Genomic DNA, 71,171 nt, shown 5'->3' with positions numbered 1-71,171 from the left:
AAGAGAATCACCTGAGCCCAAGAGTTTGAGATTGCCGAGCTATGACACCATGGCACTGTACCCAGGGTGACTGAGTGAGACTGTATCCAAAAAAAAAAGAACTGCTTGTCAACATTTACTTTTTATATGCCATCCTTACTTTCTATGATGTTTTATAATGTATATGTTATTTTAGTACAGTGGTATATAATTTAACATATATACATATGAATTTATAATAGGGGAAGTTTCTGTGTTAAATAACTTGTATTAGTTTCTCTACTAAAAAGAGAAAATCAGCTGGGCACAGAGCACGCACCTGAAGTTCCACCTCCTTGGGAGGCTGAGGCAGGAGGATCACTTAAGCTCAGGAGTTTGAGTTTGCAATGAGCTATGATGACACCACTGCACCACTGTGCTTTACTTGGAGCAAGAAAGCAAAGGAGTCTGTCTAAAAAAAAAAAAAAAAAAACCCAAACCTTTTATTGATCAAAGGTGTGTGTTGAAAAAGGCTCCACACTCCTTTTGTGAAAATACTAGCGAATGCCTCTAAATGTGCTTAAATTCACTAGAAATATAAAGCTATCTTTTAGAAAGTTAGAATCATAGTACAAATTCTGAGATTAGGTTGAGACTAAATATCATACAATCAATCCCTAATATAAATGGAACAGAACTAATACTATCAAAGCTCCAGAATTACAAACCCCTGATTTATTTACCAGTTTTGCCTACTTTGATCTCTAGTATAACATGTAAATCTTCAAGGAATTTTCCAGTTTAAAAAAAAAAAAATTCCAGGCGGGGTGAGGTGGCTCAGGCCTATAATTTTAACACTTTTAGAGGCAAAGTGTGAGGATCCCTTAAGGCCTGGTGTTTGAGACCACCCTGAGCAAGAGTGAGGCCCTGTGTCTACTAAAAATAGAAAAATTAGCTAGACACACCTGTGGCACTAGCTCCTCAGAAGGCTGAGACGGGAGGATTACTTGAGCCCAGAAGTTTGAGATTGTAGTGAGCTATGATGACATCACTGCACTACACCAACAGAGACCTTTTCCCTGTATAGGCTTGTGGGCTTACTTTCCCCTATCAAAATTATTTGAAAGAAGGCCAGGCACAGTGGCTCACGCCTGTAATCCTAGCACTCTGGGAGGCTGAGGCAGGTGGACTGCTTGAGCTCACAAGTTCGAGACCAGCCTAAGCAAAAATCGAGACCTTGTCTCTACTAAAAATATAAAAAACTGAGGCAAGAGGATCACTTGAGCCCAAGAGTTGGAGTTTGCTGTGAGCTATGATGATGCCACGGCACTTTACCCAGGGCAACAGCTTGAGACTCTGTCTCAAAAAAAAAAAAAAAAAAAAAATTATTTGAAAGAAAAAAATTATACCTGTATTTTAACTGTCAAAATGTATAGAGGGGAGTCAAGCTTATGTGTTATCTCTAAGAAGCTTAAGGTTGACCTTTTGAGGGCCTCTAGATTCCTTTATTTCCTACCAGAGTATTCTCAGAGTCTAGATTCTTTAAATTGTGTATAATTTTTACACAAAAATTCAGTGGGAATTTCTACCTTTGTTCAAACACAGAAAACATGACATGAAGAATGCAACATCGCAAAAGCACTGTTGATAAACCTTTAAAAAAAAAAAAAAGATTACTAAGTCAGGCTCGATGTAGGGGCCTATAGTCCTAGCTACTTGGGAGGCTGAGTCAGGAGCACTGCTTAAACCCAAAAGCTAGAGACCAGCCAGGGCAACACAGTAAGACCTAAAGGATTACTGAAGTCAGATATGAGGGTTTTAATTTTGTATTTTTAAAAATCAGCATATGACTGAGAAAAAATTATTTCAGAAATTATGTGAAAATCCACTCTTGAATGGAGTACACAGTGATTTGCTGACACGGGCTCTGAGACAATTTGTATGCCTCTTTGTGAATCCAAGATGGTGGCTTGAAATCAATCACAAGGGGAGTGGCTTAAAGCAAAGAAATCAGCAAATACTACAAACCTAAGGTTTCTCCTCCACATGCCACTTCAGAAATCCTGGCTATCATTTTCTAGCATACAACTAAGTGGATGGGGCCACAGCAAAAGAAAAGCTATCAAAAGATATCATAGCTATCTTAAAACTCCATTCAACCTGCTCTTCCTTTTAACTTCAGCTATTTTGCCCAACAGCATTCATCCTGGCAAAGTGACAGGTGATGGATACCAATTATGGCTACCAATCATAAGTCTCTCCAGTGAGAACAGATCTTAAGTGGTATGTCACCTTTTGATGCCAACAAGAGTTCTGTGGATATTCAAAAGAATATGAAGCTGAGACTTTTCCAGGAAGGAGGTAGTCTACAAATAGAACTGTCTGCCTCATACACTTGTACTAAGGTTGTAAACTTTGACTTTAAAAAAGGACACACATACACACATACTTCCCCAAATTAGTTGATCATCATCATTCTCTGAAGGCCTAACACCTCTCAGAGGCTTCAGCTATAGGTTAATAGAAAGAGGACTCATGAAAACAGTTTCCTAGGAATTTGCTTTGACTAAGTTTTAATGGTACCCTTGGTTCCAAGGCACCTCTGTGCTAAGACAGTTAATTATTAAAGACATCATCTGTGAAAATAAACCAATGGCTTTTCTCCTTTAATTCAAAAAGATAAAATACCTTTGTGCTTTCAAAATTTAAAACACTGACATAAATCAACCATCAATATTTACTTATTTTAATGTACGAAATGTTAAGCTAATAAAACTATTCCAAAGTGCTGCTGAGAGGTCAATTTCAATCAGACATGCAAACTAAATTCAATATGGGGAAAAAAAGTCAAATATGTCTGTTCCCCATCAGTATTAAACGTTACCTTTTAACACTACTATTGCACATCTCAGGAACTGAACTTTTAGCTGATAACCACAAATGAACGAGTAACAGGTCTCCAACACTACACATATAAAGGTAGCTCACTGAATGTGTTCCTTCTACAACTAACGAACTAGCTAGCATAGATGTCTCATACTAGAGCTTTTCTACACTGTATATAAGCAAAGTTAAAGTAAATATTATGCATCTGGAAGATGCTATTTTATATCAGTCATTTTGAGCCCTCAAGTCCTTACTCCCTCATTCCATTTAGCTCATGTGATTCAATTACAAGATTAAAAGGCTAATTTGGGGTGGGGCAGGGTGGTGGTAGTGGTGGATGGTGGCAGCCTATAATTTCATCCTAGAATTTAAAGCCAAAATTTTCAAAACAATCCACTGTGATATTCATGGTTATCAATTCAGTTTGGTGAATCAACATATCTGGATAAATACAGACCTGGCAATGATTAACATATGGTGATATTTTGTAAATTTACTAATACGTGGGTCATTACAAAAGTTTTGAGATACATAAAAAATCAATGGCTGGGTGCAGTGGCTCATACCTATAACCCTAGCACTCAGGGAGGCCAACGCGGGTAGACTGCTTGAGCTCAGGAGTTTGAGACCAGCTTGAGCAAGAGCCAACACCTCATCTCTAAAAATAGTTGAGGGCGGCGCCTGTGGTCAATGGAGTGGGGCGCCGGCCCCATATGCCAGAGGTGGCGGGTTCAAACCCAGCCCCAGCCAAAAACTGCAAAAAAATTAAAAAATAAAATAGTTGAGCACTATGGCAGCCACCTATAATCCCAGCTACTTGGGAGGCTGAGGTGAGGATTGCTTGAGCCCAAGAGTTTGAGGTTCTGTGAGCTATGATGCCACAGCACTCTACGGAGAGAAAAAAAGTGAGACTCCGTCTCCAAAAAAAAAAAAGAAAGAAAATCCACACAGATGGAAACAAATGAAGCCCTCCCAGCAATACCCATAAGATGAACCAAATTGAAACTTGAGAGCAAAGAAGTGAGACTCTATCTCAAAAAAAAAAAAAAGTAAAATCCACACAGATGGAAACAAATGAAAGCCCTTCCAACAACACCCATAAGATGTGCAAGCTGAAATTTGCAAAGGTGAAACAGAAAGGATACTGTCAACTGTGTTTCTTGGAAATGAAATAATGTCTCAAAACTTTCATAGTGACCTATGTATAAGTAATCCAGTATCTATGTATGAACATTCCCAAATGATCTCTGTTCTTCTCTAATTTAAAAAAAAAAAAGGGATAAAATAAGCACATCTTTACCTCACTACTGATTGAGGGACTTCACTTTGCATTTCACCTTCCTAATTACATCACTGAAACTGTCACAACCTCTAACAACCTTAAATTTAAAAGAAAAGGTGATAAATACACAGCAGAAAATGAGGTAAAGAGGAAAGAGAAAAGATCCTTTATCTTCTAACTGGGAAAAGTCCCATGTGTTTTAAGTTATTCAACTGAATCTTTTACTTATAAAAATGGCCTCAAAATTTCAAAACCCAAGGTTGTCCTCCTAAAAGTCATCATTTATCATACTGTATCCTATACCACTCAGAGAGCCAACAATATTTCTATATTGGGAGCCATGTTCTCACTGGATGTTCTAAAAACTGCCTTATGGCTCAAGATTAAAACTCTTCGTTTATGTTTAAACAGACTAATTCCATGCCCTGTTGGCATGTTCAGACAAGATCATATGTATAGCTGGGACCCACTCTGAAAAAATGTAAACAATATGGCTTTTTGTGGGAGTTACTTACATATTACAGTTCACAGCAAAACAGATCTCCCCAATAGTACTACTCCAATCTTAGTTTAAGTACGAATCATTACTCTTCTCCTACTGCCTATGAACAGGTCACTTTTATGAAAAGTCATTCAACAGAACACACTTAGTCCTAAAGATGCCAATTCATTTAGCTTGTATTTCTTTTAATAGACTCTCAGCATAATTTTTTTCCTAGCCAAAAGTTCCTAATAGCGAAAAAGAAAAACTTTGTTCTTAATCATTCTTGCAAAGTATAGCTGCTAAACCCCACCAAAAATTTCTTTAGCACAAAGCTCAAAATATTAAAAAGGGGGGAAGAAGAAAAGAAAAGAAAAAGAGAGGGAGGTGGAGTCTGCACTCCAATTAAGGCATTTTTATACACAGTCCAACTTGAGTCCTATACAAAGGGAATCCTAAAAAGGCATTTCAATGGGGAATGGCAAAAATCACAATGGTCTATTATCAGCATTGTAGAACTTTCAATTGCTCACTTCAAATGCCATTATGTTGAATGTCTCTCTGTTCCTTTGTTCTTCAGCTTTCTCATTCCCAAGTGCATAGGTTATGTCTTCTGTAGGTCTGGGGAAAATGGGCCAGGGGTGGAAGGTCCATCCAGGCCAGACAGAGAGAACGGTCCATGACTGTTCAACACAGAAGGAAACTGAGAAAGAAAATGAAACACATTATAATCCCATTACTCAACCCTAACTTTCACTTTCTGCCCCTACTAGCAAAATACAACAGTCTTCCACAGTGGCTCACAAGACAAAGGCAGTAACTGTTTATCATAAAAGATATGATGTCATAATAAAAATCTTTTTAAAAAAGTCTTGTGGGCTCCGCGCCTGTGGCTCAAGCAGCTAAGGCGCCAGCCACATACACCTGAGCTGGCGGGTTCGAATCCAGGCGGGCCCGCCAACCAACAATGAAGACTACAACCAAAAAATAGCCAGGCGCTGTGGCAGGCGCCTGTAGTCCCAGCTACTTGGGAGGTGGAGGCAGGAGAATTGCTCGAGCCCAGGAGTTGGAGGTTGCTGTGAGCTGTCATGCCATTGCACTTTACCCAGGGCGACAGGTTGAGGCTGTCTCAAAACAAAAAAGTCTCGTGGGGCACAGTGGCTCATTCCTGTAATCCCAGCACTTTGGAAGGCTGAAGCAGGAGGATTGTTGAAGCCAGGAGTTCAAGTTCCAAGTTTGGAAATTGAATAATAAATCTAAAGAGTATTTACTAAATATTTTACAATGATTAAACTGAACAATGAGGACACTATTTTTTTTTTTTTTTTGAGACAGAGCCTCAAGCTGTCACCCTGGGTAGAGTGCCGTGGCATCACAGCTCACAACAACCTCCAACTCCTAGGCTCAAGCGATTCTCCTGCCTCTGCCTCCCAAGTAGCCGGGATTACAGGCGCCTGCCACAATGCATGGCTAATATTTTAGTTGCAGCTGTCATTGTTGTTTGGTGGGCCTGGGCTGGATTCGAACCCGCCAGCTCAGGTGTATATGGCTAGCGCCTTAGCTGCTTGAGCCACAGGCGCTGAGCCGGGACACTGTTTTTTGCCTATTTCTTCATTTAATGTGCTCCAAATACAAAAGACAAACTTTTGTAAAATTTACCTGGAAGAGTGTGTTAGCACCTTGCAGTCTGGCTGGACTAAGGGGAGCAACAGGGCTGAGAGTACTCCAAAAATGGATGCTGGAGAGCAAGGGGCTAGGAGTCAGTATGATGGGCGTCTGCAACACATAAAACAAAAATATTCATTAAATGACTTGTTAGGATTATGCTTTATCTTTGCAATCACATATAAATAACCCCAAAGCCTAAGAGAATACTACTCTATTCTCTACTGCATATATCTCCAAGTCTGAAATTTTATCATGATGAAAAACTTAGAAATTATTTTTATGAACTAAGAAAAGATAACTTTTTAAGTCCAACTTTTATACAGAATCTTTCTCAAATAAAGAAAACACCTGAATTCAGGTACAAAGGAATTAATGGGTAACCAAGTCAGCAACATGTTCTTTCCTTAATAATGAAAAGGTCTGGGAATAATCTATTAAAATGTTCTATGAGATGACCAAGTTAATAAATGCCCAGTATAACTGTACAAACTTGTCCTCAACATCACAATACTCATTTTTCAATAGTTGCATACTCCACCAATGTTTTTTTTTGTGTGTGTTCTGTTGTCCCACATAAACAAATACACAGTGGCCATAAAGTTCATTTAAAAGAACCGACCATTTTAAATTGTACACGAACTTTATGGATACCTGTATTAAAAAAAAAAATCAGTGGGGGTCACACCCGCTTGAGATGTGACTGTTTCTCAGGATCTATTGTTATCTAATTTGATATTATCACTATTTTTTTTAAATAAGATACCAACCAGTTTTATGAGAGAGAGAGAGACAGAGAAAGAGAATACCTTTTTTTAGGAAGAGGTGGAAAAAACAAAATATTTACAGGATTTCCCATAGGTCAACAGACATTGGGAAAATAGAAAAGTGTAGATAAATGTACCTTTATTTAGAAAATATTCACTATAAAATTTTACAAAATATTCTCTCCATGTTGGCTACCTCTTTGTAAAATTTACTTGCAGAACAATCAATTTTTTAAGACAATACTTCCAACCTTTCCTTTTGGCAATCCTAATTGAGATGAGAAATTAGGTTACTGGTTCTTTCATGGGCCACATACAACCTTTCTATGACAAGCCTAAATAACAGAAAGCAAACCTGAGAATATAAATTCTGAATTTGTTTATAAAGGTGAATAAAAACAAACAAAAGTGGCACTAAAAAGAAAGAGTGAACTACCTGTGAAAAATATGCTGGTGTAAGAGAAGCTGTGGGGAGGGACGGGCTCAATATTCCCAGGGGGCTTGGATCGCTGCCTGTGATTACAAGGGTCGGTGCCAGTTCTAACCCCTTGGGTTTCTTGGATCTTGATGAATTACTTGTTTTGTCCTTTTCTGGCAAAGCTGAATCCTGGTCTTTAGGCTCCAGTGGCAAGTTGTCTGGGAGTTCCATTGGCTGAGAAGCCACAGAATCTATGTCTGTGTCAATGTCTGGGTTAGAACTCAGCGGTGGTGAAGGTGTCCTAGCAGGCTCCTGCAAGGAAGTGGGTATGGATGAAACAGACGGTGTGGTGGAAAAATTGGCAGTTGCATTGGATGCAGAGGCTGGGGCTTCCAGGGAAGGTGGTTTAGGGGAAACCAGTGTCTCTAATGCTTGGATGGTTTCTTCTGAAGATGGGGAAATACTTGGACCAGTTGAAATAGTGGCAGTAAGAGGTTCAACTGATGGCTTTTTGCAAGGTGTTGTTACAAATTTGATGACAGATGGTGTTGGTTCCTGAGGGGATTTTTTCTCTGCCAGTTTCTCAGCTGGATTCTCAATCTTTATTGGTTTGAAAAGCTTCACAGTGGAAGAGTTCAACGAGTTGAGAGTAAACGAAGAATATAAACCAGAGTGTATGTAGTCATTGCGGCTAGAGCTCTTGGCACCAGGCTGTGGTGGTTTCTCTTTCCCTCCAATCTCCCCATCTTTGGAACTGCTGCTGACTTCACTGGAGTTTAAAGTTTCACAGTCTCCCTCAATCCTGCCCACTGTCATTGGATCCATGTTCAAAATCTCTGGATAAGAGACAAACTTGTACACAAACTTCTGACCATTCACTTTTTTGATGATATTCTGCAGGCAAATAAAATAAGCATTCTTATATTTTCTTATAAACTGGCAACCCATTCTTCATTAAAAAAGCAGATGTAACAAGGTTCTGTATTTAAGAACTAGGCACAGCTTATTTAAAAACTTCAAAATCCTCTAAATCCATCAAGCTATACTACACACAGTCCCTACTTTAAGGGGAAGTTAAGGCAAGAACACTTAAATTTCTTATTAACAAATGAACTAATACATTATATAAAAGCTGAAAGATTTTAACTGCTTAACACTCTCACCCAGACTCAATGAATTGCAATCTCAAATAATTCCAAAGGTACAAGCCATACACATCCTGAGTAAGCAAAAAGGAATTCAGAATATTACATATGCTAAGGCTCCTACTTCCTTCAGAAATTCCAGTTGTTTCTTATCTCATATCTCCATACAGGAAAAGCTGATAAGATCAAGAAATTAAGATCTCAATTTCTCATTCTAATTCCATCCTTTGGAGCCACTTATCTTACCCCAGTGCCCAAGAATGTATTCACAATAGAATACATTCAAACAAAAATATATCATTTTAACTAAGAAATCAACTTTATGTATTAACAGTTATTCTTTAAGGTGTTAATTTTTGTTCCCTTGGTTAAACTAAAAATTAAGCTACAAAAACATGTATATGTGTGTATGTGTGTGTAAGGAGACAAGCCGGATATGGTGGCGCATGCCTGTAGTCCAAGTAGTCCCAGCTACCTGGCAGGCTGAAGGAGAGGAGTTTGAGTCTAGCCTGGGCAATGCTTTTAGACCCTATCTCTTAAAAAAGGGGAGGGGGGCTAGGTACAGTGGCTCATGCCTGTAATCCTAGCATGCTAGGAGGCCAAGGTAGGAGGTTCCCTTGAGCTCATGAGTTCTCCACCAACCTGAACAAGATTGAGACCCCATCACTACTAAAAATATAAAAACTAGCCAGGCATGGTGGTGGGTGCTTGTAGTCCCAGCAACTTAGAAGGCTGAGGCAAGAGGATTGCTTGAGTCCAAGAGACAAGAGATTACTGTGAGCTAGGCTGATGCCATACCACTGTAGCCTGGGCAACAAAGTGAGATTTTGCCTCAAAAAAAAAAAAATAAATAAAATAAATAAATAAAAATAAAAGAACCTCAAAATTTCCTTTCTCCTTCAGGAAAAAAAAAAATTTCTTCCTCCTATTCCAATCCTGTACTTACTCTTTTAAATACAACTGCAATTAGGAATAAAATAAGTATAGGGGGAGTAGTTTAATGAACAAGAGTTTGTAGAAATGCAGCTGGAACATTTATACCTTGTATCCTAATTCCAAACTGCTAAAGCAAGAAAATAAATTGGATTAAAATAAACCAGGACATTAGTACTGATAACCTCAAAAGAAGAATAATTCCTGTCTTGAGGTTCTCTACACGGTGTCCAGATGAGGATGTGTATTACCTTCACATAATAGTATCTGAGGGCTCGGCTGAGTTTGTCATAATTCATATTAGGCTTGTTCTTGCGAATTCCCCAGAGACGAGCTACCTCTTCTGCCTGCAAAAGCTTGAACTCTCCATTATTAGAGGTCCAGCAGATCATGTGCTTGTTCTGAGGCTCCTGCAGGAGCTGAAGGAGGAATTGCCACAGGGTGATAGCACTGTCCATAGCAATGAGCTGCAAGAATATAGATATGTGATAGTATTAACAGCCAATACTTATTTAACACTGCATGTCAGGCACTATTTTAAGTACTGTATATGTCCCACAAAATTCCTTAAGATAGATACTATTGCATCCTATTTTACATTAAAAAAATGTGATTCACAACAGGGGTAAGTAACTTGACTAAGGTCGTATAAGTAAATAGTAAAGCTGATATTTAAGCCCAGGTGATCTGAATCTAGAGTCCAAACTGTTAAGCATACTATGCTGCTTAAGTTTTAAGCAACAAGCAACTTGCATAATGATAAAGCTAGTTCCATAAATTATAGGAGCAGACTGATGATTGTCAATCACTAAAGTATCATGGTTATTAAATTTTATCTTAAAATCTCATTGACACTTTCTCTCAGAAGACTACCATTTCAGCCTCTATCTAAATCAACCCAATTTGTTTATCTGCTAGGGTGTATGTGTGTGTATGTCCGTGTCTCTGTGTGTGCTCAGGGTGGCCCAGAAGCTGAGGTATAGGGAATAATCTACTTTTGCTCCAATTGGTATTTCTCCTTCAAACAGCTTCCATTATCATAAACGTAATTTACATACAAACTGGCAGCACTAAGAATTCAGCAAAATGTTCCCTAATTTACAAGTTCTGTCGTTATTCTACAGGGATTTCACATGCATAGATTCTCCTTTTATTTGATTAGCAAGACATATACTGAAGGAAAAATCTTCAATATCTGAAGCTTCAGGATCTTCCTATTTAAGCCACTACTGGTATTTTGGGTCAGATAATTCTTTGTTGTGGGAAGCTGTCCTGTGTGTTACACCTTGCTTAACAGCATCCTAGCCTTTACCCACTAGATTCCTGTCGCATCCCCTGCCCCACTAAGACAATCACCAATGTCTCCAAACATTGTCAAATATTCTTCCAGGGGAGTCAAAGTCTTCCTGGTTAATAATCATTGGTTTAGGCAATGGAGCAGCAAGGAAATGCTCTCACAAAGGTATTTTCTTCATAGAATTTCAAAGCACCTTGTCTAATAGGAAGAATTCTTAAGGGCAGAAACTCTGGACAAACTCAGGATAAATACATATATATAACTTATCCTAAGAAACCTGTGACTAAACACTTTCACACACAAAGAAACCCCTTCCTTTCACTAGGAATGAGATCTCAATGGGTCAAAACAGAATTTGAAAACAAATTAAATCAATTCCATTAACTACAAAAATACTGTATGCTTTTGCTTGGTTTATCAAAGATCAGATGGCAATAAGAGACTGGTTTCATCTCTTTGTTTTCTAATCTGTCCCTTATGTCTATATCTCTATTTTTGTGCCAATACCACGCTGTTTGATCACTGTGGAGTTGTAATATAACCTGAAATCTGGTAGAGTGATGCCTCCAGCTTTGTTTTTATTACTAAGAATTGCCTTGGCTAGACTGGTTTTTTTCTGGTTCAAAAAGAACCCCTATTCATCAAATGGTGCTGGGAGAATGAGATAACCACATGCAAAAGCCTGAAACTGGACCCACTCATTTAACCACTTATAAAAAATTGACTCAGATGGATAAAAGATTTAAATCTAAGTCACAAAATGATAAAAAATTTTAGAAGAAAAGTGTGGGAAAAACTCTTACTGATGTCAAACCGAGGAAAGATTTTATGAAGAAGACTTCAGCACATCAATCACAACAACAAAAATAAACAGGACTTAATTAAGCTGAAAAGCTTCTACACAACTAAGGACACAACAAGTTAAGCAAATAGACAACCTTCAGCATGGGAAAGATATTTGCATGGTATGAATCTGATAAAGGGTTGAAAACTAGAATCTACAGAGAACTCAAATTAATCAACAACAAAAAAGAGCAAACAATCCCATCTATCACTGGGCAAAAGACATGAACGGTATATTCTCAGAGAAAGTTAGATGAATGGCTAACAAACATGAAAAAATGCTCATCTCTAATCATCAGAGAAATGCAAATCAAAACCACCCTTAGATACACCTAACTCTAATGAGAATACCCCACATCACCAAGTCTCAAAGCTGCTAATGCTGGCATGGATGTGGAAAGAAAGGAACACTCTTACACTGTTGGTGGGAATGCAAACTAACACAACCTCTTTGGAAAGAAGTATGGAGAATTCTCAAAGAACTCAAATTAGACCTCCCATCTGACCCCACAATTCCACTACTAGGCATGTACCCAGAAGAAAAAAATCATAAGGACCTTTGCACTAGATTGTTCATTGGAGCTCAATTTACGATTGCCCAATGTGAAAACAACCTAAATGCCCACCAACCCAGGAATGGATTAACAAACTGTGGTGTACGTATGACTTTACATCTTTTATATTAACCTAGATGAAGTTGAAATACATTCTTATTAGTGAAGTATCACAAGAAAGTAGAAGCAAGTATCCAATGTATTCAATATAACATGAAGCCAGTAGATGATATAATATACGCCCACATAAGAGAAAAACTCAAATCAATTCAAGGTGGGGAGAGGGGAAAAGAGGATGGGGAGTAGAGAGGGTAAGACAGGACAGGAGATGGGGGAGATGGGTGTGCTCCCACTTAATGGGCACATTGGTAGGGTGTATGGTACTGGAGGAGTGGGACACAATTATAAGAGGGACTCTACCTAACAAATGCAAACATTGTAACCTATTTCTTTGTACCCTCAAATTAGTGGTACCTTGGACTACACCAAAATGTAAAACTGTTGTGTTACAACGCTATTAAGAGATGGCAGTCCTCCAAATGGGAGAATATTTTCAAACTATGTATCACAAAAGAAACTTGTATCCAAAATATATAAAGAACTCTTACAACTTAAAAAAAAAAATTTCAATAGGCAAAGGATTTGAAAAGATCTTTCTTCAAAGAACAATACAAATAGTCAATGAACACATGAAAAGATGTTCAATATGATTAAATATTAAGAAAATGAAAATCAAAACCACATAATAAACCATTTCATACCTACTAAGATGGCTATAATTAAAAAGACAATAATGAAGGTTGGCAAGGATGTGGAGAAACTGAAACTCATGTATTGTTGGTGGGAATGCAAAATGATATAGCCACGTTGGTCAAATTTATCATATGACCCAGCAATTCTACCCCCAGGTATATACCCAAGAGAAATAAAAACTTATGGCCATCTAAAAATTTATATTGGAATGTTCATAGCAGTATAATTCATAACATCTAAAAAGTAGAAACAACCTAAGTAAATGTCCATCAATTAATGAATGAATAAATAAAATGTGGTACATACAAGGGAATATTATTCAGCCATAAAAAGAAATGAAGTACAAACACAACATGAATGAACATTAAAAACATTATGCAAATGAAAGAAACCAGCCACAAAAGACCACATATTAATTATATGATTCCATTTATATGAAATTTAGGTAAATCTATAGACCAGCCACAAAAGAGCACATATTAATTAAATGATTCCATCTATATGAAATTTAGGTAAATAGATTACTGTTACTTAGGGCTGGGGGCTAAAGTGGGTAGGGGAGAAAAATGGTGAGTGACAGCTAATAGGTACGGAGTTTTTAGGGAGGTGATGAAAATATTCTAAACTTAGATTATAATGATGGTTGCACAACTCTATGGCATACTAAAAACCATTGAATTCACACTGTAGGTGAATTTTATGGTACATGAACTGTATCTCAATGAAGATGTTTAAAACAAATCAAACACACACAACAAACATTACAAAAGTTAGGTCTGGGAATACTCTTTGAAACACAATCTCACTCTCTTACCCCCACGCTAGAGATCCTCTTGCCTCAGCCTCCTGAGTAGCTAGGACTACAGGTGCCTGCCACAATAGCTGGCTAATTTTTTAATTTTTTAGTAGAGATGAAGTCTTACTCTTGGCTCAGGCTGGTCTTGAACTCCTGAGCTCAAGCAATCCACCTGCTTCAGCATCCCAGAGTGCTAGGATTACAGGCATGGTACATGAACTGAGTGTGGCCTAAGAAGACTAATTTTAACAACACATACCTCACAGAGAATGGGATCCTTAAAGATTACCTCTGTGTACATCGAAAAAGGGCAGAGGTAAAGAACAGCAGTTGAAAATATCTAGGTTTCTATAACTTTTCTAAGATACTCAAATGTCCTACAATAATTGTCACAGTTATCACTTTGAAGCTGGGTGCACAGAGATACAGTCATCTAAAAGTGGAGACGATAAAATAATAAAGAATAGAAAGAGGGAGATGCTTCCCATAGTCACACACTCCATGGAAATGCTGAAGTCATGAATCCAAGTCTCTTTCATCATAGTCAAGTATCACTGATTATAAAGAAGAATTACCTATTAGATACTGACACACATAGTAATCCACAAATATGAAATGCCACATTAATCCTAAATAACATGCCCGCTAGAAATCACTTTCTCATAGATTCACTTAAGCAGAGTGAAAATGGTGATTTTATATCATATCCATTAAGTATGGTGGAGGGGGCAGGATTCTCTGCCATTTTTCTGAGGTTACCAGACACATCTTTCTTTCTTAATTATTATTTATTTGAAACAGTCTAACTGTTGCCCTGGGTAGAGTGCTGTGGCATCATCACAGCTCACAGCAACCTCCAACTTTCGGGCTCTAGCAATCCTCTTGCCTCAGCCTTCTGAGTAGCTGGGACTACAGGCACCTGCCACAGATACCCAGCTAGTTTTTCTATTTTTAGTATAGATAGGTTTTCGCTCTTGGTCAGGCTGGTCTTAAACTACTGAGCTTAAGCATACATCAGCCTCTGCCTCCCAGAGTGCTAGGATTACAGGCATGAGGGCAGAGATCTTTTTTCTAATGAAGCCTATGCATGGCAAGTTTTTTTGCTACATAGTTTTCCCATTTAAACAACAATTTGCTTGTCTAGCATGTAAAAATTACTCTCTAATAAATGTTTAACCAAAAAATGGAATTTCCACATTTCCAATCATCTTCATATCAAGAATGCTTATAGGGGTAGGGGTATGAATATGCATGTGACAGAGATAAGGATGGTTGAAAGACAGGCTGAGAATAGAATCTCTAGCCTACCACAAATGTGAAAATAATTCAAAAACCAAATCCTGGAGTCTTAGTACCTACCACGTAGATAATGTTTGAACGCTACAAGTTTATGATGCCTGAGCTATACATCTAAAAAAAACAAAAATAACAAATGCCTCCACAGTGGCAACCAAGGAGATTCCCAGAACATGGGTGTTCCCAAGGTGGTGCAGGTTTAACTTCCTTCCCCTTTGGTTATTAGTGGGGTAGAGTATACTAAGTCGAATGAGCTGCTGGATCCCTATGGCAAAACTTGTTGTGGAGAATGCTGCTGCTTTTTCAGCAAACTATGGTGCGTCCAGGATAGAAGGCTGCGGAGAGTGAAATAAAAAGGGCACTGAGGTTTGGGGACTGAAGTGGGGTAAATGAATTCTTTTGAGAAAAACAAAGATATAAAATGGACATTTTCAGTGGGCATTTAAAGGAGTATTTTATTAATTTGATTTTGATATCAGATTTTCTTTTCATTGAAAAGTTGGTGAACTTTCTGGTATACAGTTAAGTTGAAACTCTTCATTTTAGTTCCTAAAAGTGTGGTTTTAACTATGAATGTCAACGATTTCCTCAGACATAAAAGCAAACTAAAGAAAAAAATTCTAGTGAGATGCAATGGCTCATGCCTATAATCCCAGGTACTTGGGAGGGGAAAGATGAAGCAGAAGGATAGCTTGAGCTCAAATGAAGGATGCAATGACCCATGATTGTGCCACTGCACTCCAGCCTGCATGACAGAGAAAAAAAAATTACAGAAGACAGTTATTAAAAATTACATAGGTGAAGACAGGCACATTAGCACACATCCGTAATTCCCAGCTATTTGGGAGGCTATGGCAGAAAGATCACCCCATTCCTCAAGACTGTAGTGTGCTATAATGACACCTATGAATAGCCACTGCACTCCAGCCTAGGCAACACAGCAAACTCGGTCTTGAATAAACTTAAATAAGATAAAAAGAAGAGTTAAAATTAAAGAATTTTTTTATTGTTGGTATCTATTAGGCAAGAAAAAAGGTAAAATACTTGATTTGAGGTGTTCTAAAACTGTAGTATTGAAGGGTTTTTTAGAAGCATAATAAAAGAGGAAAAAACTAATCCAAGTGAAGGATCTATTGAGAGGTTAAAAGTTGAAAACATAATTGATTCCCTCCCCACTCTTCAAAGATAGTAGATCAATCCCTGTGATAAACGGAAAGAGGGAGCATGTTGAATTAACTTATTAAAGAAAGACTCTATTAAGTGAAATCTTTTCCACCCTAAACATGTTTATAATACACATACTCCAGTTGCTGTGGTGACCCATAGCCCAACTATTTTTCAGAGACAGTAGCTAAGACCCAAAAAAATAAAGTCTCCAAATTCTTCAGCATGCTACTTAACTTAAAAAAAAGTTATGAAATCTATCAAGCCTAGCTCTGAATCACAATAATTGTCATAGTCAAAAATTAACCAGATGTATCCGGGGTGCCACATACACCAAGGCTGGCGGTCCAAACCAGCCTGGGCCAGCTAAAACAGTATCTGCAACAACAACAACAACAACAACAAATTGCGGGGTGTTGTGGCAGGTGCCTGTATTCCCAGCTACTTGGGAGGCTGAAGCAAGAAAATGGCTTAAGTCCAAGAGTTTGAGATTGCTGTCAGCTGTGACGCCACAGCACTCTACCCAGGGTGACAGCTTGAGACTCTGTCTCAAAAAAACAACAGGGAAACACCTGTGGCTCAAAGGAGTAGGACGCCAGCCCCATATGACAGAGGTGGCGGGTTCAAACCCAGCCCCGGCCAAAAACTGCAAAACAAACAAACAACAACAAAACCCAGATGTATCTGTACAAAATAGAATACAAAGAAAATATTAAAAGTATATTGTTAAAAAAAGCATACTGTTACAATAAAACTTGAAGACATTATTTCTCTAAGAATGTAACAGATCCCACTTATGCAGTAGTAATGTTTAAGTAAAATCAAAGAGAAAACTGAGGGGGAAATATTGCATCATGTTATTTTAAGAAAACACCTCTGCCAGCACCAAATTTTCCTCGCAGGGGGTGGAGGAGGTGAAGGGTATGAAGACAGGAGGGAAAATCTGTCCCTAACCCAAAAGATGGGCAAACTATTGTGACCAGAATCTTTAAACGCCTTAAACTTCAAGCAGCAATAACTTGGAAAAAAGCCAACTGTACATCTTTTGACTACTTCAGTCAACAATATCCCTTATTTCCTTACAAGATGTTTTCAATTCTTCTTCCTAGGAATGAAGTTACCAGCCTTGCTGCAGTTGTACATTAAGCGAAAAGTAAAGGAGGTGAGGAAGACCGCTGGAGAGAAGTAGAAACAGAAATGAAAGTTGACACCGGATGAATAGCGAGCTTGGGGAGAGAGAGAACCACCGCCGGCCGCGTACCCCAGAGAAGATCAAAGTCCGGGGGAAGAGGTGCAACCTCACCGGGCCTTTGTAAGCACTCAATTACTGTACTTTCATTTTCCAATTTCCTGTCACTACGAAAAGTCACAATTGTTCCCTTCCTCCCCACTCACGGGGGTGGGGGGAACCGTTGCCACCTTTTGCCCGAGGGACCTCGCGGTACCAAATAAGGGATGACGGCAGCGGAGCGGTGCGCACCGCGTCCACCTGCGCGCCGCGGAGCCAGGGCAGGCCGGGGGCGGGTCCAGAGGGGAGCGCGCGCCCGCACCCTCCGCGCCCGCGCGCCCACTTCCGGTTGTGCCGCGAGACCCTCAGCCCCGGCCCCGGCTCATGGCCGTGGCGGGGTGGCCTCGAGACTGTGACGGGACACGCGGTGTTGACCGCTCACCGGGGCTGCGCGCGGGGCTCCTTCTCTGTCTCTCCCTCAAACACGATGCGCCTCTGCGCCCTCAGCCTCCTCCTCACGCGGGAAACTCGAGGAAGGCGCGGCAGCCGCTACGACCCCGCGGCGAAGCCGGAGAAGGCGGCAGCGGCCGAGCCGAGCCCGCCGGGTGCCCGCCGCCGCCCGCATCTCCCGCCGCCGCACAGCCGCCGCAGCTCCTCACGCCCCGCCCTCCTCGCCCCCGCACGCGGCGGCGGCGCGGGTCGTAGGGCCGCTACCCGCCGGGCGCGCGCTCGGGGCGTTCCTCGCCGTGGCCGGGCCTGCCAGACGCTCGGCGGCCGCCGCCACTCTCGAACCCCCCAAATGCTCCTGGGCCCCTCCCAGACGCCGTAGCCGCCGCGCGTCACTTCCGGGGGCAGGAGGGCGGGGCCGCGACCCCGTGGGGGCGCTGCGGGACTTAGCTGCCGGCTAACCTGTTTTTGAGGGGCTGCGAGTTCGGGCTTGAGGGCGGCGAGGGCGCCTCCTTAGTTCTCCTTTTACAGCTCTCCGCCACACTCCATCCATACTGTTGCTTCCAATTCCCTGAGGCACCCGTCCGGAACCCGCAGAACCAAAGCTGCCCCCTGTGTCGGGACCTCGGACTCCCCAGGGTGTCCTCGTTCCTGAGGCCCCTTCATACTCTTCTGGGTCCGAGGAAAGCGGTAGCGCTCACCGAGCAGCCTTCCGGGGGAACACTTATGTTGTTGCTGAGCTCCACCGTGAGGGCGTCTATGCCGCTCTTCCTACCCCTCGCTGAGTGGACCTAGAAGATGGTGTCGCCACAGCTTTCTCATCGAAATGCCACATCCCAGGACTCTATAAACACTTTATAAATCAGTACTGTGGCTCTCTAGCCCGAGGCTGCTCACCAATGGAAATACCAGCATCGTGGGAGAATTTTGTTTTGGCATTGGAGGCAGAGACCTGGGATCCGTTCGTGGCTGTGCATCTCAGCGACCTTAAGCAACGTTAACCTCTCCAAAACACAATTTCATCATTAAGTGGAGTTAGAGAACCTAGTCTCTTACAGTAGTTGTAATGATAAAAGAAAATAAGGTGCAAAAATCACCTAGCAGAGTTTATAGGCTCTCGTTAAATATAATTCTTAAGGAACGGGATCACACTTGGTACAAGAAACTGCATGAACAATCCAGCAACAGAAGGGATGTGGGTTAATTAATAAGCTCAGACTGCTGAAGAAAACTTCCAGGAAATAGATTACGCATTTATTTAACAGGACCCAAAGATAGGTCAGTATCTGGGTTACTGGTTATTCCTGGCCATTAACTAGTTGTATGACCTGCAGAGTTATTTAACCTCTCTGAGCCTCATTTTCTCGTGTAAAATGAAGACGATTAATATGCAGCGTTGCTGAGAGGATTAAATGTAATAAGGGACATAATGTGCTTAGTGTATTATCGGGCATGTTGTAAACACCCAGTGAATGGTGATGCCATTTATTTTTGCTTGCCCCCCATCCCTACGATTGAGATTATGATAAAAATTAATTGAATTCACTTGGTGAAATGTGATTCTCTCATCTCTTTGTAGACTTTTGGAAGAGAATCATTTTCATTTCCAATCTCTTCCTCCATAATGCTGAGAAATTATAATACACTTCCTGGCCTGTAAATGCCACACACAAAAAAAATTACAATACACAGAGGTGACTATTCCTATAAAAGCAACACCACTGAAAGATGTTAGCTTTTCAAAATTAATCTTACCCAAGTATGTAAATGGTTTTTGTTTTGTTTTGTTTTGTTTTGGAAACAGTCTCACTCTGTCTCTCTGGGTTGAGTACCATGGCATCATCATAGCTTGCAGCAACCTCAAACTTTTGGGCTCAAGCAATTGATCCTCTTGCCTCAGCCTCCCAAATAACTAGGATTACAGGTGCAGGCCACAAGGAGGGCTAATATTTCTATTTTGAGTAGATATGGGTCTTGGCTCTTGTTCTTGCTCAGATTGGTCTCGAACTCGTGAGCTCAAGCAATCCACCTGTCTCAGCCTCCCAGAGTGCTAGGATTACAGGCCTGAGCCACTGCACCCAGCCAAATGTATTTTTATTTAAGAAATACTTGTCTCAACATGGAATATCTAAAATGCATGAGCAGTTTTGGTCCCTAATATAAATTTTTCCTTGCAACAACTTCCATTGTAGAAACTAAAAGGAAAAAATAAGAATTACTAAGGTAGGCTGTTTAAAATACAACCTTTGGAAATGTTTGCTTATAAAAAGGTTTAATTGTAAAGCCCTAGTTAAGACTTGTGGAGATCTATAGACTACCTTGCTGTGCTCAAATGAGCAGTAAACATCTGATTTAGCCTCAGGGTCAGGAGTTGTGTCATATTCCCTTTAGAGTGAGCTTACAGTATTGTCAGTTATAGTGTATTTTTGGAAAAGAGCCTGCTTTGAGAGTTCTTAAATTAGTCATAGCAAGTCTGTCTGCTTTTAAATTGATTTTTTTTAACACAGTACATGTTGACAGCCAAGAAACTAGAAGAAAAGTAGATTTCTAATTAAAGAAAGGAGGCATGTTAATTAATGTGCCTGGTTTTCCCACTCAGGATTCTATAAATACAATATCTCTCTCTATGATTCCTAACACAACAGATGGTTCTGTTTGTGCAAACTCCATAGTGGTTATGTTGGTCAACCAAAAAGACTGCTTTTTTGTTATCTTGTTTAGTCATTTTTATACCAGATAGATGGATACTCAGTCTTAGCCCTAGTTACTTAGGGTTATCCCAAATAAATTTATAAAATTTATTATAATGTTTAAATATATGTTTTCTGCCTGACCTGCCCTACGTTGTGTTTCTTAATACTTACATTCATTCCAGCTCTGCCACTACATTCCCCTAATTTATTACATTTCCTATCCCACTAACACCTAGTTACCATCATTTCTTCTCAAGGCAACTTCCATCATTACCCAAAGTTAGTATCCCTTTTTTCCTAAATAAATATTTCTTCTATTCTGAATAACTGAACAAGTATAGAGCATCCAGTTGCCTGTTAATGTCTTTCAGGCAGTGTCTTGTAGCATGTGACACAAAGAAAAGACAACCTTTAAGTCAAAAGGAGTTCCAACAACTCCAGGTGGAGGCAAGTGTGAAGCAAATTTCAGCCTGACAGAGTAGAAATTAGGGAGTTCTAGGTTCTGGCCATTGGATCTTCCTAAATTTAAAGCTTGGTCCTCCTGAGAAAATCCTTGTTTTATCCTTGTGAGCCTCATGGTCACTATAGGAATAGATGTGATTTATCACATCTTTAAAAATAAGAGAGGCTTATACTTTTCACTTCTCATCTGTGATGGTTAGAGTAAAAGAAAAAGGCAGTTGAACAAAGTGTTGTTTGAACTCCTGTTAAATGACCCTATAGTTATTATATTTGTGTGGACTGAAATCTTAGAGGAAAAGACATCTTTGAAAATGAAATGCTGGCTAGTTGTGTATTGAATCTGGCAGTATTTGCAAATGCCACTACCTGTCAAGGCCCTAAAATTTACCAAATATAACCAGTGAAATGATAGTTAGAAATACCTTTATATCAAGACTATTATTCTGGGCAAACAAGTTTCATCCCCAGTAATAACACTTATAATCAGAGGGTATTCAAGGTCCAGAGAATACTCTAGAGTCACTTAAAGCCTATAGAGCAGTGGTTGTCAACCTATGGGTCGCGATCCCTTTGTAACAATGAAAATACATCTGCATATTAGATATTTACATTATGATTCGTAACAGTAGCAAAATTACAGTTATGAAGTAGCAATGAAAATAAATTTATGGTTGAGGGACACCACAACATGAGGAACTATATTAAAGGGTCCTGGCATTAGAAGGCATTAGGAAGGTTGAGGACAACTGCTTTAGACTATCATGGCAACTTTGTTACAGCCCTAGGTGTAATCTCCACACTACACATTGTTTTCCCAAAGAGGACATGACAAGACATGAGTATTGCGGTTATGTGCTTAGGGCTTAGCAGCTCTCTACTATGTTTAATGATTTGCCACAAACACGGCTCAGAAAATAACTAAATATCATTTTCATTTTTGGTTTCTATACTCAAGTCTATTTTCCTCCTCCCCTAATATTTTAATCTAAAATATTTTTATTGGTACTTGGTAAATAATTGATATGGGCCAGGCACAGTGACTCATGCCTGTAGTCCTCCCCCTCTGGGAGCCTGAGGGAGGATCCATTGAGTTTAGGGGTTCAAGGCAAGCCTCAGCAAGAGCAAGACCTTGTCGCTACTAAAAATAGAAAACTTAGCTAGTCATGCCTGAAGTCCCAGCTACTCAGGAAGTTGAGGCAGGAGAATCATTTGAACCTAGGAGTTTCAGATTGCTGTGAACTAGGCTGACAACACAGCACTAAGCCTGAGAAGCAGAGGGAAGCTCTGTCAAAAGAAAAAAAGAATTGATGTGGAATATGTATGAGAGAAAGAGAACTTATCATTTTATTTCTAATTGCCCTTTGGAAAATATGCTCTTTAATTGAGAAAAGCTTACCGAATCTGCCTTTTGGGAAACTGTTTAAGACTCTGGTGGTTAGGGTGGCACCTGTGGCTCAGTGAGTAGGGTGCTGGCCCCATATATCAGAAGTGGCAGGTTTAAACCTGGCTCCAGCCAAAAACTGCAAAAAAAAAAAAAAGACTCTTGTGGCTAGGCCAATTCCTGACAGGATACATATTGCTCCAAATTTTAAGCCAGAAGGATATTTTTCCCCACTTGTTTATTTTATTTTATTTTTATTATTTATTTATTTATTTATTTATTTGAGACAGAGTGGGTAGAGTGCCATGGCACAGCAACCTCAAACTCTTGGGCTCAAACAATTCTCTTGCCTCTGCCTCCCAAGTAGCTGGGACTACAGGCCCCCACCACAACACCCACCTGTTTTTTTGTTGCAGTTGTCATTGTTGTTTTAGCTGGCACAGGCCAGGTTCAAATGCACCAGCTTTGGTGTATATGGCCAGCACCCTAACCACTGAGCTATAGGCGCCACCTCACTTGTATGTTTTATAATCACTGGAAAAAACTTTCTCTTTTAATTAATTCATGAACCATCAATATATAATGCTATGCTGTTAGTATAGAAGAAACTCAAAGAGGATTTGTTCTTTTTTCTGTCTTGGACTGGCCACACTGACATCCTCAGAGACCAACATCACTATCCACAACTTCCATCATTTTCAGAGTTCCTTGATCCTACTGATATGGCAAAGAATTCAGCTAAGGATCCAGAGGTGATATGAGAGGCAAAGTCAGGCTAACACATGAAGAGGTAAGTGCAGCTCTAAACGGGGTTGAGTATTGAGGTAAGGAAAGGCAAGTAGGTGATTGGAGAGAGTGAAAATACCACCACATTAAGGAACATTTCCTGGAAAAGGTGGAGTTTGAAAGACTTGGTGCTAATTCAAAAATGTGTAATGCCACCTTTTTTCTTCCTTCCTTTATATATCCAGTAGCAAAACAAAATTAGTTCTGTTATGCTAGGGAACTTAGCTTGCGAGTTGTGTAATCCAAGTCAGAAGTGCGACACAGCCACCAGCTTCCCTCCTGATTCTCAAGAAAATTCGAGCGCTATCTAAATGGGAAAATTGTTGATGAGGTCGGCTTTTTCCTTCCTTCTTTCTCTCTAATCCTCCTCACTTCTTAGAAGAGGGAGCTGTGATGCACGCAAGTGATTAGATATCTACGAATCAGATTCCAATAGGAGACCACTAAAGCAGAAGGAAAATAGGGGATTCTCCTCATAATGGAAAAGAATCCAAAACAAGTTTTCCTGGAGCTAAGAGTTCTGCTTAGATTTTGTTTTTAATTGAATCCCTTCCCACTGTGTGTATACTTTATCTCTTTGCTTCCTGTCTACCCCTTCCTAGCTCCTTTCTTTTGTTCTCTAAGCCTTGATTTTCTTCCTGTGCCTACTTTTTTTCTTTTCCTTTTTACATCTATGCCTTAACCCTGGCAATAGCCTCCTTGAGAATTTATTAACCATGATAGTGGTCCTTGGGCTTGAGATTTCATATTTAAAATGTTTTTAGAGCATTAGCCATATGCTAAGCACTGTGCTGGATACTTGAGGGACTCAAAAATGACTTAGACCAGTCTCTTCTCTTCAAAAGTTCCCAGTAGATGAGGTAGTAAAATAATATATTTTACTATAATATAAGATGAGGTGTTCACTAGAGATAAAAATTACATGTACCAAGAGTAGGGAGGAGGAGGATCAGGACGATCTTCAGGTTCCCAGCAGAGAACATACCTGGGCACCCCAGGGTGTCTAGGACATACAAAAAAGTTATGGAGGGCTTACGTAGGGAAAACAGGAATGCCTTCTTTCTTCTCTCCCACCAGGCTGTCTCCTACTGTCTCAGCTACTCCAGGAAGTCTCCCAACCCTCTATACTGGTTTGGGAACTCATTGTCTCACATCATGTCCAGAACTGACCCTTCTTGCAGCACTCTCCACACTAACTTAAAATTTCTTGTCTCCTGAAGCCTTTGGACTGTGTTCTGGAGAGGAGAGCCCAGGTCTTATTTACCTTTGCAGCCCAGCTCTCAGAACAATCCTCGCCCCAGGAGTAGCTCAGTAAAGCCTTATTGAATGAAAAGCTTGTCTAGGTGAAGGTAATGGCATGGTAAAGCTCACAAAATTAGAAGAAAAGTGCAATATGGGTGGAGACCGTAGCTCAGTGGGTAGGGCACCAGCCACATACACCCAGGCTGGTGTGTTTGAACCCAGCCCAGGCCTGCTAAACAGCTGCAACAACAACAGCAAAAATAGCCAGGCACTGTGGCAGGTGCCTGTAGTTCCAGCTACTTGGGAGGCTGAGGCAAGAGAATCCCTTAAACCCAGGAGTTTGAGGTTGCTGTGAGCTATGACGTTATAGCACTCTACAGAGGGTGACGTAGACTCTGTCTCAAAAAAAAGGCTTGGCGCCTATGGCTACAACCACAAAGGCACCAGCCATATACACCTGAGCTGGTGGGTTCAAATCCAGCCTGGGCCCACCAAACAACAATGATGCTGCAAACAAAAAATAACCAGGTGTGGTGGGCACCTGTAGTCCCAGCTACTTGGGAAGCGGAGGCAGGAGACTCACTTGAGCCCAGTAGTCGGAGGTTGCTGTGAGCTGTGATGCCACAGTACTCTACCCAGGGGCAACAACTTGAGGCTCTGTCTCAAAGAAAAAAAAGGTACAATATGGCTCCAACTTCCACCTGTTCCCTCCACTTCCCCACGGGCCTTGCTTTCCCTACTATTGCTTCTCTCAAGTCTTTGGTCTTTTCATCTCCCTCTCCTGCCGGTAAACATGCTTGAGGAGGCTCACCCATTCCGAGAGAATTTCCCCCTTCAACTATCAGCCTATCCTTTCCTCTCTTTAAATTCAGTATCAAACTTAAAAAAAATACTGGTTTGTTCTACATGTTCTTACCTTCTTCTCACTCAAGCCTGCAGGATCTGTCTGCTGTCCCCAGCAAAGGCTGCAGCCATCCCAGTTGCCAAATACGACATCCCCTTTTTAGGCACTGTCCCATTTGCCATCTCTTACTCTTTTTCAAGACCAATTTAGATGTCACCTCCTTAGGTAAACATCATCTGACTTCCAAAGCAGGCTTAGAAGTATCTTCCTGGCACCCTCATAGACACACTCACCTCTCTCAGCCTCCATGAGTCTCCTATCTCTCTGGCCACTTTCTGTCTCTGTTTTGGGGCTTCTCTTCCACCACCTCTGAAGAAGGATCTGTCCTTGCTTGTGTTCTGTTTTTGGTCTTTTGTTCCTCAACACACTTCTTACGATGGACCCCATTCTCTCTAAGCCTTCATTCATCACCCAGACGTTAATGACCCTGGACCTTTATCTCTGGCTTCTCCTGTAATCTCTGGATCCAAGTTTCCAATTTCCTATGGGATTTCTTAACCTAAATGTCCTCATGATACCTCCGCCTTAGAATTATAGCTTGAATTCATTACCGAACCAGATCTCTTTTCCCAGTGTCCATTGAAAGCATTACCTAGACACCTCAGTCATCCCTAACAATTCCTTTCTGCTTCACCCAGCATAGAGAATTGGTCACCATGGCCTGTTGTAGGTACCTCTAGAATATCTCACATCTGTCTGTTCCTCATTATTATCCCTATGCCTCTCATCATTTCTTGCTAGGACTATTGTAGTAGCCTTCTAACTTGTCTCCCAGTAACCAGACATTTCAGCCCATCCTCCATATTAATACAAGAATTTCTGAAGTATACATTTGATTGTGTTACTCATCTGTTTAAGAATATCCAGTGGGCCGCATGCAGTGGCTCATGTCTATAATCCTAGCACTCTAGGAGGCAAAGGCAGGTGGATTTCTTGAGCTCACAAGTTCGAGACCAGCCTGAGCAAGAGCAAGCCTCAGTCTCTAAAAACAGCCAGTTGTGGGGGTGGGCACCTATAGTCCCAGATACTTGAGAGGCTGAGCCAAGAGGATTGCCTGAGCCCAAGAGTTTGAGGTTGCTGTATGCTATGATGCCACAGCACTCTACCCAGGACGACAAAGTGAGACTCTGTCAAAAAAAAAAAAAAAAAAGAGTATCCAATAATTGATTTATCTGACACTTCCAGAATAAAGTCCAAACTTGGCCTGCGAAGGGCAAAGTTCAAAGGCCATATCGACTTCCACATTCCCTATTTTGATTAGTGACCTTTTACCTTCAAGCTATTTTTCAGCCTAATCACCATTCTCACAAACTATAGCCCCTCAAACACATCAAGTACTTTCAGGACTCCAGCCTTTTGTTTATATAGCTCCCTCAGCCTGCAACATCTCCTCCATCCCATGAAATTCCTGGAAGACAAATAACTGTGTCAGTCATCTCTCCAGCCTTGGGCATGATATGAAATAGGGACTTAGTAAATATTGAATGAAGAACTTCAAAGAAGGCCAGCTCTCAAATGTTATTTCTTCTCTGCTTTCCCTGACCACTGCCCACTTCCACCCCAGTTAGATATGATTGTTCCTTCCATGTGAATGTTCCTGTTTACTTAGCAAATATTTTGTGAGTTCCTGCTATATAGCAGGCACTGTGCTAAGAGAAAGGGATATAAAACACTTTAGGTCTAGGGAACAGATTGACAAGTAAACAGTTATGACAGAGAGATAAGTGCTGTGATAGAGGTCTTTCTGTCATATACTTTTCCTATACAGAAATTTATCATAAAAAGTCAAAGCTATTGGCATGTGGGCATAGGAAGTTGTTTGGATGAGTCAAATGTTCTGTGATAACTGAATGCACAAGCTGCACAACAGGGCTACACCTGCCACAGGCAGGAGTGCCCCTTCTCACGAACAACTTGGGGCTTGTCACCCCCAACGCCTTCTCTGTCTAGTCCCCTCTTCCTTTTTCCTACTGACTATCTCCTTACCTCCTTTCTGCTGACACATTCTCCTAAGTTATCTTAAAACAATCTCCTAGGATCCAAGCAAACTCTATCACCTCTTCCTAGTCTTAGTACTAACCTGGAATGCATTTGAGCTCTATGTAAACTCACGCATTAGATACCAGTTTTAGGGTTTAATTCTCAGTGTGTTGGGGTGGCAGCCTCACAGTTCTTCAAGTGTGTTGGTTTCCTGCCTTTTGGCCATTGTTCTTGCATCTCCTTCAGTCCAGGAAGCTGAGCCTTGAGTACCCAGCACCTTCCTTGTTCTCCACTCCCATTTATAGTATAGGCATTTTTCAGCCCCCTAATTCTCACAAACTGTTGCTGGTTTGAAATCCAATTGATACATCAAAGTGAAAAATGTATCTGGGTGAGGTGGCTCATACTTGTAATCCCAGTATTTTGGGAGGCCAAGGCAGGAAGATTGCTTGAGGCCAGGAGTTCAAGACCAGCATGGGCAATATACCAAGACCCTATCTCTACAAAAAAATAAAAGAAAATTAGTTGGACACAGCTACTTAGGAGGCTTAGAGGGGATAATTGCTTGAGACCTAGAGTTTGAGGTTGCTGTGATCCATGATCACACCACTCTATGCCAGCCTGGGTGATAGAGCAAGACCCCATCTCTAAAAAGATTTTTAAAAAAAGATGAATAATGAACATATCTTGGACAGTGCCTATGGCTCAAAGGAGTAGGGTGCCGGTCCCATATGCTGGAGGTGGCAGGTTCAAAGCCGACCCCAGCCAAAAACTGCAAAACAAAACAAAACAAAACAAGAAAAATGAACATATCTTCTGACCTGGTGATTCCAATTCTAGAAATTTATTCACATATGTATATAAAAGTATAAAGTATATTCATTCCAAAAGGTAGAAACGATCTAAACATCTTAACAATAGGGGCTAGTGGGAAAAAAAGCGTGATCTATCCATTCTATGAGATATTTTCAGCCGTTAAAAACATATGCTGCCATAAGAATGTCTTGAAAACATATTATGTAAGTTGGATGCAGTGGCTTATGCCTGGAATCCCAGCACTCTGGGAGGCCGAGGCAGGAAGATCCCTTGAGCTCAGGAGTTCAAGACCATCCTGAGCAAGAATGAAACCTCATCTCTAGGAAAAATAGAAAAATTATTTGGGTGTAGTGGTGGGTACCAGCAGTACCAGCTACTCAGGAGGCTGAGGCAAGAGGGTCACTTGAGCCTAGGAGTTTGAAGTTGCACTGAGCTGTGATGACACCATTGTGAGACGATCTCAAAAAAACAAACAAACAAAAAAAACACCAGACCAAAACCATATTATGTGGAAAATATCAAGGTATGTGTATAATGTGAATTTCAATGGGTATATTTATATATGCTTACAGATATATGGGAAATGTTTAGGATGATAAATAAGAAACGTAGTAACAGCGGGTAGCACCTGTGGCTCAAAGGAGTAGGGCGCTGGCCCCATATGCCAGAGGTGGCCAAAAATTGCAAAAAAAAAAAAAAAAAGAAACTTAGTAACAGGAAGTAGCCTGAGAATCTTCAGAGAAAGAAGACTCAATTTAAAAAAAATTGTGGTAAAATGCACATATTATATACAATGTACTATCTTAACCATTTTAAAGCATACAGTTCAATGACATTGATTTTATTTGTTTATTCATTTATTTATTTTTATGATACCACGTCTTGCTCCGTTGTTCAAGATAGAGCACAGTGGCATAGCGCACTGCAACCTCGAGCTCCTGGCCTCAAGTGATTCTCTCTCCTCAGCTCAGCCTCCCAAGTAGCTGGGACTTCAGGCACAAGCCACCACCCCCTGGTAACTTCTGAAATTTTTTTGTAGGGATAGGGTCTTGCTATGTCCTCCAGTCTGGTTTAGAACTCCTGGCTTCAAACGATTCTTCCACCTCAGCCTCCTCAGCTGGGATTACAGGCATGAGCACCAAGCCTGGTCTAAATAGAGGCTTTATACACAACAGACCGACATTATGTGTTTGGATGAATAGTCATGCTTTAGGCTTGGCGCCAATAGCACAGTGGTTACCGTGCTGGCCACATACACCAAGGCTGGTGGGTTCGAACCCAGCCCGGGCCAGCTAAACAACAATGACAACTACAACAACAACAACAACCAAAAAAAAAAAAAAAAATAGCTGGGTGTTGTGGTGGGCAACTGTAGTCCCAGCTACTTGGGAGGCTGAGGCAAGAGAATCACTTAAGCCCAGGAGTTTGAGGTTGCTGTGAGCTGTGATGCCATGGCACTCTACCAAGGGCAACATAGATGCTGTCTCAAAAAAAAAAAAAAGAATTGTCATACTTTAGTCTCTTCAGATCACTTTTGTCTACAGCCTACTATCACAGAATCTCAGGTTTAAAAGGCACTTAAAAGTAACATGGACCAACCATCCCTTAATGCTTGAATCTTCTTCACAACCCCGCACCGAGCACTTGTCCAGCCCATGTTCCCGTACCTCCACTGCAGTCATTTCCCCTTTGGTTACCAAAATCTGTATTCCTGTAACCTCTCCACAGCCCCATTCTGATCTCTGGAGGACACAGAACTACTCCATGCCTTCCTCCACAAAACAACCTTTTAAATAGCTGAAGACTGCTCTCATGTCTCCTGAGGGGTCTCTGCGAAGCTGAACATATCTCCACCTCTCATGATCGGGTTTCAAGTACCTTTACCATCTTTTTGTTGCCCTTGCTCTCAATGGGAAACAAAATGACAATAATGGGCAGATTAGGCAGAATGTGGTGTTCTCTTGTAAGCTCTAGACCCCAAAGTAAAACTCAGTCATAACCTTTATATAAGCAAAAAAGTTACACATCAAATTTGAAAATAGGCTGTTGGTCGCCTAAACATCCTGCCACCCACTCTGCTCACAACACATCCCAGTGCAGCCAGGAAGGGGTGGCATGCATAAAATGTCACTGTAAGAAAGATGCAGTGTTACAGCTAGAAGTCTGTATTTTCAGAAATTTTCTACAAATTCTCTGAAATTTAAGGATTGGGCCATCTCCAGCTGTTCATCGTCCCAGAGGCGTATGGTATAGCTTCCCAGCATAAGATAGAACTACAGTAGTCTGGGCCAGCTCTCAGCATTATAACGAGGAAGTAAGTCTGTGGGCCTGCCCTGCCCTCACTGTACTGTCTCCCATGTCCCAAATGCCTCTTTCTTTCACTTGGAGGAACCAAAGCATGCTCACTGTGCATAGTTTGCTTATGTACATCTCTGAAACTCATTGATCAAGGATCCCCAAGATGGTAGGGACTACATTTATCTTTTCATCCTACTTTTCCCTATCAAAAATTTGCTCTTTAGTAGAGCCAGGAGCAGTGGGTCATGCCTATAATCCTAGCACTCTGGGATGCCGAGGTAGGTGGATTACCTGATTTTATAGGTTCAAGACCAACCTGAGCCAGAGCAAGACCTCGTCTCAGCCGGGTGGGCCGGGTGCTGTGGCTCACACCTGTAATTTTAGCACTATGGGAGGCCGAGGCAGGTGGATTGCTCGAGCTCACGAGTTTGAGACCAGCCTGAGCAAAACCAAGACCCCGTCTCTACTAAAAATAAAAAATCTGAGGCAAGAGGATCACTTCAGCTCAAAAGTTTGGGGTTGCTGTAAACTCTGATGACACGACCCTCTACCCAGGATGACAGCTTGAGACTCTGTCTCAAAAAATAAAATAAAATAAAATAGCTGGGTGTTTTGGTGGGTGCTTATAGTCCCAGCCACTTGGGAGGCTGAGACTAGAGAATTACTTGAACCTAAGAGTTTGAGGTTGCTGTGAGCTATGACACCATGGCACTCTACCATGGGTGACAAAGTGAGACTCTGTGTCCCCCCTCCAAAAATTTTTCTCTTTAGGAAACATTTCATATTTTCATGTGAAATTCATATTGGTGCATTTTTTCCCCCAGGGTTTAAGTCTCATTTCTGACTATGGTCTTCAATTAAGGGGATTCCAAGCATCAGCTAACAGGTGACATTGGTGGATGGTGCCGTGAGAAGAACTTTCCCAAGGGCCTCAGTTTTCTCATCTGTAAACTGAGGGGGGTGGTTTGATCTCCAGCTCTGGAATTCACAAATCAATTATTTAGTGTTAGTAAATAAATCTAGGGATCCTCTATGTATCCCCCCATCACAGCACTGTCACATTGTATTAGTATGTGTGTTATGTTATATACTTACAAAGAGATTTACTATAAAGAAATGGCTCATGCAATTATGGAGGCTCATAATCCCAAGATCTGCAGGATGAGTTGGCAACAGAGACCCAGGAGAGCTAATGGTGGAGTTCCAGTCCAAAGGTGGACAGCTTGAGATCCAGGATGATAAGCCAATGTTTCAAGTCCAAAGGCTGGAAAAAGTCAATGTTCCAGTTCACAGGCCGTCAGACAAGAATTCTCTCTTACTCAAAAGAGGATCAGCCTTTTTGTTCTATTTAGGTCTTTACTGATGGGATAAGGGTTATCCACATTATATGGAGCAACGTACTTTATTCAGTCTATCAATTTATTTAATGTATTTTCTTTCTCTTTCTTTCTTTTTTTGTTTGAGACAGAGTCTCAAGCTGTCACCCTGGGTAGAGTGCTGTGGCATCACAGCTCACAGCAACCTCCAACTCTAGGGCTTAAGCGATTCTCTTGCCTCAGCCTCCTGAGTAGCTGGGACTACAGGCGCCCACCACAACGCCTGGCTATTTTTTTTTGTTGTAGTTGTCATTGCTGTTTAGCAGGCCCGGGCTGGGTTCAAACCTGCCAGCCCTGGTGCATATGGCCAGCACCCTAACCACTGAGCTATGGGCACCAAACCAGATTTTTTTTTTTTTTTTGAGACAGAGTCTCACTTTGTCACCCTTAGTAAAGTGCTGTAGTATCATAGCTCACAGCAAACTCAAACTCTTGGGCTTAAGCGATTCTCTTGCCTCAGCCTTCCAAGTAGCTGGGACTACAGGCGCCCACCACAACGCCTGGCTATTTTTTTGTTGTTGCAGTTGTCATTGTTGTTTAGCTGGCCTGGGCTGGGTTTGAACCCGCCAGCCTCAGTGTCTGTGGCTGTCACCCTACCTACTGAGCTGTGGGCGCTACCTAATGTATTTTCTTCAACTTTATCAGTTAATTGACGTGCTTATGTCTTTTGAAAGAGGTCAAATCAAAAACACTCCAAACCTGTTTATTAGAAGGAAATCATTTTTTCTCCATTTTAAAAACATCCTTTAGTGGTTGTTTCTTCCCACTCCCCTCTATTTTGTACTTCTATATGCTGGCAACATGTGTCAAACTGCCTTGTACTATTAGAAATAACTTTTCACTTGGATATACATGGTCCTATGGAGAGAACAAGAACTCAGAGAGAGTACAACAACTGTATTTTACTATCTTCATGATGCCTTATACCTACCAGCTATTTAGTGAACAGTAATGGTTGATGGGTGTGTATCAGAAGGTGATGAAATGGATCAAAAGTCCTCTGCTTTGGGAAAAAAAAAACTAACCTTTTTATTTTGGAAGGATACTAGATTTACATAAGAGCTGCAAAGATAGTACAGAGGCTTCCTATACACCCCTCACCTCCACCTTTTAAAACTGGTGATCATAGAACAAAAATTGCACTTTGGGCAGATCATATCATCTCAGCAAACCTGTTTTCTCACTGAAAGAAAGGTAAGTGTCTGCCTTGCTGTGTTAGCTCAAGCTGCTAAAACAAAATACCATACACTGGGTGGATTATAAACATCAGAAATGTATTTCTCACAGTTCTGGAGGCTGGGAAGTCTGAGCTCAATGGCCTGGCAGATTTGGTGAAGGCCTGCTTCCTGGCTCAGAGGCTGTGTTCACACTGTTTCCTCAGGAGGAGCGGGGGGACTCTGGGGCATCTTTTATAAGGGCATTAATCCTACTGATGATGGTAGGGCTCATGACTTAATCACCTCCCAAAGGCCCCACTTCCAAATGCTATCACATTCATTGGGTGTTGGTTTCAACATAATGTGGGGTGGACACAGTCTATACAAGCCACCTCCAGGCTGTTCACACACCATTGTAATAAAAACCATTGAGAAGAGGCCACCTTGTGTAGTGTTCTCTGGGTCTACATACTCTCCAGGAGCCAGGTCCTTCAGTGGCAGGCAGCTGCTTCCTAGTCTCCCTCCTCACAGCCCCACCTAAGCTGCCAGTGAGTGTCTTTCCATTGGCACAGCCCCAGTATACAGGAAGGTAAGAGACATATTATTTCATGAGAAGGAGAGCACATTGATTAGGGATTTTAAAATGGGGTAAATAGTCTACTGGGGGAAAGGGACACAGAACTGTAGAGTTGCGGAATTCTAGAGCTGGGTCCGTAGTGATGACCTATTTACACCCTCATTTCTACACACAGGAGAGCAGACTGTTGAAGGTTAAACGCTAGTAAGGGGTAGACTGGGGCCAACTGCTTCCTAGTGTATGTGGACATCTAGTGACAGTGTTAGATGTCAGAAAGTCCCAGCTTTAAACATTCTTTCCACCCATGATGACTAAACTGCCAGACTGCTGTAATCAAATCTGATCCTGGAAACCAAGGACTTTTTCCCCCTGTAGTATGAGAAGTAACCTGAGATCCAAGTTACCTGAGGCATGTTCTCCATCTCAACGTCTCTGGTTCTGTAGGGAGGGACTCCCCAGGCCTTTGAAAGTATGAAGGATAGGATACGACATGGCGTGGTCTGCCTAAAGTTACCCCGGCCCTACTTTTTCCAATTTCTGGCCTCAAACCCTCAGTTAGACCATCTGGAGTAAGCTGACTTCATGCTGCAGGACCCAGCATGAAGAGGGAAGACAGGGCTGTATGACAGCCATTCCCTCCTCCTCTCCACAAGAAATATTCTTCCCTCCTGTAAACTCTCCTTTATCTGTGGTTCATGTTCTGCATTTTCTACTTACATCTTGCCTGTTATATCTATGTGGATTTAGTTTATACATGCTCTCTCCTTTCCATCTAAATTAGAAGGTCCTTGGGTGGCACCTGTGGCTCAAGGAATAGGCCCTTGGCCCCATACACTGGAGGTGGCAGGTTCAAACCTGGCCCCAGCCAAAAAAACTGCAAAAAAAAAAGAAGGTCCTTAAGGCCAAGGGCTTAGATTACATTTGTCTGAGACTCTACATGGAGAGGACTCAATAAATGCTATGTCTTTGAGGCTACTTGCCCTTCCTACCTCCTTTCCAGAGTCCCCTTTATCCTGTTTCTCTTCCTGCTTTCTGTGCTTCTTCGTGTTTTTATGAAAAGTGTGATTTAAGTTTGAGGAAATACCAGTCTAAGGCTTCATTTGTCCACGAGCTGGTTTAGCTGTTCTCAGATATCTAAGACTCGTGCTAGAAAGGCTCTGTGCCCCTGAGCTTCCTGTTCCCTAAGCGCAGAAGCGCAGAGAGTATCCTCCTATGAGTCCTACTGAGTTTTAGGCCTAAAACAGATTGCAAAGTGAGGAGGAGGGAGACTTTTTCTAGGGAGAGAGGACAAACATGCCTGTGGTCTAGGTTCTATGTTTTGGTAGCACAGGCTGACATTGACGTTGACTGAAGGTTCTTTTTACTATTTACATCATCCTCAAGAAATACTTGTGCCAAAATCCTCTGGGCCAGACTTTCAGCTTTCTTTCAATGTGGAAGACATTAGAGCAGATACATGGATATATAAGATATATATTATAGTTCAGGACTTGAATTGAAATTATCAATAAAAACTCATATTGTATTTACATGTTTAAAAAAATATATTTTCTAGCTTTGTCCACTGAAAAGGTCTAAAACCAATGACCAATCCAAGAACAACAAATAATACTGATGCCCATAGTATTTATGGTCTCTAAATACCATTTCCACACTAAGCAATCAAAGACCCTTAGTAGAAATAGCTCATTCCAGCTCTTTGGCAAGAGAAATATAAGATAAGCCTGGACATCTAGTCATAACAGAAAGAAAGCAGCTTTGCTTCAAAAACCATTTAAGATTTTGTTAAAAGAACTTACATCAACTTGAAGAGGTTCCCACAGGTCAAAGAGGGGGACAATTTGATCATGAATATGGATAACAATAGCAAAGGACTAAAACACAACAAATGCATTTAAATCCATGAGTATATCACAACATGAAGGGGAAAAGCTAAAGTATCAATTATTTTGAAAACTGGTAAATATAAGGAAAGAGTCAAGAACTTGTTGAAGAAATGATAGATGATCATCACTTTACAAAATAATACCATAGGAGCGCAGATAGTTTACAGAACAAACCATCTGGTTTCTTTATGAAATAAACTGCAAGAAAAACGTTAAAAATTGAGATGATATATATGGACAAGAGATTTAAGGGATTTTGACCTATTGTAATGAATGGAATTTAGATCCCAATTAAAAAAATTATACGAAAAATTTACAACACAGGGAAATATAAGCAGTGATAAGATATTTGCTCATATTAAGGAATTATTTTTAGTAATGCTGATAGTGTGACCACGTATTTCCTAATAAAATGTGACATCTGAGATTTGCTTCAGTTACATAGGAGGAGTGTATGGGGCAGGGGATTGGGGGAGGTGCGGGTAATTGGTGAAACAGTGTTGACTGTGAGCTGGTAATTGTTGAAGCTGGGTAATGGAGTACACTGAATTCTTTCTTTTTTCTTTAAGAGACAGAGTCTCACTTTATCACCCATGGTAGAGTACCATGGCGTCATAGCTCACAGCAACCTCCAGCTCTTGGGCTTAGGCCATCATTCTCTTGCCTCAGCTTCCCGAGTAGCTGGGACTACAGGCACCTGCCACAACGCCCATCTATTTTTTTGTTCCAGTTTGGCCAGGGCCGGGTTTGAACCCACCACCCTCAGTATATGGGCCAGTGCCTTACTCACTGAGCCACAGGCGCCTCCCCTACCCTGAATTCTTTATACTATTCTTTCTCTCTTTTGTCTGCATTTAACATTTTCTATGACAAAAAGTTTAAAACAGCATTTTGATTGCACTTCCCTAATTAGAGCTATCTAAGGACAAAAACAACCACAGAGAAATCTTATATTGCAGTTAGTAGTGTTATTGTTAGCAATAACATTACTATTCTCACTTTTGAAACTTGTGTGGGATTAAAGGATAAAGCAATTAAGTAATTATGTTAATACCATTAAGAACCAAAACTTTCAAAATGATTGACACAAACATAAAATGAAGTAAATACAAACCCTGCAATCTTTAATTTGACTTGGAAATATCAATATGAACTAAACATTTTTTGTTAAAAAAAAAAATGACCGGGCAGCACCTGTGGCTCAGTCGGTAAGGCGCCTGCCCCATATACACAGGGTGACAGGTACAAGCCCGGCTCCGGCCAAACTGCAACAAAAAAATAGCCAGGTATTGTGGTGGGCGCCTGTAGTCCCAGCTACTAGGGAGGCTGAGGCAAGAGAATTGCCTAAGGCCAGAAGTTGGAGGTTGCTGTGAGCTATGATGCCACAGCACTCTACCAAGGGCAATAAAGTAAGACTCTTTCCCTAAAAAAAAAAAAATGACCAACCTAGTAGCAGCCCTAGTACTCAGTTTATGGTCACTGACATGCACCAGAGATTTTTGAGAAATGGCTGAGTCCGTGTCTGGGCAGGAAATGTAAAAGATAAGCTTGAGCTACCTAGTCTTGCCTAAACATAAGGAATATCAAAGGCTATTGGAGTTATGTCAAAAGAACACAGGAAACATCTTGAAGGCAGTCCCATTGGCCAAAGATGGTTCAACAAGAATACTGACTACAATGGATGGAAACACAGATATATACAATTCACAAGTTTGTAGCGATTGTAATTGTACTTAATTAAAAAAAAAACAACCATTGGGTGGCACCTCTGGCTCAAAGGAGTAGGGTGCCGGCTCCATATGCCGAAGGTGGCGGGTTCAAACCCAGCCCCGGGCAAAAAACTGCAAAAAACCAAAAACAAAAAAACAACCATTGGTCACCTTTGGTGGTTGCTAGAGCACCATATCATTATTCCAAAAATTGATGTGATTATAAAGTATCAATTTGTTTATGCTTTTCTCATACAAACCATATTTCAGCATAATCAAATAACTAATGAGGAAAATTTTTTCTTTATAGAAGACTCCTACCTACTGCCTACCGAAAGAATGAAAGAACTAGAAAATCATAATTTTGCAATTTCTAACAAAATAGGCATGGTAGCTCAGGCCTGTGATCCTAGCACTCTAGGAGGCCAAGACAGGTGGATTGCTTGAGCTCATGAGTTCAAGACCAGCCTGAGCAAGAGGGAGACTCCGTCTCTACTAAAAATAGAGAAAATAAGCCAGATGTACTGGTGCACACGTATAATCCCAGCTACTCAGGAGGCTGAGACAAGTAGATTGCTCAAGCCCAGGAGTTTGAGGTTGCTTTGAACTATGACACCATGGCATTCCACCCAGTGAGACTGTCTCAATTTTAAAAAAGGGGGGGGGAGGGTGGGCATGGTGCTCACACCTATATTCCTACCATCCTGGGAGACTGAGGCGGGTGGATTGCCTGAGCTCACAGGTTGGAGACCAGCCCAAGCAAGAGCTAGACCTCACCTCTAAAAATAGCTGCCCAGGTTATTGTGGCAGGTTCCTATAGTCCCAGCTACTCGGGAAGCTGAGGCAAAAGAATCGCTTGAGCCCAACAGCTTGAGGTTACTGTAAGTTATGACACCACGGCACTCTACCAAGGGCGACAAAGTGAGACTCTGTCTCAAAAAATAAATAAATAAAAAGGATATAGTCAATGATTATCAATGGCTTAGATAAAAGATTGATGAGAAACTGTATAATGCTAAATCAGGCTGATACCAGCTGAACCCACTAGTTAATCAATATTAACCTCACTAGAAGTGGGATAGCAAGGCTTTACGTGCCTCATGAGATAATGCCACAGGAAGGACACAAGTCCACCTGTGAAATGGTCTTGCCAATAAATAAACATATAGAATAAAATCTGAATCTAATAAAGCCTCTTTTATTAGCAGCTTACAGGGGAAAAAACAGAAGAGAAAGAACATCTAAACCCTGAGGATATAGTCAGCCAAATACAGAATGTGGGTGGGCAATTCTATAAGAAAAAATGTTCAGTACACAGTTATGATTTAATAAAAACAAAAAAAAGCTACTTAAGTCTTAAACAAAAAGAAAAAATGTTAATAAATGAATGGCATAAAAAGGGAGGGGATCCGTGACAGATTAAGAGAAACCTAAAAGGCGTTAACAACTAAATACAATCTGTCAATATCAGTTGAATCCTGATTTAAACCAACTATAAAAAGACATTTTTGAGGCAACTAGAGAAAACTGTACACAGACTGAGTAATCAAGGATCAGGAATTATTGTATACTTTGTTGGATATCATGGCATTGTGATCAAATTGTTAAAAAGTCCTAATCTTAGACTGGTCATGGTGGCTCACACCTGTAATCCTAGAACTCTGGGAGGCTGAGGTGGGTGGATTGCTTGAGCTCAGGAGTTCAAGACCAGCTTGAGCAAGAGCAAGACCCTGTCTCTAAAAATAGCTGGGCATTGTGGTGGGTGCCTATAGTCCCAGCTACTCGGGAGGCTAAGGCAAGGGGATCACTTGCCTTAGTGATAAGAGTTTGAGGTTACTGTGAACTGGGACACCACAGCACTCAACTAAGGACAACAAAGTGAGACTCTGTCACAAAAACAAACAAACAAACAAAAACCTTTTGCTAGTTCCCAGGTACTCAGGAGGCTGAGGCCAGAGGATCACTTGAGCCCAGGAGTTTGAGGTTGCAATGAGCTATGTCACTGGGCTACTACACTCCTCCCTGACAAAGTGAGACCCTGTCTCTAAGAAATAAATAAATAAAATTTAAAAATAAATAAAACGAGTCCTTACACTGGTGTTAACTGCACCAGGCACTCTGGAATTTAAGGAACAGGGAGACCAGTCCAGGTCGGCAGGGTCCGAGCAATGGCAAGGCAGGGAAGACTCAGACCTGGGCCTGGCACAAAGGGTGAAGGAAATAGGAGAGGGTGTGAGCCAGTGTAAAGGGCACCAACCAAGGCACAGTGGTGTCAAAATTCTCACAATGCATTTCCTATTCTCTTGTGGTTGATGATGGGGGCTTGATTCTTTTCCTTAGCCACACAGTGAGCTCTTTGAGAAGGAAACTGTTCCCACCCTCTCCTACCTCAGACCCTTCCTGACCCTCTCCCATTCCTAAAGAAGCTGCTCAAAGCAGGGTGCAGCGCTGCCTCGCCCATCAGAGATCCACACGAAGAGGGCTAGTCTATGGCTCCATCTGCAGGTGGATGTTGGGAACTGAAGCTGCCAAGAGCTAAAGGTCACATGCACTGGGAGTTGAGAATGATTTTAGGGAGATCTGGTTCATCCTCCTCAGAAAAGATAAACACATGCCAATTAAACATATAAGAAGCCTTTAATTTCATCACCATAAACATTATACTCTGATTGCTCACATACAGTATAAAATATTTACTCAGCTAAATAAATAAGACAACATTATTGCAAACGGCACTTAAACCCCCCAAGAGATAAGACCTCCTTAGCTCAGGCAGAGGGTGCTCCTGAGTTTCTGTGAGAGATTCACCAAGCACAGACATACCCTGGGGGCTAAGATGGACAAAGGCTTGAGGAACCACACTTTGTGCTTCTGGTCCTGTAATAGCCCCCCAACAGAGGGCTGTAGACACAGAGGGGAAAGGTGGTGGGGTAGAAGGAAAGGGAACGCCTTCATCAACCCAGTCCTAGAGGAGTAGAGGAAGTGGAGGAGGTTAGGGATGCTGCTGAGACCTGAAGCCCTACCCTACCCCTTCCCTCTACATCCCTAACCTTGGGTAACAATATTTAGGATATCTACTGATGTAGTTGCAAAGTCCTGGGTTAGGCATTTTGTGGGGATAGACCCTAGGAAAAGGGAATCTGGCGATAGCCCAATGACCAGCTATCTCAGAAGACCTGGTTGTTGGAGATCCCACCCTACCCAGCTCCTGGACACCAACACAGAAAACTAGCAATGGTTCCCTTCTACTTTGTTAAATAAATAAGTTAAATATTTAAGTGTCCGTGTCTGGCTTGGTGCCTGTAGCACAGTGGTTACAGCGCCAGCCACATGCACCAAGGGTGGTGGGTTTGAACCTGGCCCGGGCCTGCTAAACAACAATAACAACTGCAACAACAACAAAAAAAAAAATAGCTGGGTATTGTGGCGGGCACCTGTAGTCCTAGCTACTTGGGAGGCTGAGGCAAGAGTTTGAAGTTGCTGTGAACTGTGATGCCACAGCACTCTACCAAGGATGACGTGGTGAGACTCTGTCTAAAAAAAAAGTCTGTGTCTCTATGATGGCAACACAGAGCCAGACAAGCCATGTTCTGATAAAAGGTAGGGGTGGAGGAATCAGCAGATAGGCAATGCTGTGGACCAAGAGAACTTGGTCCCTGGAGTTGCCTTGCCCCTCAGAACTCTTCCCTCCAAAATAACTTTCATACTTTCAAATCCTGTGGAGAGAGTTTCATAATAGAAACTCCTATGCAAGAGCTACATTGGGGAAACCTGCAAGATAAGGGGGTTTGGAGGTGGCTAAGTTTTTTCAGCTCCCCAAATCCCTTCTCGGGATGTCTCAAGCAGGACACTAGCTTTTGACCCTGAACCTAAGCAATCCACCTGCAGGGCCACACATTGCAGTGCATGGAGCTAATCGAAGGCCCTGCCCTTCTGGCTGCCCTGTGAAACTCATTTAGAAAGTTGCCAATCCACCTGCCCCAGAGACTGGTGAGGGAAACCGCAGGCCCCCAGCTGTCAGGCTATGCACCTTGTCGCCACAGGGTGGCAGCAGAGAGCCACACCACTTTGGCAGCAGTAGAAACAAGGCCATCACTGCAGCCTGATCAGAAGCTGGGTGGGACCCAAGAAGCAGACCTCCTCTCAGCCTGTATTCTACACTGAGTATTTGGCCAAGTCACTCTTGTCAAATACCACCTGTGTAGCAAAGTAAATGGCAACCAGACCCAGGCCTGCGGCAGACACCATATAGGCAGTGACAGACTGGCTAAGCTGGACAATAGAGCCCATAAACAGGGATGGGGCCACTTGAGACAGCAGGAAAGCACTGTCCAGGATGGCGAGGTCTAGGCAGATGCCCCGGCCTGGAACAACCCTGGCTTCAGTTGGCTCGCCCACCACCACACGCATGGAGACATCACAGGCAGAGGCCCCACAGAGCGCAGGTGGAGATGAGAGCAGGCCGCTGCCTCCAGCACCCATGTGTCCATTGGGGAAGGGAGCTCCATTCTTAGGGCCTGGCAGGAAGCTGGTCGTCAGGCTGTCCTCACTGCTGCCACCTCCAGAGTCCCCTCGGTATTTAGGCAAGAACACCTATAGGGGAGGAGTGAAGAAAAGGACAAGTACATACCCAGAGTGTATAACTATGAGAACAGACCCTTGCCTTCATCCCAAAGACAGGAAGAAACCAGCCAACAGGCTTAATGAAAATCAGGCAACGGGTCAGAAAACTGAGGAAACCTTATTTAGCCTGGGTTTAGTTAGAACCCACCTAAGGAGCAGGAGCAATCCATTAAGGGGGTGGGGAGGTAAAGGCCAGGCGTGGTGGCTCACGGCTGTAATCCCAGGGCTCTGAGAGGCCGAGACAGTTGGATTGCTTGAGCTCACAGGTTCGAAACCAGCCTGAGCCAGAGCAAGACCTCATCTCTAAAAATAGCCAGGCACTGGGGCAGATGCCTGTAGTCCCAGCTACTTGGGAGGCTGAGGCAAGAGAATCGCTTAAGCCCAAGAGTTTTTATTTTTTTTTTTAAGAGACAGAATCTCACTTCATTGCCCTCAGTAGAGTGCTGTGGCGTCACAGCTCACAGCAACCTCCAGCTCTTGGGCTTAGGCGATTCTCTTGCCTCAGCCTCCTGAGTAGCTGGGACTAAAGGCACCCACCACAACACCTGGCTATTTTTTTGTTGCAGTTTGGCCAAGGCTGGGTTTGAACCTGCCACCCTTGGTATATGGGGTAGCACCCTACCCACTGAGCCACAGGCGCCACCCAAGCCCAAGAGTTTGAGGTTGCTGTGAGCTGTGATGCCACAGCACTCTACTGAAGGAGACTCTGTCTCCAAAAAAAAAAAAAATCAAAAGGGGTGTAGGGAGGGGACAAAATCTAAAACTAGAAGTCTAGGTCTCCTCTAGCCTCTCTTACAAGTAAGTAGCAGACAAACTCAGCACTGCAGATTAAGAAAAGAACAGAGCCCCAAGGTAAAGGAAAAGACACAGGAAGGATGAAGACAGGAGGGGAGATGTCTAGAATAGAGGAACAAAATCCAAAGACAGGGTCCCTACTGGCTCAAGTCCCCTCTCCTAACCCTCTTCATGCCTGACTACCCTCTACTAAATGATCTGGAGTCCTTGTTGTCCAGCACAGAGAGAAGTCCCTGGTCCCCCCCCACCCCCACCCCACAATCCATGGTCGCAGCTGGAGCTGCTGCCTTGCTGTGAGGTCCTAGGTCTCAGCCCTGGGGCAGGGACTATTGGCAGGGTCTATGTAGGAGGAATAGCCCTCTTCCTACCTCCACTAGCTGTGCTAATGCTGAAGCCCTTCTCACTCCATCTCACTATGCTGTCACTTCTGCCACAGATCAGAGTGACTGTGTCTGGTCGATCCTCCCCACTCCTGTCCTGCCCTCACTGCCCCAGAGCCTCTTATTTAAGGACAAGGCCAGATCTCATCTGACGCTGTCCCTCATACTGGGCAATGTGTAACATTAAAGAGTTTTTGAGTTGGCTGCAATTGTAAGCTGAGAGTCATAGCCAAGCTCAAACCTGACACCAGCAAAGTTCACGATTCATCATGTAGCTCAACACATAGGCAAAGAAGCAGGTGGGCGGTATACAGGGCCACATCTGCTGGGAACAGGCCTCTCAGATCTCCCCTCCCTGCCTACCACCCCAGGAAAGACCAGTGAGGCTGGAGCCTGAAGAGGTCTCTGAGGACAGACATGTTCTTAAGTACAGAATACATTCCCTGGCACAGCTGCATGTGCTTTGCCTGACCTCTGATACCAACTCCATTTCCCCAGACCAGGGCAGTGGAAGATTAAAGAATGATGAAGGTTATCAGTGAGCCAGCAGGAATCTCAAGGACCGGACTTTCCCCCCCCCACACCTCCCACCCTGAGGACACCTGTGCGATTAACCAGCCATGGATTTATCTACTACCTCACTCATGTGCTACAAGAGCAGGAGCAAGTTTTCCCTCCAGCCTGGAAGCTCCATGAGGGCAGATATGTATCTCTTTCTCCCCAGGGACACTCGAGGGGAGTGTCAGCTTCATGCCCCTTGGGGCAGGTTCTACACCTAGGGCTGCGTCAGTGAGGCCAGTGGAGGGAAACAAGGGTGACCACAGTGCCTGGGTCAGAAGGCTTCCTGTGGAAGACAACCCCTGGAGGGGCTGGCTAGTGTGGGCTGAGTGGGAAAGATGCCCCCCCAACTTACAGTGCCCAGGTGAGCGTTGTCAGGTGCCAGGTGTCAGGTTCAGATACCCGCCATGGGGGCGGGGGAAGGGGATGGAGGCAAAGGAAGGAGACAGGAAAAGAAAACAGAGAATTAGACAGAAAAGGAAGATAAACCAGAAGGGGGACAGGAAGGAGCCTTCCCAATCTCGGAGACCAAAGCAGGGCACAAGGTAGTAACACTGCCTCTCCCTAGAAAAGGAGAGGAGTTGCCAGACGTTCCCACTCAGCAGAGGTCATCTGATCCAGCCTCCCACCTCTCTGTAGAATGACCAGCCCAGAGCTAGGGCTTCAGCTAGCTGACTCTTCAGGATTCCCACTAAAAGATTTGCATTTCCTGCAATCATCCATTCAAGGGCTTCACGGTCCTGACCCCAGGAAGTCATTGCCAGAATCTAATCTATACTCTTCCGCAGCCCAAGTCTCTGGTCCTGGGGCTAAGATGGGCTTCCTCTCTGATCAAAGAAAACCTCTACTGCCTCCTGCCAGACATCAAGTCCTGGACTAGTCAGCCTCCCTCAAGCTCCCTCTTCTCCACTCCAGCTCCACCCACCAACCATTGAGTACCTGCTTCTCGCGGTGGTAGAGGGAAGCCAGTGTGTAGGGCAGGATCTGCAGGGCCGAGAAGGTGAACCCAGTGAGGGCGGCGGAGGCTGTCACCACGGCCACGTTATGAGACAGGCACGTGGCACTCGCAGCCACAGGAAAAGCCACCACACTAGCCAGATAGACTGCCCGGGTGCCAAATCGCTGCACCAGCCGGTCCATGACCAGAGAGAAGACCAGAGAGATGGCGCACTGCAGGAACAGCCCCAGGCTGCCCATCCGGACGCCTGGAGGGGGAAAGAAGGGGAATATAGGGTGTCACAAGGTGGGGGGGGAGAAGGCTGTCAGACAGGGTCAGGTAGGGAGAGGCACAATACAGCCTAGCGGGGAGTTCAGAAGTGAGGGCTACAGGCATCTGCTCCCCAGCACTCTCCCCATTCTACCTGTAGCAAAAGGAATCCAGGCTCTCCCACTGGCCCTCAGAGAGCACAGCCACGGCTGTTAGCTAAGGGCAGGGGAAGATGTCCTGTGGCTTTTTTGGGAGCTTCAGCTTTGGGGACAGGAGGGCGAGAGGGAATACAAGGAGGACAGTCCTGCATAGGCTTCAAGAACACTTCTAGAATGCTTGAGCTGGAAGGCACTGGTGAGATTTAGAAAGTCATCAGGGGAGCAGAGGGCACATTGAAGCTGGAGCCATACAGATTTGAAATCCAGCCTTGACTCCTCTGCTCCCTTTGGACCCTGAATAAGCTCAGCCTTTCCTTCTTTGGAACTGGGACAATGACTCTGATTAAGTTCTCAGAGTAGCCAAAGGCCCTACTAAAACTGTTGGCAGAGCAGTTTCACACCCAGGAGGAGCCATGTAGGCAAAGTGGGTCTGTTTTCCTTTCCTTTCCTGGTGGGCAAGTCTGGGCCCAGGATACCGAAACACCTGCCTCGGCCCAGCCTGTGTGTATTTCCCTAGCCCCAGGAGGGAAGCTCCCACCACAGCCTCCACGGACTGCAGGGGCCTTACCTTCATCATAGTGTCTCCGTGCCTCGGTGCCTGGCTCAGCCCTGGGCACACCCCGGTACAGCCCCTCACCCACAAAATCTGTATAAAACAGCGTGAAGGTCATGAGCGCCATCCAGCTGCATAGCTCAGCCACAAAGAGCCGGCGTAGGGTTCGGGGCATGTGGCAGCAGAGATGGTGCAGCCGGGGAAGCAGGGTGCCCAGGTTCCGGAAAGCTTGGCGGGCCTGGCATGGGCAGCAGTGGGGCTGCACAGAGGGGACCAACAACCCTTCTGCTGGCTCAGCTGGGCCCAGTGCTGCCTCCTCAGCCACTAACAGTGTGGCTGCCACACAGGTGAGGAAGATGAGAGTGAGCAGGCCAAAGAGGCACTCCTCCTGGGTGCCCAGGTAGGGGGCCAGGGCGCTGGTGTCCCAGTCAATGGCAGGCAGGAGGTAACCTAGGCAGCCCCCGAGGCTGATCATGAAGGCGTAGACGGAGTAGGCTTGGCGACAGTGGTCCGGGTCTCGGAAGAGGTCGGAGAGCAGGGCCTCCAGTGGAGTGAAGCACACCTGGCCACAGAAGTCCAGCAGCCCCACACCCAGGATCAGCAGCGCCAACTCCAGGGGCCTCGGATCCAGGCACAGCAGCCCTGCCAGCCAGCCAGCCCTCGGGATGAGAAAGAGGCTGAGGAGGATGCCCAGGGACAGGGCCCAGATGAAGGGCCTCCGGCGGCCATAGCGCCCACGCCAGTGGTCACTGGCTGAGCCTAAGAGTGGGACGGAGACCAGGCCCAGCACTGGACCGATGCCTGTAAGGGGGCAAGTAGTATGAGTCAATGGCTGGGACAACTAAGGGGCAAAGGGAAAGGGGAACTAAGCTGCTTGAGAAGCACGTTGAGGGCAAACTCCACGTAAGATGCTGTGCTTAGTCTCTTCCTAGAGAGTCTAATTTATTCCTCATAATATAGGTATTACGAGCACCCCTATTTTCATATTGGGGAAACTGAGGCATGGAACAACTAATAAGTGATACTGTAAAAGACAGTTTGAACAGGCAGTCTGACTCCAGAGCTTGCAATCCCACAAGGCCCCTCTCCCTGGGGTGGGGCCTGTCCCACGATGGTAACTACTTGCCTTCTGTGGCCTTTGCAGAATTCATCTGTAGAGTCAGGAGCCTGCCCCCTGTCCTAGGGGTAAAAGCTGGCACTGAGTGGGAGACCCTAAACGAATCCCAGCTCTACTGATCAGCAGCTGTATAGCCCTGACTAAGGTTCACCGAACCTCTTACAAGTCTCTCTTTCCTTTTTTGTAGAGACAGAGTCTCACTTTATGGCCCTCAGTAGAGTGCCATGGCATCACACAGCTCACAGCAACCTCCAACTCCTGGGCTTAAGCGATTCTCTTGCCTCAGCCTCCCGAGTAGCTGGGACTACAGGCGCCTGCCACAACGCCCAGCTATTTTTTGGTTGCAGTTCAGCCAGGGCCGGGTTTGAAACCGCCACCCTTGGTATATGGGGCCGGTGCCTTACCAACTGAGCCACAGGCGCCACCCTAGCCTCTCTTTTCTTCTCTGTAAAACATCATCTCAAAGGGTGCTTATAAAGATTAATTCAGGTAATAGACATTAATTATATAAGGGCTAGGAGTAGACAAAGGTTAGGAGTAAATTCTCCAGTGTCTCCTGGGATACAGAGGTGACTAGACTCTGCCCTTGTATTCTCCTCTTTCTCTTGGGGCACCCACTCAGCCCAAGGTTACCCTTCTGCCCAGCAACGCCTACCCACCAACCACGTAAACAGCAGGCCACGGCCTTTTCCTCCAAGCAGCTCCCTGAGCAGAGGTACTCCTGCCCTATATCCCAGGCGGCACATATCTGGAGCAGGAAGGAAGGAGGATGTGGTGACTCACCCAGCACCATGGTCATGAACTTCTCCTCTATCCCCACTTCTAGCAGCAGGGGTGGCACGTAGGTGATGCCCGCAGCCAGGCACACCTCTAGTCCAAAGGTCAGCAGGTTGACCAGGAGGAGCTGGGCTTTCCGATGCCGCAGCAGGCGGCTTGCCCACAGCCTCTGGATCATCACGGGCCAGGCAGGGAGGGCTCAGGACCGTTCAAGCACTCCAGAACTGCTTCATCTCAGCTCTCTTCCAGAAGCTGAGGCCCATCCTCCTTTCTGCCACCGACTGCCTAGGATTCAGCCAGGCACCCATTTTGGCCAGCTCCCTGGTGCAGGTCCAGCTTCTCAATGAGCCCATGCTAAATACCTGCTGCCGTGGGGCACCTCAGAGGAGACATCTCACTGCTCAGATCCTAAAGGATGGGGACAAATCACAAGCACAAGGGGTGTTAAGTCCTGAGAGCGCTGGGTCTCAAGGATCTGCTCGAATTTGTCTGTATCCTGTTCTTTCACAGGCCAGTGATTGGCCCTGCCACCTGGTTGCCACCCCCAACTACCCAGTAAGGAAATACAAGTTAATATTAGCCTAAGGCTGACATAATTAATAAGGTAAATATGTTTTTTGAACCTCAGTACACTCCAAAACCGAAAATGCTGGTTATTCTGTGTTTTGGAATATCTTTGTAATCACCCTTGCCTGCTAGTATGAGTGGGGGAGAATCAAATCCACTTATTCCTAGTTGCCCAGGCCCAGGTATCAAGGTGCCCCTGGAGACCCTCTGCCAGGCCTGGTTTATTTGCTTTTCTTTCTCTACTTCCCAAAGCTGGGCTGTTCAATTCTCCTTTGTTAAAAAGTAACACTTCCTATTCTGCACTGCCTGGCTGTGAGCCATGCTGTACCATAACCCCCACCCCCAAGGGCAGCGGTGTTGGGGGTAGGAAGGAGAGTCTGTGGTTTGCTGGGTTGGGTTTTAACCTGTCATTGAAACCACTTAAAGACAGCTCCGCTAGAGGCACCTAGAACTGAAAAATCTTTCTTTTGAGTTTTCTCCTGAGCTCAATGTTCATGGGGAAGAAAGTCCCACCGGTGGCTGTCCAACTGTCACAGGACAGTAGAGCTGCTCCCAGCAGAGAAGTCCCACCTCACAGGGACATGAATCCACACTACCTGGCAGAACCTGTGATGATGCCAGTGACCCCCTGAGCTGGCAGGATGCCCCTCCACTTCTTGGGCCGCCTTTCTCTGCTCCCTAAATGGATCCATTCTCAGCAGAGAAGTCCCCACACCCCTTCCTGTCAGCCAGCCTCCCGTGCAGAGAGAACCACTGCTGCTCTAACCCACCCTGTACCCCCTGCAAGCAGGCAGCCTGCAGGTCTTGTTTCCCAACAATGTACCCATGGCAGTCTACTTTGCTCAGAAGTGACTATAAAAGATGGAAACTCAAGTCAGTCACCAAGAGGAGGACCTACCAGAGGGGAAGGCTTGGGGAGGTAAGTAGGTAAGCCTCTACCCAATCATCCAGCCCAACAAAGAGGCAGAAGGCAGGACTTCCCAGTACTACTGCCTGGAGTACCTTACCTCTCCTCTCCAATTCAATCCCACAAAAACTTTGGGGACAGCTACTCTGGTGAGAGGACCACCATTGCTGAGGACCTGGCTCCCATCTCCTCACCAGCAAGCACCCCAAGCCCCCACTTATCACTCCTGCCAATCTCTGCAGCTCATAATATAAAGTGCTTCAATCTCCTTTATCATTCCAAATAATATGAGCCCTACGGGCCTTGCATGTGACAAAACACATTTGTAGGTGCTCTCTGAGCTGTGCCACTGAGAAACTGGATGACCACCAGTCCTGGGTTAAATTCTGTTCACTCTGTAACAGCCTTCTGGGGCTTCACAGCTGGTAGATCAGGAAGGAAGAGACTTGAGATAAGGCTGGGCAACAGGCAGCCTCCTCCCCGAAGGCCTGTGCAGACCTGTACTTTGAGACAGAGTGTGGGACCTCCTATGGTATGGGCGTAGCCTGAGAATCAGTGTAAAATACTAAAACCCACATAGTCCCAAAAGGGAAGCAGGGAAACCAGACAGTCTTAGCCCAGCTGTTGTGGATTTAACTTGAGGCCCTCTCCATTGTTACATTTTCACAGCAGCCCCCAGGAAGGCAGGGGACAGTGCAGAGAACAAGGAGTAGTGCTATCTAGTCCGGAGGGAGGGTTTCAGGGTCAAAGGGCTTCCAGCCCAGCCCACCCTTCACATTCATCTGGGACACTCACCTGCTCTGAGTTTAAGGGACCAGGTCCTCCCTGAACAAACAGACTCTGTCAGACCTAGCCTCACCCATAACCTGTCTCTTTCCTCCGAGGCCTAGTCATTCCCTCTTGTCTAAAATAAATTGCTCACAATTTATTGCCTGCAGTCCTAGCACTCTGGAAGACTGAGGCAGGTGGACTGCTTGAGCTCAGGAGTTCAAGACCAGCCTGAGCAAGAGAGCCCGTCTCTACTAAAAAATAGAAAAACTAGCTGGGGCCTGTAGTCTCAGCTACTTGGGAGGTTTAGGCAAGAGGATTGCTTGAGCCCAGGAGTTCGAGGTTGTTATGAGTTATGACACCACAGTATTCTACCCAGGGTGACAAAATGAAACTCTATCTCAGAAAAAATAAATAAATTCTGCTCTCTAGCAACCATTAATCACCTCCACCTGCCTTCCTTCTCCCTTAATCCAGTTCCCTAGTCCTCCTAGAGATCTTTCTTAGCCCACAAGGGAAAAAGACCCAAAAAGGGGGAAGGAGAGGGTAAAAGGAATTGCCCCCCCCCCACAGGATAGTTCATTAGCTGCTTCCTCCTCCACGGGGTGCCCCTCTCCACCCCAGAGGTTCTTTACCTGGTAAGTAGGGGCTGGGCCAGGTGAAGAATTGATTGAAAGGAGTTGGGTAGGAAGTGAGCTGGTTGGGTAAGAAGTGAGTTAGGTTGCAGTGCCCCCTCCTCCCTCTTCCAATTTCTACTCTACCCTGGGCATCCAGAGCACACCTGCCACCCCCAGACTTCATTCTTCCCAGCCCAGAACTGCCTGAGCAATACCTGCAGGTCTGACGAATAGAAGAATGAATGATTCCTCTGGATACCCCTTCTGCCTTTTCCTTTTGGGGTTACAATAAAGCTCCACAGCTAAAGAACCCGAACCCTAAAAGGACTTTCTATTTGAGGGGGAATACAGAAAGTCAATGGAATTTGTAAAAGTCTCATCTTCCCTTTTAGCCTCTTTGAAAGTGGTTTTTATTCATAACTTTTCAAACTTCAACCTTTTTTTTTCTTGCAGAGAATGTGTTCAATGGAATAAAATGATTCATATTAAGAGAATGGTAAGAACACTCCCCCTCAAAAGCCCCCCTTTCTTACCCTTGCATCCTTTCCAGTGCCCCAGTCCCCCTACTTCAACCCTACTCCAGGGTCCTCAGGGTAAGGAAACTACAGAAGATCCCCCCAGCACTAAATGCAGCCACAGGCCATCTCCTCCGGGCCTGCTTCCTTGGCCCACAGAGAAGCCCAGGTTCAGGGAAACCAGAAGATATGAAGTCATTCAGCAACCCTTTCCCGGCCACCTCTGCTGTCAGCAACCACCCTTCTCACCAAAGGGTGAAAGTGTCAGATCAATATCCCACCCCCACCCCCCTGTCTCCTGTCTACCAGGGAACAGAGATACAGTCGAGGTGACAGGGTTTAATTCTCCCCTCTACTCTCTAGTCTTGGAGATGTCTTTGACTCAAATCCTCCAGGTCCCACCGCCCCTGGAGCATTCTGACAGATGGAAGATCAACCTGAGAGTGCTCACCTGGGGAGGAGGGGGCAGGAGGAGGAGGAAGTGGAGGGGCTAACTTCTCAGAACAGAAAGGAACAGGCAGCTTTCTGGGACAAGTCCCTCTCAAGTTCCAAACATCTCCCCTCCTCTCTGCCATCGTCACCACTGATGACAGAAAAGCAAGAAGGCTGGAGGAAACCCAAGACCTCTGGTAACCTTCCGGGAGCTCCGCCCCAGGGAGCTCATCCTTCCTCATCCCTGGGGCCCTGAGCAAGGTCAAGGAATCTGAATTCTGTCCGCACACCTCCAGGTACTGAAAGACCTGCATATGCCATGTATCCCAACACATGGCTCCCCCAAGGCAGGCTGTGGGCTCCATCATAACCTCTCTGGGACCAGTCCCAACAAGACAAGGGACCTGGGAAATGTTTACCTAATGAATGAATGGCCCAAAACAGGGGGTGTCCAAAGTAAGTAAAGACTTAAGTCCTCTTCCTCCCACATGCTCCCCACACACCAAGGAAATTCTAAGCCCACCCCAAGAGGTGGCAAATCCTAAGGGCTGAAGCTGTTGAGTGGCTCAGACCGTCCCTCCTGGACTGGAATGCCCCCACTGCTGACTGACTGGACCCCGAGCAGGGGGTGTGGGGAAATGAAACTGAGCAATGGAACAAACTTGGCCTGAACTTTGTCCAAAATTCAAAAGACAGAGTGGAGGAGGCAGAGGAAAGGCAACCAAGCCCACTCCCTGGTAGCTGCCTAAGGGAAGGGAGGGTCAGAGGGGGGCATATAAAGAGGCCTTTGAGGGCTTTCAAAGGGGCTCCTGCCACCCTGCATGGCTGAGGTGGAGCTGGGGGAACAGACAGAGGCCAGAGGGAGCAGGGCTGGGGGCAGCCCCCACCCTGGGCCAGTGTCAGGCAGCAATTCTATGGCCTCTTTATGCAGACCAGCATCCCCACACCCCACCCAGGCACATCAAACAGCCGAAGCCCCCACCCTGACCCCGCCAGCTCAGCGACCCTGCGTCTTCCCTGCACACTTCACAAAGACTCTGTGCTTTCTCACACGCTCCTGCTTGCTCCTTGGGAAGCGGGAAGCAGCCCCTCTGCCCCATAGCCACCAGGCAGCCCTCCTCACGGAAGAGGAAACTGGCATGGGGGAGGCTAGCCACCAGGAGTAAGGACTCAGCTGAAGAAAGGGGGTAGGGTCACCTTAGGCCAACATCCTTCATACACACCCCCCAGGCTGTCCTGTCTCAGGCCAAGACAGGAGGTCAAAGGCAGTGAGATGCTGGGAAGGGGAACCCCAGTGCCTTGCTCCAAGCAGAGGTCTGAAGAGTCTTCTAAGCTAGAGCAGGGGACAGGATCTCTCAAGTCTGGGGGTTCACCAGCCCAGTGTCCCTATTACCCTTCCCCACTTGCCCTCGTCCCAGGGACCAATCTCATTGGCCTTAGGGAAACCTGACACACTGCACTCCCAAAATGAGCTCTATTCTCAGAGCAGCTCTACAAGGAGCCTTAGGGATACCCAAAGAGCCTGCATCAACTAGGAGACCTGAAAAATAAGCATTCTTTTGATGCAATGAGTTCCCCATCATTACCGATCCCCTTTGCCAGGGATGCTACACCTGCCACCTCACCTCCTTCACTCCTGTCAGAATTCCTACCTGGGCTGCTGGGGAGGGGAAACAGCATCGGACTACACATAGCTTCCGTGCCTTCCAACACATTCTTGGATTCTCCTGGCCCAGATATTTCCAAATTACGAGGGTCTCTGCTTTCCCCAGTCCTACCCTAGAAAAATACAGCAGAGATTTGCACCAATAGCTGAGGCCCAAGAACACTTGCAGGGCTCCCATCACAGCCACCTGAGGACACTGCTCAGAAAGCAGCCCTGCATCTCAAGGGAATCAAGAAAGAATAACGTCAGCGGGAAGGGGTCTCAGGCTGGCTCCCTGGCTGCTGCGTCCCCAGGGCTGGGAGGCCAGGGATTTAGAGTTCGCCCTGCTGAGCTGCCTTTTCTTCACTTGGACTGGGAGCCTTCTGCTTAGCAGCTTGTCAGAGAGAGTGAGGGGGCTGCAGGCCCGTACACAAAAGGGGATTAGGGAGAAACCTCTCGGCCTGCGGAGTAATCCATCAAACTCCCTCCCGGCTGCCAGCACCGGCCCCTTCCCACTCAATTCTCCCTCCAGCTGCTGCGGGCCACCACCCCCTCCAGCTCCTGAGCACTGTCACATCGGCAGCAAAGAGAATCCCAGGCCCTAGGGGGGCAGCGGGGGCACACCACAGACACTGGGAAAAGGGCAACAGCTCCCTCCCCCCACTCACCCCCAATGTGTGAAAACCCAACAGGTGGCAGTGGCTTGGAGAAGACTTGCTTTTGTTGCCCTGTCTGAGAGCCCCAGTCCAGCTTTGGAAAGGAAACAAATGCCAGAGAAGATTGGGGGAAGGGGCGGGAAAGGGACAGAGCCTGTGGTCCTTAGAGCCAGCACTAATCTCCCCTCCTCTCTCAGATTTGGTGACAGGGATTCGGGGGCTGGACTGACCCTCACCTTGGCTAGTCAGTCCCAGCCAGCCTATGCTGAGGCTAAGGCACAGAGACCAAAGGTCACCTGGCAATCCCATGGTTCCCCTGACCCACATTCTGAATCCAGGCTCATGGGTCTCCCAACCAGACTCGATTTCTGAGAACATCTGTTACCCAAGGTCACGCTGGGCATGCCCTCCAAACTAGGACATCTACTACTCCCCAGCCTGGAGCTCCCTTCCATCCCAGGAGCCACAGGCCTCTGTGCTGACTTCCCCAAGCCTGGCAGGCTCTGCAGGGTGGCCTGGGTTTGGGAGTCAGCCCTATCACTTATTATAACTGCAGGAGCATGTTACTTGGCCTCCAAGCCTCAGTTTCCTCATCTACAATCAACAGTGGCAGCTAACGTTAAGGTTTACTCCACGCCAGGCACTCTGCCCAGTGTTTACTCTTCCCACCATTCAATGAATTGGGTACAATTAAGATACCCATTTCACAGGCAAGGAAACTTCGATCAAGCCCCCTAACTTCACAGATGTGAAGTGGGTTCACAAAGGATGTGAAAGTTCCTAGCATCCACTTTTTCAGTGAACTGGTCTTCCTCAGTGGAGGAAACCTGAGAGAGGGCTTTCTTATTCCAAACAGGAACAGCAGTGGTCAGAGCAGACCAACCCCGCCTTCTTTCACCCTCAGCTTCGGTGCCTCCCCCATCCACACCAGAAGGTCTTTCAGACCCTAGCAGCAAGAGGAATGCCAAGAATGTGAACACCTCCCCAGGTGCTGGCCCCAACAGGTGAAGAGAGGTCACTGCAACAGGCCTGCCTGGCGATGGAAGAGGATGAAGGGAGCTGCAGGGCGGGATGGACACCCCCCAGTCGTGAGATAGGGTGATTCCCATCCACAGAGAAAATGAACGCAGTGGCTGCCCCCTACTAACTGCTCAGGAGGTGTCTGACACGCGCAAGGTATAACACGCTGCATCTGCTCGCTAATAATTCATACAAGCCAAATAGAAAGTAGGTATTTAATATTCCAATTTCACAAGGATGAACATCTCAGTCTCAGAACATGCCTAAGGCTGCACAAATAAAAAGTGGTTGAACAGAAAATTCAAACCATTCAAAAATTCTGGAAACTGCTCCGAAGTGAGAGCCAGGACAGTACAGACCTGTTTCAGCAACTGTTATAGCTGTGCAGCCTAGACAAGCCATTTCACTTCTCTGGGACTCAGTTTCTGGGCCTGTAAAATGAGAGCTAGTCTAGATAATGTCTAGGGCTCTTTACAGCTGTACAGCCTGGCGACTGATCTCACACCCACCCCTGGCCTCAGGTAGGTGCTTCTTCCTGGACAGGTGCCCACTGAGGGCTCACTGACAAGGCTCTGTGGCATTCAGAAAGGAGGTTTTCATAGACTTCCACCAATACGAACCAAGTTCCCTTGAACTTGCAGGTGGAAACGTCTCCCCAGCTGCACTTAACCCATCCTTTACCTGCCTGCTAAAGTACCAACAGAATGCCAAGGGTCAGCAGTCCCCTGAAACTGAACCCAGTAACCAAGACATGCAAGAGCAGAATTGCCCTCTTCCCTACTCTCTCCCAGAGTTGGACTCTGTTCCTGGCAGAAATTAGTAACTAAATTCTTCTCTCCTTGGGCCACAATAAGTGCTTCCATGTAAGGTGGGGCTGTGATACCAAGAAATCCCTTGGGCTCGGCGCCTATGCTCAGTAGTTAGGGCACTAGCCACATACACCTAGGCTGGTGGGTTCGAACCTGGCCTGGGCCTGCTAAATAACAATGACAACTACAACAACAACAAAAATAGCTGGGCACCTGTAGTCCCAGATACTTGGGAGGCTGAGGCAAGAGAATTGCTTAAGCCCAAGAGTTCGAAGTTGCTATGAGCTGTGACACTACAGCACTCTACCCAGGGCGACATAGTGAGACTCTGTCTCAAAAAAAAAAAAAGGGTGTGAGGGAGAAAAAAGAAATCCCTTGGTCCAGGGCAGGGAAGAGGAATGTGAGAAGGGAATGGGGACTTCAGCACTATATCCAGGTGACTCAGAAGTTGCTTCTCCTACCCCACCTCTTCCTATAGCCCCTGCAACGTGAAACCTGAGCAGCCTCCCTCCTTGTGAACTTAAATCTTATCAGTCAGCCAGGCGATGTAGCACTCTTCATCCATGCACAGATAATCCTGGTCCTGTCCTTCATCCGGGTCCCCCTTAGGAGGGAGGATGTATAGGAAAGAGGCCAGGAGACTACAGAGGGAACGCTAAGGATGGGCCATGCTTTGGGCCAAAAGTCAGACCAGGGTGCCAGTCCCAGCTCAGCCCTGTCCTGCCTCTAGGGTCTTAAATTTAAAGGCCGCTAAGGCCCTCTCAGACCTGATATCCTAGGGTTTGTGATCAGCCCTATTTATAATTAGAGGGCTGACTCAGACTCAGTTCTTTGGAAGTGTGTTCTCAAAAACATTCACTCAGTAGTAAACAAGGTAAGAGTTGGCCCCAAAAGAGACTTTTAAAATTTTCATTAAAGGTCTCAAGTTTGCTGACTTTGGAGGAGGTGCACCTCAATGCATGCATGCAACCTAACCTCCAGTAACGGAATGTCAAAGAGCACTAAACCCACCTACCCCTACTGAGCCCCAGTTATGTGTAAACCCACTGCAAAGGTGTCGGGGATGCAGAAACAACCCACTGCAGTTCCCATTAGCAAAAGAGAAAAAGCAATTGGTGTGCAATGAGGTGGTCCAGGTGCTAAGACACAAGTTCATAGAGTTGGCTCGGTGCCCATAGCACAGTGGTTACGGCACTGGCCGCATACACTGAGGTTGGCAGGTTCAAACCGCCAAACAGTGACAACTGCAACCAAAAAATAGCCGCACATTGTGGTGGGCGCCTGTAGTCCCAGCTACTTTAGAGGTTGAGGCAAAAGAATCACTTAAGCCCAAGAGTTTGAGGTTGCTGTGAGCTGTGACAGCATGGCACTCTACCGAGGGTAACATAGTGAGACTCTGTCTCAAAAAAAAAAAAAAGTCCCTAGAGTGGGCACCCAAGGGGTGTGTGTGTGTTGGGGGCTGGGGGTAGGGTGTTTAGTTCTTCTGGGGCTTCCTGGAAGAAATGGCCACGATGCTTACTTAGCCTTGGAAGATAAACAGGTAGCCATTATGCAGTACAGGGGCAGAAAGGGGATGATCCCTTTCCTCCCTATCTTTTGTTATGGCCAACACTGCATTAAAAAAGACAGGTTAACAACAACAACAAAAAAAGCATAACAAATATATTTGATTATAGTTTTATGTGACATGGGAGACTTCGAATGAAGACCCAAAAACCCAGAGTGAACTATCCATTGTTATGGTTAGGTTCAATGAGGCAGGACAGCTCTGTGGAAATGTGATTGGACAAAAAGGGCATGAGCTAATGTAAGAGATTGAGTGGGGAAACCTAGCAAGGCCTGTCCAGATTCTTCTCAGCCTCTCTGTTAACAGCATTTTTTTTCTCCTGGGCAGAAGAAGGTCAGAGGCCTGCTTCTGAGGACTTCACTTTGGGGTATCATTTTCTGAGGCCCAAACAATAGAAAAGGGCATATGTCTATAGAACAAGGCCCCTGGAGCCTGGAATTTCTAAACATGACCTCCCTTCCCCAGTGAGGCATTCTAGAAAGAATGCCAGAGCCAAGACCATTGGACTGGGTTTTGGTCTCAGATCAGGCCCACCTATCTGCTTGTCCTCAGATGAGTCATCATACCTCCCCAGGGCCAAGAAGCCAGGATGAGGTGGTATGCAAAAAGCACTGGGCTTGTTTTTGATTCCAAAGTGGTCACCATGCTCCAGTTACTTCCCCTTCCTGGGCTGCTTTATGCCTCCACCAGAACCCTATCCAGCTTCAAATCCATTCTCCTTCAGGCACTTCCCCACCCCACCCCCGGACCCCAGGCATCAAGTATCCCCTCTCCCCACCAGTCTCAACTGTGTTAACCAGGGTTGGATCCCCTCACAGTCCTGAGGGTCTCTGGTTTACAGTCCTTCCCCCACTCCTACCCTTCCCCCTAGTGCCTCAGCTCCTGGAAAGTAGAGAGCACAGGTCCTGCCCAGGCCCTGAGAAGGGCTGGTGCTCAACAGAAAGCCTATGGGTGAGGCCAAATCAAGATTCTTGTCGGATGTGATTTGACTAGCATGCCCAAGACTCAAGCAAGGCCCCACTCAAGGTAGCTGGATGCTCAGCTCTTTCTAGGGACAGGAGCCAGGAGTGGGGCTCTAGATTGCCACATCACTTGGAATGGGCCAGATGCTCCTGGCTTGGACACTGTTTGCCAATTCAAAGTACACAAGATTAGAAAGGCCCGGAGGTGGGAGTGCAGAGAAAGAGGAAAGAGGTACTGCTATTGTGGGCTGGCCACTCCTGAGGACATCATACCTGGCTAGGCATTCTGTCTGGCCTGGATGTAGTGACTGAGGAACTATGGGATCTAGAACAAGAGCTGGTCTCCAATCCCTTTCCTTCTTTCCTCCCTTCCTGAGACAGAGTCTCACTTTGTCATCTTCGGTAGAGTGCTATGGCATCATAGCTCACAGCAATCTCAAACCCTTGGGCTCAAGTGATTCTGTTTTTTTTTTTTTTTTTGAGACAGAGTCTCATGCTATTGCCCTGGATAGAGTGCCATGGCGTCATAGCTCACAGCAACCTCCAACTCTTGGGCTCAAGTGATCTTCTTACCTCAGTTTTTCTATTTTTAGTAGAGATGGGGGTCTCACTTTTTGCTCAGGCTGGTCTCGAATTCATGAGCTCAAGCTATCCATGGCCTCCCAGAGTGCCAGGATTACAGGAATGAGCCACTGCACCCCCCCTCAAGTGATTCTCCTGCCTCAGCCTCCCAGGTAGCTGGGACTACAGGCGCTTGCCACAACACCCGGCTGTTTTTAGAGCCAGGGTCTTGTTCTTGGTCAGGCTGGTCTCCAGCTCCTGAGCTCAAGCAATCCACCCACCTTGGCCTCTGAGAGTGCTGGGATTACAGTTGTGAGCCACCTCACCTGGTTTCTAATACCTTTCTTGCTAGCTTATCCCAGCTCCCCAAAAGTGATCTCCAGAAGTAACAAAGAAGGGGAGGGAACAAACATCCACTGGGCATTCGGTCTGTGCAGGCACTTTGCTAAATATGCATATACATTTCATCCTCACCATAATCTTGCAAGGAAAATGCTATCATCTCCATTTTACAGGCAAAGAAAACATGGCCAATAGAAGAGGCAGGCCCATTTCAATAACAGAAGCAATACCCACAAATCATTCTGGGCTGGTAGCAAAACTGTGGACTTCTTCCCATGGAAGAGGGAACAGACTATGTAGCAGAAAAAGGGATTAAACAGGAAGTTCTGGCCAGGGATCAGGACTATCCCGTGATGGCTCTGTCACTAGTCTCTGCCCCCAAGTAGGGACACTTAATACACTGGACAAAGCTCAACACTCCAGCTCTATTGCTGGGAGTCAAGTGGCATCAGCGTTCAATACACTGGGCCTGGTACCAACTGGTCCAGCCTCCACCCTTGCCGCCCAGCAAACAGGGCTACTGACTGTTCAAAGCAAGCTAAGCTACATTTTTTTTTTTCCCGGAACCAAAGAGCAGTGCAAAAGATCCTAAGAGTTGGAAAAGGAGGACAGAGCAGAATCCCAGCATCAAGACAGCCTCCCCACATAGTTTTCCTAAAAATAACAAAAAATAAGCTTTCCACATAGAAGGCTCTTAATTTTTCAGCATATATAGTCACCTTCACCTCATGGTACCCTCTTCTAACTTGAGGAGTATACTTTTGGGAGGTAGGTAGGGCAGAGGTTTCTGGACTAATTAAAATACCAGTCACACAGTACTGACTGGGGAGAAAAAAGGAATTTAATTCTGGTGCGATCTTTGCACCAGACAAGTTCAACTGCAGATGTGTCATCTGTAACTTACATACAGTTATATATGGTCCAATTCCCTTGCTAAAAAACTCTGGTTTCTAAGTGCAAACTACAATGATTGCTTCCATTGTCACCAAATAACAGCAGCTGACATCTATCAAGCACTTTTTATAAGCAGCTGCTGTGCTCAGAGCTCTACCTACATCAGTTTATTAATCCTTGCATTACTGTGAATTAGGTACTATTATCCTCATTTTACAGAAGAGGAAGTTGAAGCACAGAAAGTTTAACTTGTGCAAGAGGAAATGAGATTCAAACCTTGTTGCCAGAGCCCAGCATCTTAACTATTCATACCATCTCCCCAAAGTCCAAGAGACCTGGCTCCCAAGGAAATCAGCACTGTGACAAAAAATAATAATAATTTGTTTGTTTAAAAAAAAGGCCAGAAAGTCTCAGGCTGAGTGATGGTGTCCATTCAGACACGGAGGATAATGATAATAGATACAGCTGGTACTAGCTAACGTTTACTGAGCACTCACTACATATCAGGCACACAATTAAGGACTCTATATGCTTTAATAATTTTTAGAATTTATAATTATATATTTGCAAATATAATTTATAACTGTTATAATTTAATAATTGATAAAAGCTATGCAGTAGACATTATTATAATCCCCATTTTGTAGTTAGGAATACTGAGGCTTAGAAACGGTTAAGTAACTTGTCACACCAGTGGAGCAGCCAGTATATAGACAGGCTTTCTAAAAGTCTGGGTTTTTATCTATAACATTATCAGACTGTCATGGTCCAAATGATAGTACTTAAAGTTAACTTCACTCCCAGAGTCTTCAGGCCAGCCCTGCCTTGGATGAGAGCTGCAGCTCTAACTTGGGTAAGGGGAGAGCTGCAGAGGGGCCTTCATGCAATCCTTCCACCACCTAATGTGCTGGGAAATGGCTCAGTGGGCCACCGGGGATCACTGTCCAGCTCCTACCCTTCCTCCCTCAGGAGCCAAGAGGGCAGGGGGAGTTCACCATGCACCCCATGAATACACAGGAAAACTCCCCCCAACACACACCCACTAAATTGGGGCTTGTCTGTCCACAGCTGTACATTCATCCACAGCTGTATTTTTATCTTTGGACTCATCCTGCTGACTCAAGCTCCATTTTCTGAGCACTTTTAGAACAACAGAGTCCTGGCTCCATGACAGGCCTGGTGGGAGGAGATAAGGGAGGAATGAGGGGATAGGACCAGTCCAAGAGAAGGGTCCATGACCTCAAATTATGTCCCACTTATCCCCTAGGATATGCTGCTATATGGGTTTCCATAGGCTTCCCATCTAGTCTGTTCCTTCCCCTCCACCCCAATAAGCTAGCTTGTTCCCCACCACCTTTTGGGCAGGTGAGTCCACAACAAAGTTGTCTCTGCTCTGAAAGATCCACAAAGTGCATCAGGAAGGGCAGTGAGAAGCTCCCAGGCCCTCCATTCCACTCCTGAGCAAAGCTTCCAGGAGCCCAGCAAGGACCACCCTGGGCCCTAGTTTACTGGCAACGCTGGGCTGCAGGCTACAGGACAGCAAGACAGCAACTGGGCTATTAGTCCCAGCTCCATCGGGATCCGGTCAGTGTAACAGCTGAAGGGCAAGCCCTCACCAGGTATCCACCATGCTAAACTCCTCCCTACACCCCCCCCCGCCCACTCTGGCCCCTTGAGAAAGAGGAAACATGGGAGACCGCACCGTGGGGAGGGGGGTAAGCTGAGTAGGTCAAGAGTGGCCGTCAGGAAGATGGAAGCTGATTCAGAAGTCAAGGGCAAGAGAAACTCACAGGACTCCAGCGCCTGAGGAGAATGGGAGACTCTGGGAAGGAATGCCCCTCAATTGGCAGGTCCCTGGGGGCTTCTCCAGCAGGCCTGCTGCTTCCTAAGCCTAGAGCTCTGAGAAGCTGCACCCCCTGGCGAGGTACCACCACATCACACCACATCTCTCCAGTCTGCTACTGGGAGAACTCGCACCATCCCCACCTGAACCCCGGGAGTCGAAGAGGAGAACACATCGGGCCTCTTTCGAAACTCCTCCCAAGGGAAAACCGAGGCTGAAAAGGGGGATACTGGTACACAGAATCCAACCTCAACTCTGCCCAGAGCCTCGCCCCAGACTAATGTCCAAAAGGGCTAAGTCCCTTTTCCCTCCCTTAATAACCCTCCCGTTCTCCCAGCAGAAAGCTGGCCCGAGCACCCCGCGGCTCCCAGCCGTCGACCTCTTTCTCCGCTCCCCTAAGTCCCGGACTGTGCGCGCCCCGGTGACTCATCCTGCCCCTTTCCGGTGAAGCCCAGACAAGGGAAGAAAATAAACGCAACTTTCCAAAGAAAAGTCTGACGCGGGAGGCTGCAACAGGAGCGAGCGGCCGGCCGGTCCGCCAGCCGTCGGCCCGACCCGGAGCTCCAGGGAGGGGCCGTTCCCCGCCCACCCCGCCACCGGCCTGGGATAGCCCGGGTGCCTCTCGCCCAGCCCGCCCTCCGCGAAAGAAAGCGCAGCTCAGTGGGGACCCGAGCTGGCGCTGGGCACTGGGCACCCGCCCGCGGCAGAACAGGGGCGCGTCCCCAGGCGCCCGCAGCCTCGCGCCCTCCTGTGGGATTCGCACGGGACTCGGCCAGCAGCGCCCGGGACGGCCACAGCGCGGGCCCATCCCGCGGGGCGCGAAACACGCGACACCGCGGAGCTCCGCCGCGAGCGCCCCTCCCTTTCCCGCACCGGGAAGCCTCTCCTCTGTGAGAGGAGGGAACGCGCGCCTACCTGGCCGAGGCGTGCGGCTGTCACCCGGGGCCGGCGCGCGCAAGCTCTACCCCACGCCTCCTTCCCCCACGCGCGCCAGCGGCGGCTTTTAAATCTCCAGGTTACTCCGCGGGGGGAGAGAGCATGCGCGCTGGGGCTGCCAGGAGGGGGGCGGGGCGAGGCGGGACGGAGGTGGGGGGTGCTAGGAGGGGGGATGGAGGGGTGGGGCTGGTACCCTAGGGAAGAAAGCCCGAGGTCTCCGAGCTGTCTTTGTAGCAGTGGCCGCGACGGGCAACCCCCGCGTGGCTTCCAGAACGCCCTATCATTACCTAGGGCAGTGCACCGCCCCCTCTGCCGCTCGCCACCAAAACGTTTAGGTAGAAGCTCTCCAGCTCCGTGGGGCACCTCCCTTCCCTGGAGCCAGTCTGCGATCATTACCTGTGGGTGCCATTCCAGTCATCCCGGTCTCCAAGCAAAGCTGCCCTGCACCTGTCCAGGACCGTCCCTCGAAAAGAGATGTCACATTCTGTCCGAGTTACTCTTCCTGTTTGCTGCTCTCCGAGGCAAATTTAATCCTTCTTTCTGCAGCTAAAAGAAATTCCAGTTTTTATCTCCTTAAGAGTGTGTTAAGGGGGAAGAAGGGATAATAATTTCCCCGTAAAATATTCCCTGTGTTAGCTGTTAAACAAGATCCTAACAGATACCTGTTTCCAGAATGCCTTTGACAGGAAAGAACCCTTCCGCCAGGAGGCAGATAACTGGAGCCCTAGGCAGCCCTGGTCGTGGGCAGTTCGATTCTGAGTTGTGTCTTTTTTCCTCCGTGGAGTTTTATTAGGGTAGAGAGAAATCTAGTCTAGGCGGATTGTTGACCTAAAATACTACAAAGTCCCAGAAGATGCTTTTGAAGGGGAAGACCTGGTTGGCCTTAGCTCTGGATTGAGCACTGAGGTGCTAGGTTCCAATGCTGGCCCTGTATCCACCAGCCGTGTGATGTGGGGGCAAGTCTCTTCTGTGTTCTGGGTTTCTGTTAGAAGAAGGACTTATTTTGATGATCTCAAAGGACGCCTCCGGCTGAGACGCACAGGGAAGCAGAGAAGGAAGGCAGACAGAGAAGGAAGAAGAAAACAGTGGAGCCCTAGTGGGAAAGAGAGTAGAGAATCAAAAACTCAAGAATCTACCTTCTGAGTCACTAAACAAGTTTAACTTGAAAACTGTCTCAGCGTTGCCTTCCTGGGAGCACATACACCCCTAGCTGAGGACCCTCCTGGCCAAGGCTTTCCAAAGTCTTTGGCTTACCCATTTGTGGCCAGCAGAGAGCCTAGGGTGGAGTCCTGGGTCCCTGAACCGGGGCCCCTCTGCCCCAGGAAACAGGACCGGAGTCAGGGGGAATTCCAGGTCAGCTGGAAAATTACAGAGCCAGGAGAGAGTAGACAGTGTTATTTTCCAAGCTTGAAAAAGAACATAGGGAGCAGAAGAGCGTTGTCCCACCACAGAGGCTTTTGAGCCCTCCCCCACCTACACCACCCCTCCTTCTCCACCGGCCTGTGTGCTTTATGACTTGTGACAGAGGCAAGAGGGAGGAGGGCTCAGGAGTGTGAACACACGGCAGTGATCCCAGACTCCACCCAGGGCCTGGTCACCTGAATAACTACCTGGTCACTCCTCCCTGACCAAGGTGACTCTTTTTTACCAAATCTGCACTCTCCCGGTCCAATTCAGTACAGGGTGCAGTAGGGCCCTCGGCTCTGAAAATAGGCCCTAATTCCTGCATATACAGCCTGATTTCATATAATAATACTAGATAATCATTAATGATTGTGACAAGCACCATTTCTAAATATTTTTTGTGTATCAATTCATTCCATCCTGACATCCTGACAGATAAGTACAATTTTCAGATAAAGAAACTGAGGTAACCCCTCAGTCTCTCCCATTCAATCTCCCAACCATACACACAAACAGTCTCTGAGCTCCAGAAACAAGACAGAGGCAGTAACCCCTTCTCTCACCTGGCCAGTGATTCCAGAGTCTTAGAGAAAATCTCAGCACCCATGCTACTCCCCAAGGTGCTGTGTCTTTCTGGGCAATTAACAACTTCTCTAAGCCTAAGTTCTCTACTAAGTCAGCTGTAGGAAAACCACCACATCCTTTTCCCTTCCTTCCTTCTCCCTCCCCCACTACATACACATGCACATAAAAACCCTATTCCCCGGCCATTTCCCATTTATAGGAAATGGGGGATGACGTGAGGAGCAGGCCATCCTTGGGGAACTGCTAATAGTCTGGCTGGATATTGGAGAAACCAAAGATGCTGGCAAAATGCATTAGCAGCCTCTGTTCCCCAACCCCCTCCACATTATCCTTGGGCTCAGAGCAAGCATCCTCCTCATCCCACTGAGACAAGATGCCCAGCTGGGGCTGGTTGGCCTTGCAGAAGAAGTCTGAGAAGCCACAAAGGACGTGGAATTCCCTTGCTGTTCCCATCTCCTTTTGCCACTCCATCCTACAAGGGCTGGGGGCCGCTCTGCAATCCCTTTGCTTCTTCCTCCACCTGCCCCAGGATGAGGGTGAGCAGTATCTTTAAGCATAAGAGCTACCAGCAGGGCCATATCTTGCCTGTCAACTTGGAAGGAGGAGGGATGGGTCCCCTGGACACAACTATTCCATTTCTGGGATTTATTTTATGGCAATATAACCAGAAGTATGTAAGGGTTGTTCATCCCATCGTTCTTAATGACAGTGAAAATTTTGAAACAATTTAAATGTAGAATAATGAGGGCAGCGCCTGTGGCTCAGTGGGTAGGGCGCCAGCCCCATATACCAAGGGTGGGTGGGTTCAAACCCGGCCCCAGCCAAACTGCAACAAAAAAATAGCTGGGCTTTGTGGTGGATGCCTGTAGTCCCAACTACTTGGGAGTCAAAGGCAAGAGAATCGCCTAAGCCCAGGCGTTGGAGGCCTGTGAGCTGTGACACCGTGGCACTCTACCAAGGGCGACAAAGTGAGACTCTGTCCCTAAAAAAAAAAAAAAAGAAGAATGGCTCGGCGCCTGTAGCTCAGCAGCTAGGGCACCAGCCACATACACCAGAGTTGGCGGGTTCGAACCCAGCCCGGGCCTGCCAAACAACAATGACAACTACAACCAAAAAATAGCTGGATGTTGTGGCGAGTGCCTATAGTCCCAGCTACTTGGGAAGCTGAGGCAAGAGAATCACTTAACCCCAAGTTTGAGATTGCTGTGAGCTGTGACATCACAGCACTCTACTGAGGGCAACATAGTGAAACAGTCTCAAAAAATAAATCAATAAATAGAAACATAGAATAATAAGTCATTGGGTAGGCAAATTATGGCAAATCCACACAATGGAATACTATGCTGCCACTAAAATGATGGCACGTAATAATTTTTTTTTGAGACAGAGTCTCACTCTGTCCTCCTCGGTAGAGTGCTGTGGCATCACAACTCACAGCGACCTCAAACTCTTGGGCTTAAGCGATTCTCTTGTCTCAGCCTTCCAGTAGCTGGGACTGTAGGCACCCGCCACAATGCCTGGCTATTTTTTGGTGCCGTTGTCATTGTTTTAGCTGGCCCCGGGCAGATTTGAACCCGCCAGCCTTGATGTATGTGACTGGCACCGTAACCACTGTGCTAAGGGTGCTGAGCCGGCACATAATAATTTTAATAGCTTGAGGAAAGTTTATGCTATATTACCAGGCGAAAAAAGTGGGCTACTAACTATATGTATAGTAGGATATACTTTTAAAAAATTACATATTAATACAATGTGATTGGGTCTTGGAAAAAGGACATTAGTAGAAAAACTGGTGGAGTATGAATAAAGTCCATAGTTTAGTAAACAATACTCTACTGGTATTAATTTCTTAGTTTTTTGGTTTTTTTTTTTTTTGGTTGGGGTCTTGCTGTCACCTGGGCTAGAGTTCAGTACTATCATAGTTCACTGCCACCTGAAACTTCTGGGTTTAAGCAATCTGAGTAGCTGGGACTACCGACACTTGCCACAAGGCTTGACTTATTCTTCTAATTTTAGTAGAGGTGGGGGTCTTGCTCTTGCTCAGGCTGGTTTCAAACTCCTGAGTTCAAGTAGTCTTCCCTGCCTCAGCCTTCCTTAAGGGCTAAGGATACAGATGTGAGTCACTGTGCAGGGCCTAATTCCTCAGTTTTGATAACTGTACTATGATTAATCTCAGGGGAAACTGATTGAAAGGCATATGGGGACTCAAAATTATCAGTGAAACTTCTCTGTAAATCTAAAATTACTCCAAAGTAAAAGTTTTTAAATTAGGTATATATCAACAGTTAGACTGTCTTCGATATTAAAAAAAGGAAGTAAAACTAGGTCAATATCTAAAGAGAAGAAATGATAAGAAGGATGGTTTTTTGTTTTTTTTTTTGTGGATTTTGGCCAGGGCTGGGTTTGAACCCGCCACCTCCGGCATATGGGACCAGCGCCCTACTCCTTGAGCCACAGGCACTGCCCAGAAGGATGGTTTTTTTTTTTTTGGCCGGGGCTGGGTTTGAACCCACCACCTCCAGCATATGGGACCGGCGCCCTACTCCTTGAGCCACAGGCGCCGTCCAGGATGGGTTTTTTTTTAATGAATGGAAGTATGATTTTGATTTTTATGGGGAAAATAAGGGGACTTTTCAGAATCTCTCACTTTTCCATGTGGATCATAAATTGCTTTTGTAAATAGAAAGAAAACAATGTTTTGTTTTGTTTTGAGACAGAATCTCACTTTCTTGCCCCTGCTAGAGTGCTGTAATGTCATAGCTCACAGCAATTTCAAACTCTTGGGCACAAGCAATCCTTTTGCCTCAGCCTCCCAAGTAGCTGGGACTACAGGCGCCCACCACAACACCCGGCTATTTTTTGTTGTAGTTTGGCTGGTGGCCAGGGCCGGGTTGGAACCCGCCATTTTCGTTATATGGGGCCAGCACCCTACTCACTGAGACACAGGTGCTGCCCTAAATATGTTGTTTTTTTTTTTTTTTGTAGAGACAGAGTCTCACTTTATGGCCCTTGGTAGAGTGCCATGGCCTCACACAGCTCACAGCAACCTCCTGGGCTTAAGCGATTCTCTTGCCTCAGCCTCCCGAGCAGCTGGGATTACAGGCACCCGCCACAACGCCCGGCTATTTTTTGGTTGCAGTTTGGCCGGGGCCGGGTTTGAACCCGCCACCCTCGGCATATGGGGCCGGCGCCTTACTGACTGAGCCACAGGCGCCGCCCTAAATATGTTTTTTTAAAGAGCAAGAATATTAACCAATTCTCTGGGATGTTAGAAAATAAACTGTTTTAAAGGGCAAGCATTTGTCAAGGAAGATGTTAAAAAAAAAAAAAGAATAAAAGGGCAAGAATTAAATAAAATGAAGAAAGGAGGAGGAAAGGAATGCGAGATCACCACTGTGGCTGCTCCCCAGTGTGGACCCCCACTCCTGCTTTCTGTCTAAAGGGCTGGGGCACAGGAATCAGGAACCTCCTTAACTGAAGGAGGTTAAGGTGTTTCGCCGTTTGGTGAAAAGAAGTAAGATGCAGCAGAGTTTGGAAAAGGTGAAGAAAGAACCTGGAAGGGTTACATACACACACACAAACCTGTTTCTACCAGCACCAAACACTTTGGGATATTTTCTGGGGACAGAAGAGGAGGAAATTAAAACCACTGAGAGAATTGGACAGCTGCATGTTCCCTGTCAAACCCCAAGCTCAGCAATGACCGTGGCCTCTAAGTTCTTGAGGTCACCCATGCCCTGCCCTGTCATTGCAGAGCCTTGGAGTTGCTGACAAACAAGTCCCTCGCTACACAGCAGGGGACACTCCAATTTGAGTGGCACCCCATGCAGGGAAGATTCTGAAACAACAAATGTGAACTTCAAGGGCACTTTCTTCAGGGAACTTCCCCCTGAAAGTGAACAGAAATACCTCTATAAAGAGAACTTTCTTGTGTATTTAAACTCTGTTCTGCTCGTCCTCTCTCTGCCCCACCCAGATCTATAGGGGATCCTGGGAGAGACCAAGAGTGTCTCTAAGGCAGAAAGATCCAGCTGAGCATGGAGCTCAGGTGGGGAAATGCTGAACCCATTCTTGCTGTGGAAAAGTATTGGCTTTATAAGCGGAGTCCATGTTGAAAAGAAATGGCTTCAGGCAGGTGCAGTGGCTCATGCCTGTAATCCTAGCTCTCTGGGAGGGGAGGCTGGTGGATTACCTGAGCTCAGGAGTTTGAGACCAGCCTGAGCATAAGCGAGACCTGTCTCTACTAAAAATAGAAAAAAACTAGCCGGACAGTGTGAAGGGTGCCTATAGTCCCAGCCGCTTGGGAGGCTAAGGCAAGAGGATCGCTTGAGCCCAGGAATTTGAGGTTGCTATGAGCTATGATGATGCCACGACACTCTAGCCAGGGTGACTGAGTGAGGCTCTGTCTCAAACAAAAAAAAAAAAAAAGGGCGGTGCCTGTGGCTCAGTGAGTAGGGCGCTGGCCCCATATACTGAGGGTGGCGGGTTCAAACCCAGCCCCAGCCAAACTGCAACAAAAAAATAGCCGGGCGTTGTGGCGGGCGCCTGTAGTCCCAGCTGCTCGGGAGGCTGAGGCAAGAGAATTGCATAAGCCCAAGAGTTAGAGGTTGCTGTGAGCCGTGTGACGCTATGGCACTCTACCGAGGGTGGTACAGTGAGACTCTGTCTCTACAAAAAGAAAAGAAAAAAAAATAGCAAAGAAAAGGAAAGTCTTCCGAGGACAAACCTAGAGCCAGGAGAGAGGGAGCCATGTCATAACTCAAGACAGTGAAGATGAGCACTAAGGAGAGAGTGGAGAGTTCACTCGGGACGAGTCTCAAATGGCTCTAAGCAGAGAGAAAGCACCAGGTAAGGGGTAAGGCTGGATGAACACAACAGCCTTTTTCAGTTCTGAAATCCAACGAAACCCATCTGAATCTCCTCTCACAGACCTAGGTCTTCTAGCCTCCCATGTTTTAGGGGCACCAGCAAAATGCTCAGAGGGCTGAGGAGCTCTACAACTGGAGCCACGATGGCTCAATTTTTAAAAAGTGAAGTAACAAGACAGGTTGGGATTGGGGTTAGATGACTAGGTGGAACTCACTCAGGGCCAAGAGGCAGAGGCATAAAAGGTAATGTATCTCCTTTCCCCTAAGGGTTTCAGGATGGAAACAGATAACCTCCCAACGAGTCTCTAAATGGGAAAGACACTGGGTTATCGCTGGCTTCTGAACCGCCTGGAGCGAGGAGGTGATTATGTCACTCTGAATACCAGGGATTCTACTCCCAGCTCGGACCGCCTGAGGGGCTAACTACAGGGTGGGGCTGGAAAACTGGGAGGGACAGCCAGAGGTAACAGAGCTCTGCCAGCAGCCCCCATTCCCACGAAGACCTTCCCCCAGCTACTCCCCAAGAGGCTGTGTGCTACAGTGGAGAAGTGTGAGCTCTGGGATCAGACAGACTCAAGGCCGTCTAGCCAGCAGCCAATCATTTGTTTCTTATTCAGTGACCATTTATTAAATAACAATTACAAATCAGGCTCAGTGCTAGGATCTAGGAACTTTATGCCTGCAGCAAATCATTTAACTTCTTTCTCTCTCTTTTTTTTTTTGAGATAGAGTCTCACTTGCTCGTCCATAGTATAGTGCTGTGGTATCATAGCTCACAGCAACCTCAAACTCCTGGGCTCAAGAGATTCTCTTGCCTTGACCTGCCAGGTAGCTGGGACTTCAGGTGCCTGACACAGCGCCTGGTTATTTTTAGAGACGGGGTCTCACTCTTGCTCAGGGTCATCTCCAACCTGTGAGCTCAAGCAATCCACCTGCCTTAGCCTCCCAGAGTGCTAGGATAACAGGTGTGAGCCACTGTTCCCCGGCCTTTAACTTCAATTTTAACTTCAATAAATTCAGGCATGGCACCTGTGGCTCAAGCGGCTAAGGTGCCAGCCACATATACCTGAGCTGGCGGGTTCGAATCCAGCCCAGGCCTGCCAAACAACAATGATGGCTGCAACCAAAAAATAGCTGAGTGCTGTGGCAGGCACCTGTAGTCCCAGCTACTTGGGAGGTGGAGGCAGGAGAATCGCTTGAGCCGAGGAGTTGGGGGTTTCTGTGAGTGTGATGCCACACTCTACCCAGGGTGACAGCTTGAGGCTCTATCTCAAAAAAAAAATTTTTTTTTTAATTCATTTAAGTCTCAGGTTGTTTTGTTTTTTTGTTTTTCTGCCGAAAGCTTGTTGAGAAGAATGCAGGGTATTGGAAAAAACAATGCACTTAGAGGAGGGTCTCGATTCATGTTGGTTCATTCTGTCTTCTGTACAGAATCCTAAATGTGAGGTGGTGCGGAGATGGGGAACATCACACTTGATATACAGTTTCTGCCCAGTGGAGACTGGTCTTCCTTGGGAAATAGAACATGGTGCCCAAATGTGATCCAGCAACCGGCAGCAAGTGCAAAAATCTCAAGGTTACAAACCAACTCTCTGGAGGTCAAAAATGATTGACAGGATGAATCCAAAGAAGTTGGGTAGAGTGGGGAAAGTTCTGAGCGGGGTTTCTGAGGCTAGTCTGCTGGTGATAGTGAATGATAATTACTTGTTTCTGTGCTATACTTAACGGCTTTACAGAGCACTTTTATAGTCATCATCAGGTTTGATTCTCACAAGGACCTCTAAGGTAATCAGGTGCCACCTCCTTTTTCAGATAGGGAAAAGGAGATCAAGTAACTTGCCCAAAGTGGCAGAGCTGAAGAAAGTGAGGGGCTGAGATCCCATCTCCTGGGTGTGCTCAGAGAGTTCTGAGCTTTCCCTCCGGCT

At 45.5% G+C, this 71,171-nt stretch overlaps 2 protein-coding genes across 9 annotated transcripts in view; both read right to left on the bottom strand.

The window, feature by feature from the left end:
• ELK4 (ETS transcription factor ELK4) overlaps positions 1-20,733 on the bottom strand; it is a 24,998-nt gene extending 4,265 nt beyond the window's left edge. The window contains exons 1-5 of one of the 2 annotated variants that reach the window (XM_053605316.1): positions 18,376-20,733; positions 9,787-10,002; positions 7,476-8,351; positions 6,267-6,383; positions 1-5,310 (exon numbers count right to left, since the gene is read on the bottom strand). The exon at positions 1-5,310 is cut by the window's left edge and continues 4,265 nt beyond it. In XM_053605316.1, the coding sequence (XP_053461291.1) occupies positions 5,212-5,310; positions 6,267-6,383; positions 7,476-8,351; positions 9,787-9,993 (1,299 nt within the window). In that variant the 5' untranslated portion in view covers positions 9,994-10,002; positions 18,376-20,733 and the 3' untranslated portion in view covers positions 1-5,211. Of the gene's footprint in view, positions 5,311-6,266; positions 6,384-7,475; positions 8,352-9,786; positions 10,003-17,908; positions 18,246-18,375 lie in introns of those variants that run through there. The other variant, XM_053605315.1, reaches the window with a different exon arrangement.
• Positions 20,734-39,798: 19,065 nt separating this feature from the next.
• On the bottom strand, positions 39,799-62,583 carry SLC45A3 (solute carrier family 45 member 3). Of its 7 annotated transcripts, none has more exons than XM_053605309.1 (6): positions 62,369-62,583; positions 52,807-52,933; positions 47,355-47,756; positions 45,470-46,255; positions 44,476-44,741; positions 39,799-41,773 (listed from the first exon to the last, which is right to left on the bottom strand). In XM_053605309.1, the coding sequence occupies exons 3-6, from the start codon at positions 47,524-47,526 to the stop codon at positions 41,336-41,338; spliced, it is 1,662 nt and encodes a 553-aa protein (XP_053461284.1). In that variant the 5' UTR covers positions 47,527-47,756; positions 52,807-52,933; positions 62,369-62,583; the 3' UTR covers positions 39,799-41,335. The 7 variants fall into 7 exon arrangements, with proteins under 7 accessions (XP_053461284.1, XP_053461288.1, XP_053461286.1 ...); XM_053605313.1 differs by lacking the exon at positions 62,369-62,583 and adding an exon at positions 61,401-61,588; XM_053605311.1 differs by lacking the exon at positions 62,369-62,583 and adding an exon at positions 53,468-61,226.
• Positions 62,584-71,171: the final 8,588 nt, after the last annotated feature.

The sequence above is a fragment of the Nycticebus coucang genome, chromosome 10, assembly GCF_027406575.1.
Source record: "Nycticebus coucang isolate mNycCou1 chromosome 10, mNycCou1.pri, whole genome shotgun sequence".
Lineage (NCBI taxonomy): Eukaryota > Metazoa > Chordata > Mammalia > Primates > Lorisidae > Nycticebus > Nycticebus coucang.
Note: the sequence above shows the minus strand (reverse complement) of the source record. Positions and strands in the feature narration are given on the sequence as shown.

Bases quoted from the DNA above. Each gene is read 5' to 3' on its own strand.
- SLC45A3 (XM_053605309.1), bottom strand. From the start codon at position 47,526: ATGATCCAGAGGCTGTGGGCAAGCCGCCTGCTGCGGCATCGGAAAGCC. The intron at 46,256-47,354 runs GTGAGTCACCAC...GCCCCCTTACAG, and splicing joins GTTCATGACCATGGTGCTGG to GCATCGGTCCAGTGCTGGGC. The intron at 44,742-45,469 runs GTAAGGCCCCTG...TTCCCCCTCCAG, and splicing joins ACGGAGACACTATGATGAAG to GCGTCCGGATGGGCAGCCTG.